General features: G+C 41.1%; 1 protein-coding gene across 3 annotated transcripts; it reads right to left on the minus strand.

Annotated features, from left to right (window-relative positions):
- Nucleotides 1–17,861: 17,861 nt before the first annotated feature.
- Nucleotides 17,862–60,444, minus strand: HRH4 (histamine receptor H4). Of its 3 annotated transcripts, XM_074383673.1 has the most exons (4): nucleotides 60,364–60,444; nucleotides 42,002–42,066; nucleotides 30,610–30,773; nucleotides 17,862–22,905 (listed from the first exon to the last, which is right to left on the minus strand). In XM_074383673.1, exons 2-4 carry the CDS (start codon nucleotides 42,009–42,011, stop codon nucleotides 22,093–22,095), a joined length of 987 nt encoding a protein of 328 aa, XP_074239774.1. In that variant the 5' UTR covers nucleotides 42,012–42,066; nucleotides 60,364–60,444; the 3' UTR covers nucleotides 17,862–22,092. The 3 variants fall into 3 exon arrangements, with proteins under 3 accessions (XP_074239774.1, XP_074239773.1, XP_003924823.1); XM_074383672.1 differs by lacking the exon at nucleotides 60,364–60,444 and having other exon boundaries at nucleotides 42,002–42,110; XM_003924774.3 differs by lacking the exons at nucleotides 42,002–42,066; nucleotides 60,364–60,444 and adding an exon at nucleotides 38,876–39,394.
- Between the last annotated feature and the right edge of the window lie 4,035 nt (nucleotides 60,445–64,479).

The following is a 64,479-nucleotide window of genomic DNA, read 5'->3' on the forward strand; positions in this document are numbered from 1 at the left end:
AAGACCAATGAAGCCATAAACTCAGAACGGCTGTGAGGGCATCGGAGGCAAAGATGCAACAAAATAGAAAAAGAAACGTAGACAGGTACATGGGCAACAGCACCTGAAGCTGACTAGTAACTGAGTCAGGCCCCTGCTGTAAGGCTCCTGTCGTCTTGCTCACAAGTACAAAGAGGGCTAGGAGAACCAAGCTCATTGGAACACTCTACCAAGTTCACTAAAGACGTCCTCCAATTCAAGTCATAGTTAGGATTGTCAGATTCAATAAACAAAAATGCAGGATGCCCAGTTAAAGGTGACTTTAAGATAAACAATTTTTCCTCATTATTTGATTTCATTCCACTTACACTAAAAAAAGTCATTGTTTATCTGAAATTCAGATTGAATTGGGCTTTCTGTAATTTACCTGGCAATGCTAGTGACACTCCATACTTCACTTACAGGATTTTGACCAACCTCTTCCTCAGTCCTCTTCCTCACTTGGCTTCCAGAACACTACGCCATCCCCGTTTCTGTGAATGGCTTCTCTTCAGCCTGGTCCTTGAATGCAGGGATTCCACGGGGTTTGCGCTGCAGGCCAGGTCCTGCTTGTCTCTATAGACGCAGTCGATCTGTCTGTTCTAGGTCTTCCTCGTGCTGCACTTACGGCTGATCATCTTCAGAACTTCAGGGCTGAGTCACTTCCATCTTTTTCTTTCTTTTTCTTTTTTTTCTGAGACAGAGTCTTGCCCTGTCAACAGGCTGGAGTGCAGTAGCGCAATCTTGGCTCACTGCAACCTCTGCCTCCCAGGTTCAAGTGATTCTGCTGCCTCAGCCTCCTGAGTAGCTGGGATTACAGGCACCTGCCACCACGCCCAGCTAATTTTGTATTTTAGTAGAGATGGCGTTTCTCCATGTTGATCCGGCTAGTGTTGAACTCCTGACCTCAGGCGATCTGCCCTCCTCGGCCTCCCAAACTGCTGGGATTACAGGCGCGAGCCACCACACCTGGCCACTTCCATCTTTCTTTAGACATCTTCACTTTGAGTTTCTAGCTCTTATCTCAAAGCCAACTCATCTAAAACCAAACTCACCATGCTAGTATACCTACAAAATCTGTCCCCAGTCGCCCCGCTAAGCCATGGTGCCAACATCCTCCTGATCTTGCATTCAGGAAATGTCAGACCCAAATTCAATTCTTCCTGTTTCACTGCTTATATCCAGTCACCAAACCTCTTTCATTCCACCTTTGAACATCTGTCATCTCTGTCACTGGGCCTCACCCTCTGTGATGTCTTGCCTGAATAAATGTGACTCCCAGGCTCCTATCCCCCATCTCTCCAGTTTTTTCTTCAAATGACTGCCACACAATATCCAGAAATGCTTTCCAATTACATCATTCCCTTCTGAAAGGTCTGCACGGTTTCCACTGACTCAGAATAAACTCCTGCTTGGGCCTCACTTCTGCTTCAGAAGGAGCCTTCTTAACAACTGTTTTGAACCAGCACCTATGAAAGTCAGCCGCCTACCTTCACCCAATTATAATGTAAATGTACATTTCTCTCTCTCTTTTTTTTTTTTTCTATTTGCAGAGAATTTGAAAATACAGAAGAGCTTAAAAATAAAAGTTTTTTTTTTTTTTAAGAATTACCTTTTGGGCCAGGTACAGTGGCTCACACATGTAATCCCAGTACTTTGGGAGGCCAAGATGGGTGGATCACCTGAGGTCAGGAGTTTGAGACCAGCATGATGAACTTCTGTGTCTACTAAAAATACAAAAATTAGCCGGGCATGGTGCCAGGCCCTGTAATCCTAGCTACTTGGGAGGCTGAGGAAGGAGAATCACTTGAACCCTGAGAGGTAGAGGTTGCAGTGAGTCAAGATTGTGCCACCGCACTCCGGTCTGGGCGACAGAACAAGATTCCCTCTTAAAACACACACACACACACACACACACACACACACACACACACACACACACGACCTTTTAATCCCTTAGTACATTGAAAGTTTCCATGATCTGACCCAGGCAATAACTGCAGGACTGTCTCCCAGGGGGTCCCTCCAAATATTTGAAACGAAGCCTCAAGGTTTATTCATTATTTTCCAAATATGCCACCCTCTCTCCTGCCCATGTGCCTTTTCCCAGCCTGAAATGCTCTTTGGCCATTCCTCACCTGCTCAGCTTTCAAAAGCAGCTCTTCTGTGAGGCCGTCCCTGGTTTCTCTCCCACACACCCCTCACTCCCAGTTAGAAGTAATTTCTCTTTCTCCTAAATTCCCACAAAATTTTCCCCTTCGTTTAGCACAGCTTGTCTCCCCACTAAGTTGTTGAGCAAACATGGACTGATGGGTCTGTTACTGGGACAGGCAGGACTGGTAAAGTCATCAGGACAATGAGACTTGAGGAGGGCAGAGGGTCCAGGAGGGCACAGTGACATCCGCACATCTGGGCTAGCATCAGGCGTCTGCACTCCCTGTCAGCAAGGCCTGGGTGGACTCCCTCGGTGCCCACCCAAAGCCCCTTGGTGATGGCTGTTGCCTGCAGTCCCCTCTAACTCACAGCTTCTTGACCTATGAGCCTGGGAGGTGATGTAGCCCCCTGGCAGTGTCCCATCCCCTTTGGATAATGGCTAATTCTGGGGTACAAAAGCCTGACTCCTTTGCTCAAGTAGTGCTACTTTTCGGTCAGATTTGGGTTCCAGAGACCCTCTCTGCAGCCCTCCGCCCTCAGCGGGCCAAGGCAGATTCCACCTGAGACCTCAGCTCCTTCCCGTCCCTCTCTGGGTGCCCTCACCTCCTGACCCTCTGAGGTCACTGCACTTGAAGCCCTGGCCCATCATTCGGCCTGGTAGCAATTTTGTGTTCTCTCTGTGACCTATTCCCCTATCTCTGAACTGGAGAAACAGTTCTCTCCCACAGCTGTGAATAAGGACTGTGGAAGCCCTTAGTTGGAGGTTGGGAAATTACAGTTTCATTCAGTGCTCCTGGAATCTGAAACCCTGAGTCCTCAGGAATGCAGTCCCCAGGGGCAGGCAGTTAACAGTGCTGTGGTGGAGGTGGGTGTGAGGTGCCCTCCCTGGAAGAGAAGGAGAGCTTTGCAGTGAATGCAGCTCAGCCTCACACCCCATCCCCTCTGCCTCACCTTAGTGAACTTTAATAATCAGTCTACCTTTACTGTTGACCGTGGACCTATCTTTCTTTTTGTTTTGTTTTGTTTTGTTTATTTGTTTGTTTGAGACAGAGTCTTACTCTGTCACCCAGGCTGGAGTACAGTGGCGCGATCTTGGTTCATTGCAAACTTCACCTCCCAGGTTCAAGCGCTTCTCCTGCCTCAGACTTCTGAGCACCCGCCACCACACCCAGCTAATTTTTATATTTTATATATTTTGGTAGAGGCGGGGTTTCACCATGTTGGCCCCAGGCTGGTCTTGAACTCCCAATGTCAGGTGATCCACCAACCTTGGCCTCCCAAAGTGCTGAGATTACAGATGTGAGCCACCATACCTGGTCTTGTAAACCTACCTTTCTGGATTCATTCATAAATTATTTCTAAGTGATTGCCATGTGACCCCAAAAAACTAGTACTTCTAGACACTCCACTGTTGGTCAATAAGCACTGACTTAATATTAAAATCATCTAGTGAGGGGAATATTGGCCTAGTTTCAACCTGTGTGCTCACAGCAAGAGGACGATGTTGTAGAAAGTCTGATAAGATGAACGCACCGCAGAGGAGATGGGGTGCTAGCCCGGGGAACTGGGGCCCAGGAGGAGAGAGAGACAGGAATGGCTCACATTTGTCTGCAGAATACATTTCCCGTTTGTTTCATGGCACACTAACCACCGTGCAGCTGTGATTTGCGGGTCTATTCAGTCCTTGGCTGCTTTACATTTTGATTCTCAAGCACTGAGGATTCTGCTTTCTTGGAATTTAAAAACCCTGTTCATAGAATGTGTTCATTTTCAAGTAGATAAAAGATCTTCCTACGGATCAACCAAGAGCATTTCATCTTTTCTTTCTCCGATACCCATCCCAAGGCATACAGCACAATTCAAGACACAGACATCATCGTCGTAGAGCAGAACATAAGCAGATGGCTTTCCAGTTCTGGCTATCTAAATACTGTGTCATCTGTGTTACATAACTGTCACAGAACGCACACTGCTCTGATTGTGCAGCACAGATCATGACAGATTGCTCCGTTTTTTGACATCATTTTCTTCAGTGTTTGCTCTGTTCTGAGCTCAGGGAAACTAATTATGTCCAGGTGGGGTCCAGGTGCAGATATGTGTGCTAACTCCAGAGGGCCTGCTTACACATAAAATGGTTTTGCTGGAGTGATCTAGCTTTGAAAACTTGCTCTCTTGGCCCTTTTTAATAAGTGTTCATTTTTCTCTATATATTCCCCCATCCCCATGCTGACTAATGAGTAACTGAAGTTCTCAGGGAATGGGACCAGCTCTGAGAAGGAGACTCAGACTCCATTGCAGACGGTGGGCTGCCATTCCTCAGAGTCTCTCAGAAAACCTGTCTTTAGCACACATGGTCTCGTTCCCTAAATTATCATTCTCATGCATGATGCTGAGAGGATTTAGCTTCACTTCAAGTTTAGAATGGAAAATCATACTTGTTAAGAAGATGTATTTCCTGTTATGAAAAGGAACTGGATGGCTGGATGGTGGCTATGGTTTCACAACAGTGTGAATGTACTGAGTGCCACTGAATTGTACACTTAAAAATTACTAAGATGGTACATTTTGGTATGCCTATTTTACCACAGGGAAAAAGGAACTGGTACTGTTTCCAACTTCCAAGAGGTGGGATCCACAGAAATTAGAGCAATATGCCACCTTCAAATGAGTAGTATTTACAGAATTCTTCCATTGGTTATTGCAGAGACTTACACCTTACATTGGCATAGAATTGCTTTATAGTTTGAAAATCACTTTTAACACCCTATTGTATTTTACCCTCTCTGTGTATATAAGTAGGTTTATCACTATATAACAAATAAGGATTGTTGCATTATCTTTGCTACCTAAGAAATGACTCCAAGACCTAGCAGCTTACGTGTAATACTCATTTTGGCTGGGTGTGGTGGCTCACACCTGTAATCTCAGCACTTTGGGAGGCCGAGGCAGGCAGATCTTTAGATCAGAAGTTCAAGACCAGCTTGGCCAATACGGTGAGACCCTGTCTCTACTAAAAATACAAAAATTAGCCAGGCATGGTGGTGCACACTTATAATTCCAGCTACTTGGGAGGCTGAACTACGAAAATCACGTGAGCCTAAAAGGTGAAGATTGCAGTGATCTGAGATCATGCCACTGCACTCCAGCCTGGGCAACAGAGCGAGACCCGGTCTCAAAAAAAAAAAAAAAACTTATTTATTTTACTCCACCATCTGCGATTATGTTCAGGGCTTGGCAAAAATGGCCACTTCTGCTTCATGAAGCATCATTTGAGGTGACCCAATGAGACTAGAGGATCCACTTTCAAGAATGGTTCCCTCACATGCCTGGCAAATTGGTGCCAGCTTTCAGCTGGGATCTCAATAAGGGATTTGAGCCAGGGGTCTCAGTTCTTCTCCACATGGGCCCCTCCAAACAGGGCTTTCTACAGCACAATGGCTAGGCTCCAGAAGTGGGTGTTTCAAAAGATAGGAAGAGGTAGCTCCTCGTCTTTTAAGACTTGGGTGGAGGATCCAGCACATCTTCCCTTGCTCTTCATCAAAGCAGCTGCAGGGCCTACCAATCTCCCAGGGAAGGAGACGTGGACACAATCTCTTGAAAGAAAGATTGTCACCCAATTTGTCTCCTCCTGCCTGAAGGATGTCAACACCTGGAGTAGTTGGCCATGGTTACTCAGAGATGTGACCCTTGGTTTTCTCCGTGACGTTTCTGGATTGGTGTGATTATAAATGATTTTATTCCCATGAAGTCTGTTGATAATCATGCTTAAACCACTTTCCCTCCTTTAAGTTAGAGTACAAGAGTGAGTTCTTAAGAATAATTTTTTTCTACTACAGAGTGTTTTGAAACACATCTCTTCCAGGTCTGAGATCTAGGTGTATACGTGAAATCCTTAGTTTAGTTTCTGCCAATGATTTAAACACTATTTTTATCATAATATTTATCACCACCAAATGTATACAAATGCAAAATCATGTGTCCTAAATCTTAGTTTTAATATCATAAATATTATCTTTATCAGATTATCTCAAGTAAGAAGTGAATTCATTTGATGTTACCTAAAAATCTTAAAAGATTATAAATGTCCTGTTACAGTTGTGTTTTTATGATATCAAGCTCCTACTTTAGAGTGAAGCTCTTATAGGTGAAATAACAATTTTGCTTCAAATAATTTTACCTTGCAGCTAAATTTGCTGGGAATAAACCATTCCATCAAGTGAGAGATACAGGCCTATGAGTGCTGCATGTTGACAAATACAGTTGTTAAAACATGGAGACCAAGGAGAACATTCTCTACAATGAAGCAGTTGAGGTGGGGGTCACCACCTTAACCAAAGGAACAGTCTCCACACCCACATCACCAATGGTATAACAACCTGATGTTAAATGCCTCCCAGCATGGCACAGTAGGAAGTAGATGGTAACAACTGTGAAATAATCTTGCCCAAAATGGCTTGACTCTAATTGACCCTTAATGTCGTTCAGTAATTCTTTCTCAGCTAGTTCCTCAACTGAACCACGGATCCACAGAAAATGAGTTGAGCGATGACTTAGTCAATTATCCTAAGAATGGAACATAACTAGTACCATTCTACATGCATGGGGTAGAAGTTAATTCAGGACGTAAAATGGGTGCCTTTGGAAAATACACCTCAATTTTCTTATGGGTCCCTGGTTGCAAAGGGTCAAGTTCAATGAGGAAATAATCAGACAAATGCAGAACTTGACATATTCTACAAAACAACTCACCTACTTTCTCCAAAGAGAAAATATCATTGGGGGAAAAAACAGTGATTATTAATTAAAGGAGTCTAAAGATTTCTGTCACAGTCGATGATTGTTTTTGCCTCTTTTTGACCTTCATCTAAAGGATTCATACAGTCTGTGCTCTTGTATCAAGCTTCTTTCACTCAACATGTCTGAGATTCAAGATGCAACATCTCTTTCCTTTTGCTGCTGTGTACCATTCCTTTGTACACATACGCCACAATTTGGTTATCTAATTTATTGTTGATGGATCTCTGTGACACTTCCTGCTGCTGTAAACATTCTTGCATGGGTCTTTGATGGCCTGTGCAACTCTTGTGTGTAGACTAAGAAGAGGAGTTGCTGGTTCATAGAGTCAGTATCTGTTGAAGGGTTTTAAATACTGCCAATTATTTTCCTAAGCGGTTCAACCAATTTGCACTTTCAGCCAAAGAATCCGGGAGATTTAGTTGTTTCATATCCTTGCTCCTTCTAGGGGATGGGGAAGAGGTCATATTGACAGGGAAAGAGCTTGAGGCAACCTTCAGGGGCGATGAAAATATTCCATATGTCAACCTGCTCGATGGTCACATAGCAGTCAAAATTTTTACATAAGTATGTAAAAATTCATTGAGGTACAGGTTTAAGGTTATACACTTGTATGTAGGTTCTATCTACCTCAATGAGAGATGAGAGAGCAAGAGATTAAAAAGACAACGACCAAACGTAATGGGTGAAACTTGACTAGCTCCTGGTTCAAACTAAAAACACTTATCAAAGACAGTTTTGAATCACTTGGAGAAGTTTTAATGCAGCCTGAATATTAGATGTTGTTAGGAAATTCTTTTTCATTATCTTAGGTGTGATTGTATTGGGTTACTTAGGAGAATGTTCATATTAGGAAATGCATGCTGGGGTATTTAATTAGGGGCAAATTGTCATGCTGTCTGTAACTCACTTTCTAATGTTTCAGCAAGTGTGTGTGTGTGTGTGTGTATGTGTGTGTATACACATAGAGATAAAAATAAAACAAATATGGAAAAAATGTTAACCATCGTTGAATCTAGGCGGTGGATATGAAGTTGTTTATTATTCTTTTCAACTTTTCTGCGTATTTAAAACTTTCCAAAACAAAGACAAGATGTGTTTGGGGGAAGGTATAGAGAGTTGAAGTGACCAGCTTAAAATGACAAGGTAACTAAGGAGAAGACCCTAAAATAAAAATCTAGCCATCTCGACCCTCTCTGTGCCATCCTGTACATTGCTGCTTCCTGGTGTTAAAGACTGATTGTTAAATTTGAATATGCTTTTTAAAATGTACTTCCTTCTACAAAGTGCTTCCAACAGTCTAACAGGAAAGCACAAAGACACCCCTAGATTTCTCTTATAAATAAACTTGCATTCTGCCTGCAAATCAAACCTCCCCCTGCCCCCATCTCTCGCCTGTTACATAGCTACTTTCAAAATCACTCCACAATCATTTGACCCATGTCCATATTCCCTTTTTCTAATGCAAAAGCTAAATTGAAAGCTAAGCGGCCCTGGCAGCCCACAAAGCCCCATGATTTCTGCCCCGAGCGGGAGGGGACCCGGTGAACGCCGCGCCTCTGTTTCAGGTTCACTGCCCAGCTGCCGCGCTCAGCGGAGCTTCTCAGGTGGCTGGGCCACTTTGAAGGTTTACTTTCAATTAAAAAAAATAAAATAAAATAAGAAAAGCCCAATCAGAAGCTGTCAGGGATGCAGGTGAGATTTATTCTGGGTGGTCAAAGGGGAGCGTGTCCAGCAGTAAAGGCCTGAAGGTAGGCAGGAAGGAAATTCAAGCTGGAGAGAGAAATTCCTCCTGGCAAGGTCAGCCAGCGCTGGGCTAGTCCTTCTGGGTAAGGCTGCCCGATTCCTATTCTGGACTTGCTCAAAAGGGAGCGCAGGAGTCGGCTTGCAGACGCTTGGAGGGTGGGTTTGGGGAGGGAGACTGTCCAGGGGGAGCCTTGAAAGCAGAGCTTATTAATCAGATGAAAACAGGCCTGAGGGATCCAAACATGACTGATTTTCAAATTGCTTCCTGATTCAAAAGCTGGTGTTGCCCACCTCAAAATGTGATGAGAGGTGAAGAGGCCAGGTCCCTGGGCAGTTCTGCACGCATCGAGCTTCCATTGAAGTCGGCCTGTGTGCAGAAACGGAGCAGCTGTGCAGAGCAGAGCTGGAGTGGGGGGCTGTGGTTTTATCACCTTTCATTTCCTGTCTCAGTTCTGACATGGCTCTAGACGTTTCACATGCAAGTGTGAAAACTAACGTGTGCTTTGCAGAAGGGATCATTCCAAGTGCTCCACTAACCCTGATCAACACCCTAGTAACTTCTAGAACCAATCAGTCAAGCTATACGCATGGGTTTTAAAATATTCTCAGCCCCTCTTCCCTGTTTACACCCATAAAATAAACATTCTTCCCTGTTTATTTATCCGGGTGTAAACAGCGCAATCCCGGAAGTAATTGGAATATGGAAACTCAAGTGGGTTCTATGCCCTCTCCGTTTACTCTGGACGTGGTAATTATCCATGTTATACTGGCTCGTTTCTTACCGTGGGTAATAAGGGTTACCACTGAAGCTGTTAGTTATGCTAATAGACATTACCCAAATATCCCAGACCTCATTAGATATTTAAAATACATATGTGTTTTTATAGTTATATATACATTGTAAATACCTACATTTATTTTATTTTTATATATAGTTTAAATACCTCATTTGGTATTTAAAATACATATATATGCATTTAAATATGTATTTAAATAAATATATAAGTATATATAAAAGATATGTTTAAATAAAATATATTTAAATTACAGATATATATTTAAACATATGGGTATTTAAATAAATACATATATGTATATATAAAATATATAGGTATTTAAATATATATATTTAAAATATAGATAGATGTATTTAAATATATGTATCTAAAATACATATATGTATACACATATAGACAGAGATTTAATTTTTTAAAAACAAAGTTACAACGAACTAAGCCCATTTTGTCTGATTTCCAGATGTGGACCTTCTTGTACCTGTCCTGTTATTTTTGACAGTTCCCAAAGAGAAGGCCTTGCACACATCCATAAACCAGTCTGTCAAGGGAAGTCATCCGGAAGCAGCCACCATCTTCCAAGTCGTGGCTCTGATTCTCCCTTGTCTTTGTCCACCACGTGGCCTCCTGGGTGGGGAAGCCCCGGCGCTGCCAGTGCCCATCTGGAGAAACCAGTGGTGACGCAGGCCTCCAGATGACATGTTTCTTTGATGGGAGCTCAGCATTCCAAATGGGTTGTCGAAATGCTGGGTTCCTTGCCTCATGGACAAAAATGATTTCCTATCTGGCTCTGTGTCACCTTGTGACATCCGGTCACTAAGTCAGCTCTGTTTTGCCAAGAGAATCACGAAGTGTCTTTTGAAAGGTTTTATCAACTTCTGCATTTGTAAAATAATTTTATAACCTCTGGTCATTATTCTTCTGTTGAGAGGAGTTCAAACATAAGCCAAGAAGATAATTAAACTGTCCATTGCTTTCTTTTTCTTCCTCTTTCTTCCCAGTTTTTTTTCCCCACTTTTCTTCCCAGATTTTCTTCCTGAAAATAAATTTCTTCCTCTTTCTCAAGTTACAGAACAAAATCTCATAAGATTTTTAATGTACAAAACACATATTCATAGAGATGGAATGAAGGTATTAACTGTATTAACACTATCTGGGACTCTCCCTGGTCAGTCACAACTTCTAATAAATCTAAAAAGCCAAGTCAGGCATGGTGGTGCATGCCTGTAATCCCAGCACTTTGGGAGGCCACGGTGGGTGGATCACCTAAGGTCTGAAATTTGAGACTAGCCCATCCAACATGGCGAAACCCCGTATTCACTAAAAATACAAATATTAGTTGGGCGTGGTAGCACCTGCCTGTAATCCCAGCTACTCCAGAGGGAGGCGGAGGCAGGAGAATCACTTGAACCTGAAAGGTGGAGGTTGCAGTGAGCCAAGATGGCATCGCTGCACTCCAGCCTGGATGACAGAGTGACACTCTGTCTAAAAAAAGAGAAACAGGTTTATGTTGTGAATTACAAATAACGCCTACAATATGAAATAGATCAATCCTGAAAATTTGACCTTAGAGCAATTTTCACCAAAATGTAATTATTTCCCTATTAGCATCTATTATATTATCAAAGACAGAGTTTCATAAAAGCAAAAATTTGAGTGTAAGAGATGCCCCAATTTAAATAATATAGAATATGTGGAGTAAGATAAAGATGTTCTTGGGAAGGAGTACCATATATCTTTATGTGAAGGAATAGTACAAATGTAAGAGGTTAGTAGATGTTTTGATACAACTTATAGAAAGAGTAAAGGTCACCCCAAGATGTATGCACTGCCTCGGTGCCCAGGAAGGAAGTCGCCACATGGCTAAAGACAAACATTTAAAATGTGTAATTAGAGGCCAGGCGCAGTGGCTCACTCCTGTAATCCCAACACTTTGGGAGGCCAGGGCGGGAGGATCACTTGAGCTCAGGAGTTGGAAGCCCGCCTGGGCAACATGGTGAAGCCCTGTCTCTACAAAAACACAAATTAGTCAGATGAGGTGGCGTGAGCCTGTAGCTTCAGCTACTCGGGAGGTTGAGATGGGAGAATCGCTTGAGCACAGGAGGGCGAGGCTGCAGTGAGCTGAGATTGTGCCACTGCACTCCAGCCTGGGTGACAGAGAGAGGCCCTGTCTCAAAATAAACAAAATGTGTAATTAGAGTCATGGAACATGGTGTAATTTGAAATTAGAAACTATTTTTGTTATACCCTGATCATATAATTACGAAAGAAGCTCTGTTGCTTCTTTTGGGATTGGGCATTAACTAGAACTGAGCTGCAATACCAACTTTAGCCAGTAGATGGTGCATTCTTAAGGGAAGAAAAGACTGGAAGTGGAAAATTCTGCTTTTATGAAGACATTTGAAGATAGAGAGCTTGAATTTATCGGATACTTTTGGACATGTGGTTTCTACTAAGAAATAGACGGCTACTTTCAGAGATCACTGGGAACTGGGGATGTAAGAGTAGATACAAGAGAAAAGCCAACAGAAGAATTGTTTAGGGAAGTTGGGCATAGGTTTGTGAATGGGTAAGATAAGAAATACTTTTTTTCAGTGGATTTTGGGGAAGATTTTGTTAAGATTTTGGAGGTCCTGGAGTGTGGCGATTTTTAAAAAGCCAAAAGCTTTTAGGTGGGGCGCGATGGCTCACTCCTTTAATCCCAGCACTTTGGGAGGCCAATGTGGGGTGGATCACCTGAGTTCAGGAATTCGAGACCAGCCTGGCCAATGTGGCACAACCCTGTCTCTACTAAAAATACAAAAATTACCCGGGCGTGGCGGCAGATGCCTGTAATCCTAGCTACTCGGGAGGCTAAGTCAGGAGAATCGCTTGAACCCGGGAGGCAGAGGTTGCAGTGAGCTGAGATTGTGCCACTGCACTCTAGTCAGGGCGACAGAGAGAGACTTGGTCTCAAAGAAAAAAAAAAAAGGCCAGTAGCTTTTAATATTGTTAGGAAAGATTCACGAATGACACTAATGACATAGGTAGAGAAAAACTTTCCTACTTACCTTATCGTCTCAGGGGATTTTAAGGTATTCCTGAGTAATGTCTTGGGACAGTGGGGTGTGTCGGGAGGGTGTGTGTAATGTGGATGGGAGGGAGGTGGATGGGGGTTGGTCGTGTGTTGTGTGGAGTGGATATTGGGTGGATATGTGTGTACTGGTGTGAGCCTGTGTCTGGGTGGGCGAGCAGAGTGCATCACGGGTGGAGAGGGCAGGTGTGGGTGTGGATGTATCGCAGTGTGTGTGCACAGGGATGTCCTCATGTGAGCCCCTGGGGAGAAGGGGAGCTTCTAGCAGGGGAGAAGGAGAAGTCATTGTTTTATCTTATTTACAGAGCGTTTATGTAGCCTTAACCGATTTTCTGCGTTTAATTTAATATAAGATACTGAGAAGTGAGGGGGCTGTGATCAGACTGCCTTATATTGTAACACAAAAACAACTCCACCGGTGTACTCAGTGGCTGCCCGGACAGAGCTAGAACAGAGAAAACTATGTGGAGCTACTGCCATCTAGTGGACAACATAGAGACTGCTGATGTGGATGAGGGAAAGACCTTTAGGATGGAATTTTGTTGATCCAGATTTGCTTTTTTGTTTTTGTTTTGTTTGTTTGGGCTTCGTTTGATATTTTTTGTTTCTTGTATTTCTTTTTCGAGACAGAGTTCCTCTCTGTGGTCCAGGCTAAAGTGCAGCGGAGCGATCTCGGCTCACTGCAGCCTCGACCTCTTGGGCTCAAGTGATCCTCCCACTTCAGCCTCCTGAGTAGCTGGGACTACAGGTGCCCGCTACCACGCATGGCTAATTTTTGTATTTTTTGTAGAGACAGGGTTTCACCATGTTGCCCAGGCTGGTCTCCAACTCGTGACCTCAGATGATCCTTGGCTTTCCAAAGGCTGGGATTACAGGCATGAGCCACCGCACCCAGGCGGTTTTTGATTTGATTTGATTCGGTTTTTTGCTCGGTCCAGTTACCAGTCACCTCCTTCTACAAGCTCTGTCTTATTAACCCCTGTGTGAGAATGGTGTGAACAGAGCCTCCTGAGAGTGGAGAGACAGCGTGGGATGAAGCGTCAGCGCCTGGACGGAGTTTCAGATACCTGAATTCAAGTTCTAGCTTCAGCACCCGCTGATCGAGGCAAGTCATCTACTCTCTTCATTCATTCGTTTCTAAGGAATGAGGCCATTAATCCTGTGCTGCCAAAGTAAGCACCGTACCTAAATTTCTGCATTGTCATTATCCGTGCAAATCCTTTTTCAGCCTTCTTCAGTCAAAGCCTTGTCTATACAATGTCCAGGACATCAGGTACACGGCCTTGCCATAGGACAGCATTGCCTGAAATGATATAGGGCCAAGCACGGCCGTTCTGCAGGGGGGACAGCTGTAAGAGCACTGCCCTCTCTTGCGTCCCTACAAATATTACTATAAATGAAACAATTAATCAAGTTATGTCACTTCATTGTGGCACACATTCATGCTCAAGTTCCTGTTGACTCCATGCCAGGTGATCTCTAACTCCTTAAAAGCAAGGGCTCTGCCTACTCGTCCCCCAATACCCACTCTGTGCTATGAACCTGGGTAGGGGCTATTGTCTCGAAGCAGCAGGCATTTTCCTCAGTCTCGAGAATGGACTAGAAGAATATGGCTTTCAGAATTTCAGATCATCAATGTGATGCTAGATGGAAAAAAAAAAAAAAAAAAAGAATTGTACTCACAGCAACTTGATTCCAGAAATGAGAGGCCAGGAAACACATCATGCAACCACCCACCTAACTGGGCCATGACCCAGATGCCCTACACAGGGGGCAAGGAAACAGGAAGGACACAGTAATAATTTTAAAAACATTGGTTTACAGTTATCTAAGAAGAAACTGATAAGTGTCTTCCCATGGAGGAAAAAGCATATCTTGTTGTTACATCTTTGTCTTGCCTATTTGAAATTTTCAGTAAGTTTAAACATCAGAAAAATGTTTCCAGAATTACCCTAAACTTTTTCTGCAGGATGTTTTCTTTTATGGTCAACTGTGACCTTTAGTAAGAGAGCAGAGAACTGGCGGTATGGAAATTTGAAACGAGAGATAAAGCCGACTCCTTCTGCTAATCCTTTCACAGAGCTACAAATCTTGAACCAAACAGGCTGGTTCTCTTTAAAGTCCTCTCTCTTCTCCTTTTATTCCCTCGCAGAAGTAGAAGCATGTGAAGAAGTGACTATGAGCATAAGCAAGGAGAAATGCAGTTTTTTTAAAGGCACTATTTCATACTTAATACAAAGTACATAACCAGTCCTTAGGTTGCAGTATATGATTTAACGTGGTGAAGAGGCTGAATGAGGTAATTCAGAGAGAGACGCTCGTAGCTAAGAGCAGCTTGTTCTTCCCTGCGATGCTCATCCTCCTCCATCCTCTCAGTACAATTTTACTCTCTTGGGTGCCTCTCTATTGTTATGTTGCATAGTTTATGATATTTCAAAATCAATTATCTTTACCGCTAAATCATTTCTCAATAAATGTTCCTATTGAGAAGTAGCCATGGCCTTAAAACAAGTCTGTTCTCTTGCATAATAATGTTCAATCCACTCTCCCCTCTAGAGACTGGTTCAGAGACATGCACAAGATACCAGCAGGGCATTCCATTGATTTTTTTCAAGCACTTTTTTTTTCCTCACTGTTAATAGGAGAGACCCTGTTTCTATTTGATTAAAAGGAACACAGGCATCCACCATTCCAGCCCTGTGCAGAAGCCAGCATGAGAAATTAAGTTGTTGGAGTCTCTGGCTTTGGCCATTCCTGGGGTCAGCTCCCACCACTGTCTTCATGTACTTTGGTCATAAAAGCCAATTAGCTCGCTTTTGCCCAGGTGGTTCAAATTGTGTTTCTGTCATTTGTAACCAAAGGAATCCTAATGGATGGACCCCGCAGAACATAAAATTTCCAACTTTCTGTTGGAATGTTTGTGCTTTCCAGGGTACACACTAAAGGAATGTCGTGAATCACTTCCTTTTTACTTGCAGAGTAGGGGTTGCAGTCTAGATGTCAAAAGGGAAGAGACAGGCAAATTGTTTTCTTTTTTCTTTTTTTTTTTTTTTTTTTGAGACAGAGTCTTGCTCTGTCTCCAGGCGCCGAGCTGGGAGTGCAGTGGCACGATCTTGGCTCGCTGCAACCTCCACCTCCCGGGCTCAGTAATTCTCCTCCCTCAGCCTCCTGAGTAGCTGGGGCTACAGAGCGAATTATTTTCTTGAGGGAATGTGGGCCCAATATTACTGAATCTTCCAATTTTTTTCAGGCAGAAAAAAAAGCTAAAATCCCAATTTTAAGGAGAAATTTGTCAATTTATAATTCATGACAACAAATTCAAGTCATTGTATTGACCAGATACGTCCATGACCCACTCTCTGGGAACCTCTGTTACGAAGTGTAGAGCTGAGCTGAGTTCCTCATTCCTCCCTCACCTCCGTCACCAACACAAAAACATGTTAGACACGTAGTAAACACTGCTGTCGAGAACAGAGGAAACTTCCCTGGAACAAGGGTGCTGGGTTTGGCAGCCAAGTCACTCAGCGCACCTACCTAATGGAACCTGATTTGAACTTGTGCCTTAAGAAAACTACAAATTACTGGCCGGGTGTGGTGGCTCACACTCATAATCCCAGCACTTTGGGAGGCCAAGGCGGGCGGATCACTTGAGGCCAGGAGTTCAAGACCAGACTGGCCAACATAGGGAAACCCTGTCTCTACTAAAAATACAAAAGTTAGCCAGGCACTGTGGCACATGCCTGTAGTCCCAGCTACTTGGGAGGGTGAGGCAGGAGAACTGCTTGAATCTGAGAGGCGGAAGCTGCAGTGAGCTGAGATTGTGCCACTACACTCCAGCCTGAGTGACAGAGTGAAACTCTGTCTCAAAAAAAAAAAAAGAAAAGAAAAGAAAGAAAGAAAAAGAAAACTACAAATTACAATATGTTATGGAGTAGCAGGCTGCTTATGGTAGAGTTGAAACTGAAGGTGTGAAATCCCTAAAGGCCAAAGTTCTACTTTATTATGCTTAAACACAAGATGCTTTTGCCAGTTATTTCTCTGTTGTCTATAAGCTTCAGCCCCACTGTTGTAGACACCACACCATAGGCTGGAGCCAGGAGTCACATCTTATTTCTCAGTCTCTCTCGTCAGCTGGCTTTCAGTTAGCTTCCACCAATGGAAAACACTGGCAAGAAATAGGAAGACAGGAAGTACTGAGAAGAAACAGCACTTCCCGAGTGAGCTGGCTTCCCTTCAGCGGCAGTGCACAGAAAGCCTCCTACCTCAGTGCACCCCGTCCGAGGCACCAGCAGCAGCCGCCATGACTGTCCCCTCAACCCGACGTGGCAGTCTGAGCACTAGCTGGCCCCACCCATTGGGATGCCCAAGCCCCTAACCACAAAGCATCATGAATCAATCAGAAATCCAAGCATCAGTCCTCCAGAGACTTCTCCAAGATCCTAGATTTTGCTGACATCATTTTCCCTTTATATTCTCCATATTCTCTCAGTTCTTAAAGATGTTAGCTGTTTTCTCAAAGTATTAATCTCTGGGTTAACCAATTCCCTGGATCAAATTCCTTCTGCTTAAAATAATTAACATGGTTTCTCTTTGCTTCATTCAACTTTGACTGATGGCAATTATTACAATAAAAATTTACTTTGTATTCTAGAATTTCTTTTTCTGAAATCATAATGTGAAAAAGAGTTTCTTCAAATACAAAGATCTTTACTACAGGAAAATTTTTACCAAAAAGCCACAAAAATAGCTCTGTAAAATCCCTATTAGAGCCAAATGCAGTGGCTCATGCCTGTAATACCAGCCCTTTGGGAGGCTGAGGTGGGTGAATCACCTGAGGTCAGGAGTTCAAGACCAGCCTGGCCAACATGGTGAAACTCCCTCTCTACTAAAATACCAAAATTAGATGGATGTGGTGGCAGATGCCTGTAATCCCAACTACTAGGGAGGCTGAGACAGCAGAATTTCTTGAACCCAGGAGGCAGAGGCTGCAGTGAGCCAAGATTGTACCACTGCACTCCAATCTGGGCAATAGAGTGAGACTCCATCTAAAAAAAAAAAAAGAGAAAAAAATCGCTCTTAGGATACTTCAGCTACTCATGTTGAAAGCTTCATGACTCATAAAAACACCTGAGCAGTGGAGAACGGTGGCTCACATCTGTAATCCCACATCTGTAATCAGAGGCTGAGGTGGGTGGATTGCCTCAGGTCAGGAATTCATGGCCAGCCTGACCAACATTGCAAAACCCCATCTCTACTAAAAATATAAAAATTAGCAGGGCATGGTGGTGGGCACCTGTAATCCCAGCTACTCGGGAGGCTGAGGCAGGAGAATTGCTTGAACCCAGGAGACAGAGATTGCAGTGAGCCGAGATTGCACCATTGCACTGCAGCCTAGGCGACAGAGCAAGACTCTGTCTTGAAACACCACAACAACAAAAAAAACCACTTGACCTGCAGTGTCATTCCTAATCAGCATTTATATCCCAAAGCCCTCTTCACTCTTCAGGAGTCCATTTCTATACATACCAATGGAAGCCAATACTTAGGAGCCAATATTCTTAGGACTATTCTGCCAATTATGCCAGTGGATTTGGATCTGGATTTAAGATGAGCAAATAAATATTTAAAAATCAGATTTTATAAGCCAGCCACGTTTAGGGGAGAGGGCAGTGATTACTCATTCTAAAACAGAAGACCTCATTTTATGAAACCATTTGCCTGAAGATATCTTTAGAAATTTACATGTACAAATATATGTTTCCAAAAAATGAGATCACATTATGGTTTTTTTTTTTTCTTTAGAAACATCTATGCTGATATGGTTTGAATTTGTGTCCCCACCTAAATCTCAAGTTGTAATCCCCCATGTTGGAGTTGAGGCCTGGTGGCGACTGGATCATGGGGGCAGATTTCCCCATTGCTGGTCTCATGATAGTGAGTTCTCAACAGACCTGGTTGTTTAAAAGTGTGTAGCACCTTCCCCTTCTCTCTCTTCCTTCTGCTCTGGCCATATAAGACATGCCTGCTTTGTCTTCACCTTCTGCCATGATTGTAAGCTTTCTGAGGCCTCGCAGACATGTTTACTGTACAATCTGATGACCTGTAAGACAATTAAACCTCTTTTCTTTATAAATTACCCAGTCTTAGGTAGTTCCTTATAGCAATGCTAGAACAAACTAATACATTCACTGAACTAATCATTATGGCTACACCTTATATACAGGAATTGTTGTAATAATGTCTTTTCTTCTTACAATAAGTAGACATTGCTTTTATTATAATGGAAAACATATTTTAAAGTTCCTCTAGTGCAAATTTTAAATACTGGAATTTTAAAGCTGGGATTCACCTTCCATTTGAATGAAAATGCCTCAAGTATGCTATGCCTTTTCAGTAAGCATCTACTGAGCATCTATGGCGTGCCTGGTAGTGTACTAAAAGAACCCCAAAGTAAAATTCCTGTTCCTGGAGAATCTAAACCTTACTGGCATGGTTCATAGGCATTTTTACAATAAGTAGCCAATACATGATAGACCCTCAGTAAACACTTGTTTAATGAATACACACATGTACCATCATAGGATTTATTCTTCAAACTCTCGTTTCATAGATTAGCTTCACTCAGTTCATTTATCACACACATATCATATTCCATCACTTCTAAGACACATATTGTCCACTTCTGAACTCTAAAATCAGAATGAAGCTTATCATCAATGTGATTTTTTTAAAGCATTCTATCAGACAATTTGCAGCATTTTCTCTTTTATAATGCTTGGCTGTTTCCCCACCCAAATCTCATCCTGAATTGTAACTCCCACAATTCCCATGTGTTGTGGGAGGAACCCTGTAGGAGGTGACTGAATTATAGCAGTGGGTCTTTTCTGCACTGTTCTTGTGATAGTGAATGAGTCTCACAAGATCTGATGCTTTTAAAAACAAAGTTCCCCTGCACAAGCTCTCTCTCTTTGCCTGTCGCCACCCATGTAAGAAGTAACTGGCTCCTCCTTGCCTTCCACTATGTTCGTGAGACCTCCCCAGCCCTATATAACTGTAAATCCATTAAATCTCTCTTTCTTCCCAGCCTCGGGTATGTCTTTATCAGCATCATGAAAATGGACTAATACAGTAAATAAAATGACAATATGTCTTTTCTTGACAGCATCTTAGATTGAATGAAATGTAATACATATTGTATTTTATATATACTGTAGAAAATACATTTAAAAAAAAAAAAACCCTAGGGTTCAATTGGGAAAAGTTTTCATAGGACTACTCCATTCCATGAACATTCAAGCCCCCAGTGATCATATGAAATCCACAACTACTAATTTATATAAATGTTAAAATCAACAGCAGACAAGCAGCAAGTTTATAAAAATGTGTGCACTTGAGAGAGTTTATGTCTCAAAATTTTCAAATTACTATTGAATGTTAAACACGTATTTCTCATATTGAACTTTGATGTAAGGCATAAGAGTATATAAAAGTTATGTACATTTCTAAGCACTCATGTACTTACAAGACTTTCGTATTTTAGTGTTTGAAGTTAATCAAAAGCTTAAAGTTTCTAAGAAACATAAAAATGACTAAATTGTGTAAGAACTACAAAGTTATAAAAGAAACACCAATAAAATCTTACAGGAAAGATGAAATTAACTATGAGAAAAAAATGAAATTTTGTGACAAGGACAGACAGAGAACACTTCAAGAAAGAGAGCAATTTAAAAACTTTTAGTGGGGCATGGTGGCAAGTGCCTGTGGTCCCAGCTACTCTGGAGGCTGAAGTAGGAGGACTGCTGGAGCCAGCAGTCAAGGCTACAGTGAGCTGAGAGCACACCACTGCACTCCTGCATGGGCAGCAGAGCAAGACCCCGTCTCAAAAGAAAATTTTTAAAAAGGACAAAACATCACCCAACGATGTGAATGTGATTTTATCAGTAAAATATAACCTATACTAACCAAATAATAAAGGAATAACTCAACAATGCAATGTAAAATATTGAGCAAATGCATTAAAGACATTACATAAATACAACAATATTTTAAAATAATAATTGACATCCAGGCAATAATTATTATGGTGGCTCATGCCTATAATCCCAACACTTTGGGAGGCCAAGGTGGGAGGACTGTTTCATCCCAGGAGTTTGAGAACAGCCTGGGCAACATGACGAGATCCTGTCTTATCAAAATAAAAAAATTCCAGCCTGGCCAACACGGCAAAGCCCCATCTCTACTAAAAATATAAAAATTAGCCAGGCATGGTAGCATGCACCTGTAATCCCAGCTACTCAGGTGGCTGAGGCACAAGAACTGCTTGAACCTGGGAGGCAGAGGTTGTGGTGAGCCCTGATCATGCTACTACACTCCAGCCTGGGTAACAGAGCAAGAATCTGTTTAAAAACATTTTTTTAATGTTTCTTAAAAAAATAATTATTGACATCCAACCTGGGCAACACAGTGAGACTTCATCACTACAAAAATAATTTTTTAATTATCCAGGTGTGGTGGTGAGTACCTGTAGTCCTAGATACTTGGGAGGCTGAGGCAGGAGAATTGCTTGAGCCAAGGAGTTCAAGGCCACAGTGAGCTATGATTGCATTACTACACGCCAGCCTGGGAGACAAAGCAAGACACTCTCTTCAATAGACATTTTTTAAAATAATTATTATTGGCATCTACTAGTTCAGTGACTGTACACCAGGTCTGTCTAGTTTAATCATGTAGTCCCTTCACCATCTGTTAGCCTTCCTCTTCCATATTTTCTAACAAAAAGAGGCTGATGTGGAAGCTGGAAGAACAGAACAGGAAGAAAAGGGACAAGCCATACTTTCAACCACTGGTGACCATTGTCTATCTCTTGCTTTCTGATCCTGTGACTACCAGCACCTCCAAAATAACTTTACTGAGGACCTTTGAGAGTGGCAGTCATCAGCTCTTTCCTCTCCCACACTATGCTTTCTCCCTTCCTGGGATAGGGAATACAAAATTTGGAAGCCCACAGGAGCTCACCTGGGCACATTCCTGTTCCCTGCTCTTGCCAGCTCAAACCCCACCTTGCCCACCCACTGACCAGAAGAGAGTGGGGCAGTCCCAGCCAGGAGGCTCTTTTTCCTAGTGCATGCTTTAGGGAATGATTTTCAAACTGAATAAGTTTCTATTACTACAAAATAAAAAAGAGAAATTCACCTAAGACTATTATACATGGAACATAGAAAACAAAAACTGGATTTTGGGTTTTTGTTGTTGTTGTTGTTTTTGTAATCAACATGATATTAACATCTAAAAGATAAGGAAGAGGTAATGACTAAGAATGACGTATTACTATTATGGCCCCAAGTTTACAAAAATATTATCGATTCATTATACTGCTATTATTCACTGGAGTAATTTTCCATTGACTTCAAAGTACAGATTTGTTGGTAGAATGGAAAGGGTAAGATAAAGGCTAGATCCAATTCCTTTAGGTGAGATTGAGACTAAAATTTACAGAAGTGAGAAAACTGTCTTTTAAGAAGATAATGACTGATGTGGTGATGGTGGAAGTTGCTTTTTTATACAAAATATTTTCAAGAAAGCCTTTTGAAAGCGCTTGTGACACAATGGATACAAAAGAGGATTGAGAAAGGAATTGAACCACTGAAGCCAAAATGCGATTTTGTACCAAACTGATTTAGGACCTGTTGCTGAGGAGTAAAATGAAAGAACAATTGTGAACAGAGAGTGCGGAGCCCAGCAAACAGCAAAAACCCCTAAGAGAATGGCCAGTGACTTGGCTAATCCCCTGGCTCTAAGCAGGTCAACATGTTCCCTTTGGTGAAGAGCTACAGAATCTGATTGGGAGAAGGAACCCATTTTGGAAGCAATTCTATTTTTATTCATCTTGGTTCTTAAGGAAAACATGAGACTGCTCTTTCTCCTCGGTCTCTCTGAATGAAGGGATGCAGACACTTCTGTCACTGCAGGAAGAGATGTCCTTGAAGATAGTCTACCTCTGAATGAGTGTCCACAGGTGTTGGAAGAGACAGTGGTCAGTCCAGGATGGCTTTGGCACCTACTGAGATGATCACGCTTCCACAGGCTCCAATAAATACTCACGTAGAAATAAGCGACTAAGGTGACTGGGATCAGGAATTCCAAGAATGATGTGATGGCAAGGATGTACCATTTTGAAAAAAATCCAGGTTCACATTCATTATCTTTGTTCTTCCAAGACTCTGAAACTAGAATCACTGGCCCATTCACTAAGAAGGCCAGCACCCAAACAGCCACCATCAGAGTGACAATCTTCGAGATCCCAGTGTGTTGAGTTCTATAAGACACCTAGAAGAGACCAAACAAATTATTTTCAATAAAATAAATGCATATTGAATGTATAAAGTATCTCATAGGCCCTTAGAAATTTTGGGGATGTGCAAAGGATGGAGACATTAACTAACATGGGTATCATAATGTGGACCAGGGCAGACAGTTCGACTTCAGTGGAGCCTGGGCCAAGATGCAAACTTTCTTAATGGTTTTCAGGGGAGAAGACAGTAACCTTCAAGGTTAAATCTCTGATACTATAGAAAATATCAAGGCCAATGTCTAAAATAAGAAAGCAGTTTTTCCTAATTGACACTAATCTGAATGTCAAACAACTGAAGTTGGGCACACCTTCCCACAGTATTGCTCAATCTGCAAGCTGAAGCATTTTGATGAAATAGAGTAGTTGATATCAGAATGCATCACACATAGTGAGGGTAGCTGTTCTTTGATGATGTTTCATGAAACAAAGCAATATATCTTGGGAAACAGAGATACACATATGTAAGGAGAAATGCTGTTTCTCTGAATCACAGTGCCAAACGCATTTCTCACTGTAGTCACAGTCAAAAAAGTTTGAAAGTCATTGCCTAATCTGATTCCAATATTCCAAAAGAATCTACTCTGCGGTTTTTGCTCAGACTTCAAGGTGGAATCAAAAAGAGAAAGGATTCTTATCACTCCCAAGATTAATCACAGACAAAAATACTTTTATTTTATTTTATTTAGATGGAGTTTCATACTTGTCGCCCAGGCTGGAGTGCGATGGCATGATCTCGGCTCACTGCAACCTCTACCTCCCAGGTTCAAGCAATTCTCCTGCCTCAGCCTCCTGAATAGCTGCGATTACAGGTGCCTGCCTCCACACCTGGCTAATTGTTATACTTTTAGTAAAGACGATGTTTCACCATCTTGGCCAGGCTCGTCTCAAACTCCTAACCTCAGGTGATCTGCCCACCTCAGCCTCCCAGAATGCTGGGATTACAGGTGTAAGCCACCACACCCGGCCCAAAAAAGATTTTTAAACCTGCTGCAGATAAATACCACATTGCTGTTAAGCATTACCAAGTCGCTTCCTGATGTCTGTTTGTTTGTGACAAAGTCTTGTCCTGTTGCCCAGGCTGCAGTGCAGTGGCACAATCACAGCTCACTGCAGCTGTGCCTAGGCTGCCTAGGATCAAGTCATCCTCCTGCTTCAGCCTCCCAAGTGGCTAGGACCACAGATGAACACCACTACACCTGGCTACATTTTTGATGCTGTTGTTATTTACAGAGACAGTGTCTCATTAGGTTGCTCATGCTGGTCTCAAACTCCTGGATTCAAGTGATCCTTGTGTCTCAGCCTCTCAAAATGCTGTGATTATAAACTTGAGCTCACCCAGCCCACCCACGCCCCTTCTTTGTGCAAGCCTTTCCATCTGACAAATATAGTGTCAAAGCCGTGATGACCATCCACTTTGAGAGACACGACTGTGACTAGTGCCACTGTCTTTTTTAAGAATGAAGAATATTCTAACTCCATTTGGTCACAAGGACAGGCTTCTATAAAGGATAATGAGATTCTGTGAGTGAGGACTGCCCTCTGATCACAGGATCCAAAATCCTTATGTCAATCCTTATAAAATCTATAAGAATGTCTTCTAAATCTAAAGACACCTAAGACCAATCACTATATGAGCGATAAGGAATTCTTTAAGGCGACCTGGAACAGACAACCTCTCTGAACCTTATTTAAATCAGTAAGGTTTCAAAAAAATGAATCAGTAAGGTTCCAAGGTTCCTTTCAGCTCACATGTTCCATGTTTCTCTGATTTCCTCACTCCAGGAAAAAAAAACTGATCTACCCATGTAATTGGAACATGCCCCCTTTTTTCTATTTCTTGTGTCATATTTTTTCTGTGAGTGTTTGAGTCTCATTCTGCAGTGGTTTTAAAGGGGTGCAACATTGCCCAGCATGCTTTCTTTGTTGGATTATACAGGCTGAGAAGACCTCTATTGGCTGGAGGTAAAAGAAAGCTAGTTAATAATTTAACAATAAAAACACTACGTTTTTTTTTTTTTAACTGTAGGGAGGTGGGTTGGTTGTGTTTTTCTGAGGCTAAGTTAAAATGCCTATGGTGCTGACCACAAGCTCTCATATGTGATACACTTTTTTTTTTTGGCCTGCTGCTTCCTGTGCCACTAATTAATACATCTCTTGCACTAAATCTAATGATTATGAAGATGGTAACAATACCCAGATGGTCCTAAAGCTGCGTTTAGTTTTCTAATTGCTCTGCTCAGCCTTGGTAATGATACAACACAATATGTTGGAAAATGATCTCTCTTCCATTATGCATAAGGTCAGTTGAAATAATGGACAGCCAAGGAGCTGTGAAGAGGATGCTGATCTCTGCATCTCCAGGGAGGATGTTCGAAAGACAGACAGCTCAGGCATTGGTTGAATCCGGACTCAGGCTGCATGGAGTGGTGTCCCTGAAATCCCGCAGTGGCCTAGTTCTTGCCCACTATGGAATATGTCTGTTATTCAGGACACTGTCTCTTACTCTACTTTTTGCCCCACCCCAATAAAATGTCCACGCCTTCTGTCAATCAGGGTTTTCTTTCGAGAGGCTGAGCAGCCTACTAGAACTTGTTGGTGATAATGAGATGGATTTCAGGACCATTCTAAATGCCTGTTGTGGCTTAAATTGTGTCCCACAAAAAGGTATGGTGATGTCCTCAACCCCTCAGTACCTGCAAATGTGGCCTTATTTGGAAATATGGTGTTTGCAGATGTAATCAAGATGAGCTCATACTGAATTAGGGGTCACCCTATCCAATATGTCCTTATAAGAAGAGAAAACAGAAAAACAGACACAGACCCAGGGAGAGAACACCACGTTACAACAGAGGTAAAGACTGGAGGAATGCATCTACAAGCCAAGGAATGCCAGGGGTTGCTGGCAACACCAGAAGCTAAAGGACAGGCACAGAACAAGGTGTCCCGGAGCCTTCCGAGAAAGGATGGCCCTGTCGGCACCTTGATTTTAAATGTCTAATCTTCAGAAATGGGAGAGAATAAATTCCTGTTGTTTTCAGCAACCCCGTTTGTGGTCTTGTTATGGTAGCCCTAGCAACAAGCATCATGTCCCAGCGAGTCCTCCCAGGGCAGGATTTCCTGTGGTCTTGATTTTATTGTCAAGTTTCTTTCTTCTCCTGCCAGTAAAGAAATACCCTTCTTTTACTATCTTAATTCTGTGTACAATTTTTTTTTTGAGACGAAGTTTTGTTCTCATTGCCCAGGCTGGAGTGCAATGGCATGATCTTGTCTCGTCTCACCACAACCTCCACCTCCCAAGTTCAAGCAATTCTCCTGTCTTAGCCTCCCAAGTAACTGGGATTACAGGCATGCGCCACCACACCCAGCTAATTTTGTATTTTTATTAGAGACAGGGTTTCTCCATGTTGGTCAGGCTGGTCTCGAACTTCCAACCTCAGGTGATCCGCCTGCCTCAGCCTCCCAACGTGCTGGGATGGCAGGCATGAACCACCATGCCTGGCTTTTTTTTTTTTTTTTTTTTTTTTTTTTTTTTTTTTTGAGATGGAGCCTCGCTCTGTCACCCAGGCTGGAGTGCAGTGGTCCAATTTCGGCTCACTGCAGCCTCCACCTTTTAGGTTCAAGTTCCTGCCTCAGCCTCCTGAGTAGCTGAAATTACAGGCACCCACCACCAAGCTCATTTGATTTTTGTATTTTTAGTAGAGACTGGGTTTTGCCATGTTGGGCAGGCTGATCTCCAACTCCTGACCTCAAGTGATCTGCCAGTCTCTGCCTTCCAAAGCCCTGGGATTACAGGCGTGAGCCACCTCTATGTACCATGCCCAGCCTCTATGTACATTTTAATTCCCATTCCCTCCAGCTATCATGAAGACCTGCTGTTCTTCCCCACCCAACTCTGACTTCAGCCACATGGAATCTGCCCCTCCAGAAAACCTCTCTGAGGACTGTAATTATGTGCTCCACCTGCACTGAGCTTTTCTTTTCCAAATTATTGTCAGCTTTCCATTTCCCAGGCCACCCATCCCTTTCCCCTTTCTTACTTTCAGCTATAGTAAGGGTTCAGCTCCCCCACTGCTGCTTCCTATGGGCTCCCAGTGGTCTTTGAAGGCTTCCTTCTGTTTTCACATGGCTGCATTTGAACTATTCGCCAGCAGAGGTACAAGGTCTGCCTGAGCATCCCTGCCAGCACCCACACATTCATTTGTGGAACCTATGTATTCTACTCTGTGCTGTGCACAGGGGACCCAGGACCTAGCCAACCCATCCCTCATCAGGTTTACAGCCTGAATTGCCAGGGGAATTCCTTGGGGCAAGACTAGGATTTAAAAACAAAAAACACGCCAGGCACGGTGGCTCACGCCTGTAATCTTAGCACTTCGGGAGGCCAAGGCAGGAGGATCACTTGAGGTCAAAAGAAATCACCCTGGCCAACATAGCAAAACCTCTTCTCTACTAAAAATACAAAAATTTGCTGGGCGTGGTGTTGTGCACCTGTAATATCATCTACTCAGGAAGCTGAGGCAGGAGAATGGCTTGAACCCAGGAGGCCGAGTTTGCAGTGAGCCGAGAGTGTACCACTGCACTCCAGCCTGGGGGACAGAGCAAGAAAGAAATTTTATTTCTGTCTCAAAGAAATAAAAATAAAAAATAATAATAATAAACAAAAAGAAAGTCTAATTCTCTCTGGGCATCATCCCTCATCTCTCTATAACCTCTAAGTACTTTGCCCAACTGGGTAAGCTGTCCCTTTTCTGCCCCTAAACCTGAGAGTAAATTCAAAAGCTGAGCCATCCAGATAAGGAAGCCCTAGGAACATCCAGTGGAGATTAAAAAGAAATGTTAACCCAGAAAGAAAGGAAAAAATGTAAAGTGCAAATGGGAAAGATTCTGAATTAGAGCACTGTTTTTCAAACACTTGACTGTGATCTAAAGTAAAAAATATATTATATATCATAACCAAGAACACAGATGAAAGTATTCATAAAACAGTATTTAATTTTCTTACATTCAAGATACTCTGATGTTTTCTAATTTTTTATTTTGTTCTATTCAATATTTTTTTCTTTTTTTGAGATGAAGTCTTGCTGTGACACCCAGGCTGGAATGCAATGGTGCAATCTCAGCTCACTGCAACCTCCACCTCCCAAGTTCAAGCAATATTCCTGCCTCACCCTCCCAAGTAGCTGGGATTGTAGGCAAGCACCACCATGCCTGGCTAATTTTTTTGTATTTTTAGTAGAGATGGGGTTTCACCCTAATGACCAGGCTAGTCTCCAACTCCTGACCTCAAGATATCCACTCACCTTGGTCTTCCAAAGTGCTGGGATTACAGATGTGAGCCACCATCCTCAGCTGTTCTATTCTATTTCATTCCGTATTTTTTCACTGAAAACAAAGGTCACAGCCCACTAAACTGATTTCATAAATCAATAATGGGTCAAGGCTAGCAGTTTGAAAAATATGAGACTATAGGCATTTGAATTGTTAATCTAAGCTGATCTGCACTGTCTGCATACAATACAAACTGCAGTGGACTCTGGTGCCAATGAAGTACTCAATGCTAAGGGGCAGACACAGCTGGCTGCCCTCCCACATCCATTCTCCCCTCCTTCCTGACTATGTGGTGGCTCAACTAGAGTTTTCCAGCTTCCTTTGTGGCAAGATGGGACCATGTGACTAAGTTTCACCAATTAAATGTAAGTGGAAATGACTGCGTGACTCTGCACTACTTGGTTAAAAGAAAAATCCTTTGCTCTGAACTTCTTCCCTTTCCCCTTCCTGTCCAGAATCTAGTATGACAACAACCTGACTTTGACCATGCAGAGGAGAATGGCCTAAAGCAGAGGCCAGACAACTACTGTCCATGAAATAATAGATATGGGCTACGTGCAGTGGCTCACGCCTGTAACCCCAGCACTTTGGGAGGCAGAGGCAGGCGGATCATCTGAGGTCAGGAGTACGAGACCAGCCCGGCCAACGCAGTGAAACCCCATCTCTACTAAAAATACAAAAATCAGCCAGGCGTGGTGGTGCGCACCTGTAATCTCAGCTACTCAGGAGGCTGAGGCAGGAGGATCACTTGAACCTGGGAGGCAGAGGTTGCAGTGAGCCAAGATCATGCCATTGCATTCCAGCCTGGGTGACAGAGTAACAAATGTGGCCCACCACCTATTTGGATAAATAAAATTCTATTGAAACAGAGCCAAGTACATTTTTGTATATATTATCTATGGCTGTTTGGGGGATACAATGGTACATTTGAACAGTTGCAATGGAAACCGTAGGTCCTACAAAGCCAAAAATATTTGCTATCTGACTCTTTATAGTGAAGGTTTGCCAGTCCCTGCCCTACAAGGTGCAGAGCCACCTGCCAGCAGGGTTCCTGGGTGAGTTCCTAGAGCAGAGAATGTACCCTTTCATGGACTGTTGTGTGAGAGAAAAACAAACTTTTATCTTGCTTAAGCCTCCACATTTTAGAGTCTCTTTGTCACAGTAGTTTATCTTTGCCTGATCTAATACACCTTCCAATCCTGTCAACCTCCAGCTGCACAATCCTCCCAGGCTAGAGCTGTCACTGTCCTCTCAAGGCCCCCAGCACAGCATTTGGTCCATTGTACTGAATCCACATGTTCCTGGATCTACCTCCATGTAGATGACTATGCTCGTCAAAAATAGAGACTCACACAAAAAAAGAAACGACACATACTGGGGCCTACCTGAGGGTGGTGGGTGGGAGGAAGAAGAGGATTAAAAAGACTACCTATCAGATACTATGCTCATTACTCAAGTGACAAAATATTCTCTACACCAAAACCCCCACAACATGCAGCTTACTCACGTAACAAAGCTGAATACATATCCCCTGAACCCAAAACAAAAGTTCGAAAGAAGATAAAATAGAGACTCTGCATATTCACTTCTGTAAGCCAGCACTCAGCAAAATGCCTATCACACAGTAGTCTCCCAAAGAGTTGGGTCCCTGAGATGGGAATGAAGGCCTCCCATGTAGGCCTCAAAGGTTTTAGATCACTGCTTCATATTTCTGTGGCCCCCTTGTCCTTACTTCAACCTTATTTTCTCCTTCGTTCCATTGCTGAGAAATTTACCTGACTTAAGAATTTCCACTAACTCGTAGATGAGGCTATTCCAAATCTTGAGTAAGTTCTGGCTTCCTGGGCATGGGTTCTAAATGGCATGAGGACTTGATCTTTCTGGCTGGTCCCACTGTGTAAACTGTAGCTTCCCTGTAACTGTCTTTTCCTTTGGCCATTCAGAATTGATTCCCTCATCATATTTCAAAGTCTGGGATTCTTTCTACTGTCCTCCAAGTTCCATTCCAAGGAATATATTCAGGTCTCAGTATATCTACGGAGTGGAACCGATAAACCTACCATGAATGTCATGTCCATCCAATCTACTATAGACTCAGTATACCAACTGGGACAACTTGCCTTGGGTTTTCTTTGATTTCTTCCCATTTCAACAGCACCTAGGTGAGTGAATTATCCAAATCATACAAACTAACAACCAGCAAGAACTTTATGCCAGACAACAAAAGGAGAGGGCTCCTCCAAGGTCTGTCAATTAAATTAAAAATTAGGCTTCAAAGAATTTTTGCTTGGGAATCCAACACGTACATTTACATAATCTTCTAAGGGGGATAAATTAATGTTTTGACTTACAGCGTTTGAGACTGACAGGTATCGATCATAGCTGATGAGGACAATGTTATATACAGATGCTGTACATAAAAGATAGTCAGTCGTGAGCCAGAATACACAGATTTCCTTTCCAAAATCCCATTCAAACACTGTGTGAGGGATGTACAAAGGAATGGAGATCACACCTGCACAGGAAAAACAGAAGTGTAAAAAATGAGTGCACATCAATGAACACAAAGGAGAATGTTTTAATGGCGACACAACACCATGACATATCTGAATTCACTACAAATGGTTTGGTTCTAATTTAGAAATTCATAGTATTTCATCAAGCAGCTCAGGACAGATTTTCTACACACTCCTTAAATGCCATTTTTCTAAGAAGGGTCATGAACATTGTACAGTTGGCCTCCCTTATCTGTGGATTCTACATCTGTAGATTCAACCAATCACAGAGAGAAAATATTTGGATAAAAACTGCATCTGTACTGGACATGTATAGACTTTGACTAATGGTAATAACTTCTGGTCATTATTCTCTAAACAACACAGTATAACAACTATTTACACAGCACTCACATTGTCTTTGGTATTATATGTAATCTACAGATGATTTAAAGTATATGGGAGGGGCCGGGAGTGGTGGATCACTCCTGTAATCCCAGCACTTTGGGAGACCAAGGTGGGTGGATCACCTGAGACCAGGAGTTCGAGACTGGCCTGGGCGACATGGTGAAACCCCATCTCTATTATTAAAAATAACAACAAATAATAATAAAGTAGACAGGAGGATGTGTGTAGGTTACATGCAACCACTACAGCATTTTATATCAGGAACTTCAGTTTTCTTGGAGTCCTGGAACAAACCCCCCACGGACACCAAGGGGTGACTGTACTTTCAATGGCTCCTTTCTACTTTCCAAATTAAGTACAGGTCTTATATTTCCAGCCATAGGCAGCATAAATCATGTTTACTTTTTTCATGCTCTAACCCAAACGGAATGGACCATCCTTCCCCCAAACACAATGCACATTTTCACATCCCTTTTATCTTTGCCAACGTCATTCTTTGTTCCTAAAATGTCCATCTGTCTTCTACTAAAAAGTCAATTCAGGCCGGGCATGGTGGCTCAGCCCTTGGGAGGCTGAGGCAGGTGGATCACCCGAGGTCAGGAGTTCCAGACCAGCCTGCCCAACTTGGTGAAACCCAGTCTCTACTAAAAATACAAAAATTAGGCGGACATGGTGGCACACACCTATAATCCCAGCTATTCAGGAGGCTGAGGCAGGAGAATCACTTGAACCCAGGAGATGAAGGCTGCAGTGAGATAAGATTGCGAGCACCACTGCACTGCATCCTGGGTGACAGAGTGAGACCTTGTCTCAAAAAAATAAAAATAAAAAATAAATAGTCAATTTGTTTCCTTCTCATTTTTCACTAAAACCAAAAAGTGACCTCCTCCATGTCCTCTTTCTGGGGGCTTCCTCAGCAGAAGTGACCCCTCTGTCCTCTGCACTTGCCTGGTCCTTTGCTCATCTTTCCCTCTCTCATACATTAATTACTTCTACTTTTATATCATAGTCATCTTTTGAGTCTGTCTCTTCTGCGGATTAGGGCCATCTCACAAATCAATATCTGTGTTTCCTGCAACCTCTAGAGTTGGCCAATGACTTGTACATTTAACTTAAATTCATAACAGCCAATATGTTTTGCACAATTACCATATGGCAGACCCTGTGCTGTGTGCATTGCAAGTGTCACCTCATTCTGCCTTCATAGAAACTTTGTGAGGAAGGGATCATGCTGAGATAACACTTAAAGAACCTGAAGTTCAGAAAAGAGACAATTAGACCAAGGTCCACGTAGTTAGCAAGTGGAGAAGATTTATGTTAAACCAGGCAATGCAATTTCGGAACCTCTGACTTCACCTATGACTCTTTGCTGCATGAACACATAGATAAGCTCTACCACAGTGATGCTCAGCGCAGAAACTGCTTAACTGACAAGTGACAAAACAAGGTTCCTTTTCCTTTAGCTTCCAGGGGTTTTTAATTGCATTGGCATTTCACGAAGGTGTGATTAGTTGCTGAGAATATGATCTATTAGGTGGAAGCTCAGATAAAATCTTACTTTGTTGAGTTTCTTCAAATGTATCAGACACTTCCAGGAATTCCCATTTTTTCATATGAGAACCAAATTAGTCTATCATTAAGAACAATAACAAAGGTAAAGAAAAAGGAAAGGAAGAAGGAAAGCCTGCATTTTCAAAAATAAGACCACATGAGGCTATAATGGCATGGTTTCAGAACCAGTGGAAGGTAGTGCTAAATAAACCCTGCTATTCTGTCCCTAGGTTTACATACAAAGATGAAAGACAAGACCCCATAGAGATGAAGAGTTGCATGGTCAATTCTTATACGTAGTTCAAAGAACCTGTTTGTTTCATGTTTCAATTATATTTTCAATGATAAGTAAACTTCCTTAGGGTGCCTTTCATCTCCTCCAGGGTGAGTGTGTGTATGTCTATGATATAAAATAGGTCACTAGCTGAGCTTGGTTCATGCCTGTAATCCCAGCACCTTGGAAGGTTGAGGCAGGTAGATCACTTGAGCCCAGGAGTTTGAAATCAGACTGGGCAACATGGAAAAAAACCATTGCTACAAAGAAAAAAATACAAAAATTAGCTGGACATAGCAGCACATGCCTGTAGTCCAGCTAATCAGGAGGTTGAGGCAGGAGGATCACTTGAGCAAGGGACGTCAAGGCTGGAGAGAGACATAATCACACCACTGCACTCCAGTCTTGGTGACAGAGTGAGACCCTGCCTCAAAAATAAATAAATAAATAAATAAATAAATAAAACATAGGTCACCAATAATGGGTCAAGACTAGCAGTTTGAAAAATATGAGACTATAGGCATTTTAATTGTTCATCTAAGCTGATCTGCACTGAAGGAAATAAAAGTATCCACCAAACAGAGACATTTGTTCTCAACATGAGGATTTTCTACACTGGCACTCATTTCTCCCACAGAAATGAAAAAGAAGAGAGATGCCAGTCATACATTCTAGACACCAGTGACTGAGAGGTGCAGGGGAGAGGTGGGAGGTAAATGCTCTTTGTCACACGCTTTCTGATTTACACCAAAGAGGAAGAGTGTGTTTGAAAGCGTAGGAGCTGCTGGAAACTGGTTGGCTGGAGACAGGCTCTGGGGTAATCCTTTGATTTTCATAACCCCTGTGCTGTGCTGTCACCCTGCAGTCTATGTAATGTTTCTCTACTTGTGTCATTTCCTCCGTCTGGTTGAGCAAGAGATGTCTGTGGCTCATTCCAAAGAAGTTGCAAAAAAAGCGAATCTAAACTATTTCTCTGATATACCTACTCCAAACTGTTTCTACACCTTCAATTTTGGAATTATGATTTTGGGTCAAATGGAGTTGATAAGTAAAACTAAGAGCCAGTTTCTTGAATAGATTAAGACAAAACTGGAAAAAAAAAAAAAAAAAACTATATGCCCCACTTTCACAGTCCCATTCCTACTCCTCACCCCTCAATCACTCCACCCCAGTCTCTCTGGCCTCCAATGCACCACACACCCTTCCACCTCAGATCCTGTGCACCTGCTGCTCCTTGGCATGAAATGCTCTTTCCCCAAGGGCACCTTCTGTTTGCTCAAATGTCTTTCTTTTTTGCTTTGTTTTGTTTCGTTTGTTTTTTGAGGCAGTTTTCCAGTCTGGCTCTGTCACCCAGGCTGGAGTACAGCAGCACTCCACCTCCTGGGTTCAAGTGATTCTCCTGCCTCAGCCTCCTGAGTAGCTGGGATTACAGGCAGGTGCCATCATGCCCAATTAATTTGTGTATTTTTAGTAGAGATAGGAGTTTCATCATATTGACCAGGCTGGTCTTAAACTCCTGGCCTCAAATGATCCACCAGCCTCGGCCTCCCAAAGTGCTGGGATTACACGTGTGAGCCACAGCTCCTGGCCTTCAAATGTGTCTTTCTCAGCAAATTCTAGCTCCAAGGTTTAAAATTGCAGCCCCACCCCCAATACACTCCCTCTCCTTCATGTCTGCATTTTTTTCAGTAGCAATTATCAACCTCTAAAACACCATATAATTTGACTTAATTGTTTTTCTTGTTATTGTCTGTCTCCATGCCCCTGCTCCCAGTAGAAATAGAAGCATCACAAGGGCAGGGATTTCCACCTGTATTTTGACTGCTCTATACGCAGCACCTCAGAAAGCGCCTGCTTTAAAATATATGATTGCTGGATGAACAAATAGATAAGGATGGGGAAGCCCAGTTTGCTCTAAAATTGCCATCCATCTGGTATTGTCCCTTCTTTCTAAGCCAGCTAAGAAGCTACATCTTCCACGAGAAAATGGAAATTAAAGGTGGGAGGAGTTAAAATGCCAAGTAAATCTTTTGGGCCACCAGAGGAATGTGTGGATGATCGTGAGTGCACAGAGGGTGTTATGGCCTGAACGTGTATGTACCCTCCCCAAATTCACATGTTGGAGCCTTAACCCCTCATCTGGCTATATTTGGAACTATGACCTTTAAGGAAAAAAATTAAAGGTAAAAAAGTTAATAAGAGTGAGGCCCTGATCCAATGGTGTCCTTGTAGGAAGAGATAGCAGAGAGCTCGCCCTCCGTCTTTCTGTGCACACTCAGAAAAAGGCCTCCTGAGGGTGCACGTAGAGGGCAGCCATCTGCAAGCCAGAAAGAGAGCCTTCATCAGGAACCAAAACTGGCCAGAATCTTGAAATGCTTCTGGCTCCAGAACTTTGAGAAAGTAAATGTCGGTTGTTTAAGCCACCCAGTCTAGGGTATTTTGTTACAGCAGCCTGAGCAGATGAATGCAGAAGGCCAGGAAAGAGTCCTGAATTCGGGCATAGAGGTATCAAGATAAACTTTGCCCGTCTGAACATTTGGTTCAGGCTCTGATAGCAGCAACCACCTTTATCCCCTGAAGATCCTATCCAGCCATCTGTCACACGGTCACATAGGCCACAAATGCCAGCACATGTAGATGAGAATAAACTTCCCATAAATGGAAACAATGGTCACATGATAACACTTTCATAGATACTGATGTAGATATAGATAGTATGTGTTTCTCAGAATAGTGTACAGATGAGGTGTTATTTATATATCATCTGGTATAGCTAGTACTAGAATGTCTCCTCAATAAATCATTGCTTTCAACAGTAAATTCAGCCTGAGAAGCTAGCAGTTTGGGTGCCACAAATTTCGATTCTCCACAGTGGGCCAGTTCTGAAATGTGGGAAAAGAGGGCAATCAGAAAGAAAGGCCACAGTATCAACCACGTGTGAGGTTCTAATCTGCCCTGCCATTGTCACATGGCTCTGAAACACTGAATCTCATGACCCTAAATGTTAAGAATCAATGGCTTATAGCTGCAGAAAACCTCTTATGAGTTCTGCCCTGCACGCTCACCACCTCCATGCCTTTTTCCAGGCTCAGAGACGAAAGGTTCACTTCCAAGCATGGCAAAGGAGAAAGAACGGCACTGGCAGAAAACTTGCATCCTGTTACAAAAAGCTCCCAGGGACTGTGTCATGATGAGCCCTGCATCAAATATACAAACCTCTGGATGAAGCGGCACCAGGCGGGAGAGATGTAAGGGATGAGGCTGGCAGATGAATGGAGACTCTGACCTGACCTGCACCCGACTCCCTTAATCAGGAGCAAAAGAAATTATTTGAATTATTTCCTCACCCACCTGCTGATGGAGGGGACCATCAAAGGTGATAAGCTCAAGCCTTTGAGGGTGGGACTGCCATGATGCTGACCTTGGGCCAGACATGGAGACATTTCGATCTAGAACCATCTTTTTTTTTTGAGACAGAGTTTTGCTCTTGTTGCCCAGGCTGGAATGCAATGGCGCAATCTCAGCTCACAGCAACCTCCTGCTTCAACCTCCTCAATAGCTGGGATTACAGGCATGCGCCACCGTGCCTGGCTAATTTTGTATTTTTAGTAGAGATGGGGTTTCTTCATGTTGGTCAGGCTGGTCTCAAACTCCCAACCTCAGGTGATCCACCAACCTTGGCCTCCTAAAATGCTAGGATTTTAAGTGTGAACCACCAAGCCCAGCCATAGAACCATCTTTATTCAAAAGTTTCAGGGCTCAGGCCCTCTCAGCTGCCTCACCTGTCCCTCCCTAAAACTGGGACAGTCAGGGCCTCACTCTCTTTGGATTAGTAAAAACACATCATCTATTTTAAGTACTGACTGTCATCTGAAAGTCACAGGATTCTGTGAAGAAGGAAGAAGCAAGGGATACATATATTTGTAGTGGAACCTTCTCTATTTTCACATAAATAAACTTGTATATTTGTACATGTTTATGGGAGCACAGAGAATGATGTGGAAGGATCTACTTCAAGCGGCAAATATTGGTTACCTGAAGGAACAGAACTGAGGAAGCAAATGGGGAGATGTTACATTTTTTCAATACTTTAAGGGTTAGCTGCCTTGTCATTTCTATGCCATGACTCATAAATCAATTTCCTCAACTAGAACTTTTCTCCAGAACTTTCAATGCAACATCAGAACCATAGCTGCCCTGCCCAAATGCTTCCTGTTTCTTTGAAGAGTCCCATACTGTTCCTAGTCTCAGAAACCCAGTCTTGAACTCACATTTCTCTTTTCCTGCCCACCCCAACCCTTAGCCGCTCTGCCTGCTGGCCTTCCTTTCCAATCATCCTAGCTCAGGTTCTAACTGCATGATTTCTGCCTAGATTGCTGCAGGATAATCTCTGAAACCATGTCACCCCGTACTCCGGTTTCCCCACTTCTATGGCTCTTCCGATGCCTCTAAAGTAAAGCTTTGATCCTTTCACCTGTTTTAAAATCCTTAAAATCCTTATATCTCCACATGGCCTGCTGAATAAACTCCACTCCACTCTCACCCTGGTATTTAAGGCCCTCACTGTATAGACTTCAACTTCATCTCTACTGCTCCCTTGCACCCATCTGCACACCAGCCAGCTCCAAGCTCTCCCTTAGGAAGATAAGCACAATGATTTTTTGCGAGCATGCTTTTGCTCATTCTCGGAATACTCCTCTCCACCCTATCACTGCCTATGGAAATCCTATCCATCCTTCAAAGTTCATGTTAAATGCCATTGTTTGCTAACTAAACGTGCTTTATCCCTCCTCCAAGTGACCATAGCACTCATTAGGTCTTCTTGGGGTCTCATGTTACTGTATACTGCTATAGTCATTTCTGAATGTCTCTTGTCCACTCTTCTACATCAAAACTTTACTGGAAGAGACTAACCTAATCTTCTATAGATCCTTTGATTACCTAATAGTGTTTGCATACCTAGCAGTACCTACTATACATGGTGGATACTATACTAACATTTGTGACCTAGATCGGGGTTGACCCATATCTGCAGATAAATTTTTTAAAAAAAGGAACTAACACTTATTGAGTAATCATTGTATTCCAGGAAATGAACTAAGTATTTTATGTGTTTATTTCATTTTAACATAAATGTAAACCTTATGTAGCTATAAACAAAAACAACCTGAATATGCCAGATTAAATTATACTAGAAACTCCTATAAAACAACCTCATCAGCTGACACTTCACATCTACTTATTATGATAAGCATTGTTTAAAAATCATCATCAGGCAGTGAAAAATTATATAGTGTATATCTTCAAAGAACAATTGATTTGATTTCTATGATCTCTTAACAATTATATAATGCTATGATATATGCAAGGTAGTTTACAGTTGGGTGTATTTTACAAAATTGTATACCATATCATTAAATTAATACTATTGACCATATTATTTAATTGATTTGAATAGTCCATGTTCTGATTGTACTGGTTACTAGCATATACATAATTTCGTATCATTCCAACACTGTGATACTGAGAAAATGATATTTACTTACAGAGGAATACTTACAAGTCTAAACATACAAGGAAAATACCACCAGAAACAAGTAGCTCTTACATTAAAACAATTTTGGGGCTATTCTGAACTTATCTTTATTCTATAAAAAGAAAATAAACTGTTTTCAGCTGAAAGTTCCCATATAGCACTGATTTACATATGTATAATGGTCCCTTACAGTACCTTATAGCCCCCTTCCAAAATTTAATACTTAAACTTTTTTTGTTTATTTTTTTCCCAGTTGTACACAGTACCCTGAAATAACAAAAGTTACCTTCAGGTTTTAGAAATAAATTAAAATTGGAAAAAAAAAATGTCTTAAATAAAGATATAAAACTTACCCACAAAGAAGTCAGAGATGGCCAAGTTAAGAAAAAAGTAACTACTTCGATGTCTAAGGTTTTTGTCCACCACAAAAGCTAAAATGACCACAGCATTTCCTAGCATTATAGCAAAAGCTAGTAAGGACATAAAAAATGCTAAAGTAATATGAGCACTTAGGGATGAGTTAGTTGTGCTATTAGTATTTGACATCACATCAAATGATGAAGAAGATCAAATTAGCAAATTAATCCAGCCAGACAATTCTGACAAGTATGTTTTTGAATCAGATACCTAAAATATATAGTCTTCTACTCAAAACAACACTATTTTAATCTAATGCTGATCTCAAAATACTTCCTGATTCTTGATAAAGCAAACTTGTGGTAACAGTTTCCCTTTAACTGATACTGAAAAAGTACTTAGAAGAAACGGTGAAATGTTTTACCTTAAACACCTTACTGTGATTCATTCATCTCCCATTATTAAAATAAAATTATATAATATCTATAAACTATAATAGACACATTATATAGGTAATAAACTGGACTCACGTGAGGTTCATTTTTGTTGTTTTTTGGAGACAGAGTCTTGCTCTGTTGCCCAGGCTGGAGTGCAGTGGCATAATACTGGTTCATTGCAACCTCTGTCTCCCAGGTTCAGACAATTCGCCTGCCTCAGCCTCCTGAGTAGCTGGGATTAAAGGCACACATCACCACACCTAGCTAATTTTTGTATTTCTAATAGAGATGGGGTTTTACCATGTTCACCAGACTGGTCTTGAATACCTGACCTAAAGTGATCCACCAACCTCGGCCTCTCAAAGTGCTGGGATTACAAGCACGAGCCACCGCACCCAGCCATTTTTAAAACTCATGTAGATTCAGTTAAATATTCTCATCTGGACACCATAAAGTAACAGGGGCTGAATTTCACTGTCTCATCTGAAATAGCCAAAAAATTAGACAATGGTTTTCAAGGCACTTGTCATTAACAAGGAAGAACAGTGATCCCTGAGAAAAGGGATGAGGCCTGTAGTTGGCCCAGCTTACTGTCATGAGAGTTCCCAGGGCATGGGCAGAGAGGGGAAATCCAGGCAGAGCCCAGGAGACTCCTGGGATGAGAAAATGGAGTTGAGAGTACAGGAGTACCAGAGAGGAGTCTGAACTGCAGAGCTGCACTGAGACAGAACTCCAGAAATCTGCAGAGGACCCCCCTCAAGTATTCACCAGAGTACTGATTAGCACAGTGTGGAGGAAATGCTTTCAGGCAAAAAAAAGAACCACTCAAAAAGATTAGAGGGAATAGTACCCAATGCTCACAGAAGGCTGGTTGTAGTGCCTGCTCCCATTAGCCAAATGGAAAAAGCTCGTAATTCACGGGACATTGGGTAGTATGCTCAGAAGTGTCTTGCCTCAGCAGTCAGGAATAATTAACCCTATACTAAATATTCTTGGGTTATTCCTAGCAAATATTAAAAGTAAAAGCTGAAAGGATCAAACTGTTTCCAAGTAGCTTAATTGAAACCCTGAACACAGTTCAAGAATATTTATATAACATAAAAATATCCAGTACCCAACAATATAAAACTTACAATGTCTTAAATCCAATTAAAAATTACCTGACATGCCAAGAAGCAGGCAAATGTGAACCATAATGAGGAGAAAAAAAATCAATCAATGGAAATCAACTCAGAAATGACACAGGTATTAGAATTAACAGACAAAGACATTAAAATAGTCAGATGGAATATGGAAAAAGGGAAATGTAATATAGCTGTATTCCATATTTTCAAAAAGATATGTAAAGATATAGAAGATATTTAAATCAAGCATCTAGAAATGAAAACTAGAATGTCTGGACTAAACCAACATTGGAAAGGATTGATGGCAGATCAGAGATCGCATAAGATAAGATTAGTGAACTTGAACACATAATGATATAATCTATCTATAATGAAACACAAAAATAAAAGAGATTTTTTTTCTTAATTAACAGGGCATCACTAAGCTACTGGACAACTTCAAGTGACCTCATATATGTGTAACAGGAGTCCCAGAAGTAAAGGAGAAAGGAAGGGACAGAAAACAGAAAAAAAAAAACAATTTAAAGAATCAATGGTCAAAACCTTTCAAAATGTGATGAGAACTATAAACCAAGAAGCTCAATGAACCCCAAACACAAGAAACAGAAAGAAAACTATACAAGGCATTTCAAATAAAATTGCTCAAAACCAGCGTGAAAAAGAAAAGCTTAAGAAAAGCAGGGGTTGTAGGGGACACAAAACATACAAAATAAAAAGATGGGTGACAGCAGGTTTTTCATCGGAAGCAAGAGAAGCAGAAAAACAATGACTGCAGTATCTTTCAAGTGCTGAAAGCAAAAAAAAAAAAAAAAAAAAACCTGTCAACCTTGAATTTTATATTTATTTTAAAAAAAGCTTTTAGAAACAAAGACAAAATAAAGGATTCTAAGGTATATGAGAGCTGAAATAATTCACCACCAGCAAACTTGCACTTCCTTTAACATAAAAAATGTTAAAGGAAGTTCTTCAGGCAGAAGGAAAACGATGCCAAATGCAAAAACACTACACGAAGGAAGGAAGAGCAGCAGAAATGGAGATTTATTTTCTTGCTGGCCCTCTTAATAGAACGTAAGTTAATGGCAGAGACTGCACTTTGTTTCATTTTGTTACTTTTTTAAGTATGATACACATACAAAAAAGTATACAAATCATAAATTGATAATTGATTAATTTTTACAAGCTGAACATAACCATGTAACCACCACCTATATCAAGAAGCACCTCAGTATTTCCCTTTTCCAGTTACTCAGCCCTCATAGGTAAGCACTATCTGGGCATCTAAAAACATAAATTAATTTTGTATACTTTAATTTTATAAATGGAATTGTAAACTCAAAAATTATATAAAATCCTTCTTCATATATAGTCATTCTGTGTGATCCATTTTTGATTTAATAAATTATTTTAAAATCTTTACATTATGGTCTATCATAATTTATTAATGTCATTTGATTATAAATTGATTAAAATGAAGAGAAAGAGTAATTAATTATTGTATTAGTCTGTTTTCACACTGCAATAAAGACATAATTTATAAAGAAAAGAGGTTTAATTGACTCACAGTTCTGCATGGCTGGAGAGGCCTCAGGAAACTCACAGTCATGGTGGAAGGGGAAGCAGGCACATCTTACATGGCAGCAGGCAAGAGACAGCATGTGAGTGCACAGCATGGGGGAATGGCCCCCATAATCCAATTACTTCCCTCCCTCGGGGATTACAATTCAAGATGAGATTTGGGTGAGGACATAGCCAAACCATATCAATTACATTTTCCCTTCCTTAATAATTTCCCTGAAGAAAAAAAAGACTATTCTTTCCCATGTGCCAATCACAACCTGAGCCAGAAGCTGCTTTACTGGATAATTCCAACTGATATGTATTCATTAGATATCCATTTCAAAAGCAAGAAGAGGACCAGATTTCTTTTAAAGGCAAATACCTGAGTTCAGAACCTACATCTTTTTTCAGTTTAAAATGCCAGAAAGATGCAGTTTCCAACAGGAAAAAGACTCTGAGGAAGGAAGAGGCAAACTGATACTCTCCCAACCCATCCCATTCCCCTATCTCAGACTTGAGAGAAACTTAGAATTTTGGAAAACTTCTAACTTTTTTTTTTTTTTTGAAACACAGTTTCGCTCCATTACTCAAGCTGGAGTGCAGTGGCACTACCTCGGCTTACTGCAACCTCTGCCTCCTGGGTTCAAGCAATTCTCCTGCCTCGGCCTCCTGAGTCACTGGAATTACAGGTGTGTGCCACCACACCTAGCTAATTTTTGTATATTTTGGTAGAGACAGTGTTTCACCATGTTGACCAGGGTGGTCTCAAACTCCTGGCCTCAATTGATCCACCCACCTTGGCCTCCCAAAGCGCTATGCTGGGATTACAGCTGTGAGCCACCAGGTCCGGCCAATTTCTACCTTTTTAACTGATCTAAACTGAAGATCAGTTATATCTTAGTCAAATAAACTGATGGCACTCAGTTCTCCACTCACATAGACAATGACATGCAAAATAACATTGTGTTCAATGGACTTACATTTATCACTTTCAAAGTCATGGTTAATAGGAAATTGAAATGGATAACTAAAATACCTGTTTAAGAAGGTGGCTGTAACAAAGAATCAAAGGGCTAGTCTGCCAGCATGCAGCATTATGTTTTTTGTTTGTTTTTGGGTTTTTGGGGGGGATTTTTTGTTTGTTTTATTTTTTTGACTCCAGGAGCATTGGGATAGCATTATGTTTTGCAACTGAAGGTGAAGGGAACCAAAAGTGAAGTTCTATTAGATAAATGATTACATCAGTAACATACAGGCTGATGTGTTTCCCAGTCTACAGAAATTCGTAATTGAAGAATACAACATACTGAGGTGCTCTTTAACAATTTTAGTGCCACAATTGAGTACTATTATTTTTCTATAGTGTAACTTGTGGGTATTTCACACATTTTAAATAGGACTAGATGACTTCCAATGGGGATTAAATAGGCCCTGCTGGGGGACATGTCTCCTCCCAGGAAAATGCTATCCATCAAACCATATGCCCAGAGAAAGGAATTTACAAGAGGTTTGGAATCCTAAAATAATACAGACATGGCCTCTAACCTCCACTCCCATGAGAAAAGGCCTATTTTGCGGGGAGGGACAAAATAATATGTCATTATGTTTGATTTATATTATACCATGTATTAGAGTACCACAATACAGAAATCACAGGTAAATTTAATATTGTAGAGGCTAATAAAACTTATAATAATACTGAGGTGGTTGATCAAATGTATTGTGAGATTGAATTAAAACTGCCTCACAACATTATTGCTATGGAATAAAATTGGCCTGAAGAAGATTTAGACTTGAGGAATTATTTTTGCCACTCTTCAATCACTCATAAATGCATACCTGAGAGAGCAGAGAATTGTAAATCAGAGAGGAAAGAGAATTTAAAAAGTAGTCCAAAATATGAGCAAGTTTGTTCCATTTTGTGCTAGTACTATTGAACTGTTCAGTTGTTTAAATCGGTACCAACCCCTTACTAGGTATTATAGATGTTTGGAATTAGGTGCATTTTGATTGTCTATGTGATTTGATTATATAATGCCGTAATGCAAGTAATTGCTCTCAAACCAAGAGTTATCATTTGGTCTTAAAAAGGCCTTGATGATTGGTAGCAGAGGCAGTGAACTATGCTGTGAAAGCTCATTCCAGAAGGCTGAGTTGTTTTGCTAAAGTACCTGCAATGCACTGACCCCTATCAAGACATGAAATGTACTGATTAACCACAATGCTTTGTAACATGGGTCTGAGGAGTTTCGGAGCAGTTTATTCCAGCTGTTAGCATTGCTGATTGATACCAGTGAGACTGATGATTGGCACCTGGTCTTCAAGAGCCCCAAGAGGGCTCTGCCACTGGGGCTGATGACAGCAAGAATATGCCTATGTGACTAGCAAGGTATAAGAAACCTCAATTGAGGCTCCATTTTATGCTCCCTGGGATTCAGGGTGTTTCATGCACATGTCAGTGGTTCCCAGTCCAACAGAGGACATACATTATGTGTGGCCCTTACATGGAGAGGATACTGGAGGTCAGGCCTCGCTTCTTCAGACCCCTTGTGGTAAAGCAGTCTTTCTCTGAGACAAATTTCCTAACTTTAATGCTAGTGCTAATCTAGATCTTTTCCCTGCAATAAACCAAACCATTGTCATTTTGGTTCCTGCAAGTCCTCTTCGGCAATCAAAACCTGTCTGTCACCATTAGTGGAGTTATTTTAGGAAAAAAGCAGTTGCAGCCATAAATTCTCATATGTATCTCCCCTGCCCCACCCTCACTGTCTCTCCTAGGACCAGAACAGCAAGCACAGTGGAAACTGCAAGATGGGAAAAGATACTAGGACTTGATTTCTTCTGCAGGTGGGTGAAAAATCCCAGGAAATGGAGGGGCAAGGGATTCAAGTAAGAAAGGGAAAGGTCAAAGAAAGAAGACTTCAAAGAACAGGCAGAAGAAAAACTGAAAATGAAGGCTGAGAGAGTGTGCATTTGGGCCACCTCTGGAAGCTTACACAGCAAGAGCACACTCCTGGGGTAGAACAAGATGGCAGAGTCGTAAGACCAAAGTCATAAGACCATAATATCCAATCCACTCTCCACCCCATGGGGCCTAGACTCTGTACATGAAGGTTTACAGGAAAAACTGCCTAAACCTGCATCAGGAATTAGTTCGCATTCAGAAGCAACAACGGAGAACAGAAGCCCAGGGAAGCAAGGAGTAGCAGTCGAGTTAGCAGGTTTTTTAATTTGTGCTGTCCTAGAAGCAGATCAGACAAGGATTCAAATGCAAGTAGTTTATCTAGCAGTAATTCCTAGAAACCCTGGGAGAGTGGAGAAAGGAAGACAGTCAATAAGGGTACACTGTCAAGCAAGTTACCACTTTGGTTAACTGAAAAAATCCCACTGGGACACTCTGGAAGCCAATATAGAACACACCCTTCAGAGTTACTCCCATAACCACGAAGGAGCTGTAAGTCACCGGTTGAAGACTCCTGGGGTTTAGGAGCGGCATTATTTCCCAGGTCTTTCCAACCTGGGGTGTGCATGCAGAGAAGACCTGGACCACCAAAGAAGGACTCAGGCAAAGAAATGCCGATGCTGGCAGTTTGGACATCAGCAGGTATAAGTTACAGCAATAAGGCTTAAGGAGATAATGGGCTGGACAGCAATGTGAATTACAATAGGGAAAGGCTTTTCTACAACAAAGAGTAATGACAACCATCTTCCCAACTTTACCTTTCTTAGATGGTTGCTGGAGACTCAATTTGTAGACAAGGGGAGGATTCTGGTTCATAAGTTGTATTTGAAGAGTTCCACATGGGATCTTTGAATTTGGGTGCTATGTCTAGCTGTGTCATACTTTAGATTCATGTCCTAGAACTGAGCTATCTAAATAGATACATGCCACCCCCTACCCAGTGCTACCATGGACATAAATCTATTAGTATAAAGACACCCAGGAATAAAATTGGACTAACTCAAGGTATAAGGATGCTCAGAACATCTTTACAGAGTAAGTGCAATGTGACAGAGATCACTGTGCCCTCAGTGATAGAGCTGATGAAGTGGTGCGTCAGCTGAGTGGACATTCCAAAGAGAAGGGCAAACTTTGTTGAGAAGCTTATGCAGGATTGCTTCCTATATAACAGAGACCAAATGGCCTGCAAAGCCTAAAATATTTACTATCTGACCCTTTTCCAGAACATGGCTGCCAACTCCTGGGTTAAACACTTGGTAGAAGTTCTAAAGGCTAAGGGAACTAAGAATCTTGAAAGCCCAGACACTACAGCTAGTGTTAGGAGTTACTCCTTTAGAAATGCAAGTGAAGCCTCAGGTCCTGCTCACATGCTGACAAGTATGTTCTAGCTTTTGCTACAAATGTATACAAAGTAGATATTTAATGGCAAGAGCAAGCTTCTATAAAATCACTCCCTGGTGTTGAAGAAAACGTGAAATGGGTTTGGGGTCATACACAAGAGCCATATCTTAGCAATTAATTGTCCAGTCAGTCTACAATTGGTATCATATACATGTTTGAATGTAAAATCTACGGGCTACTCATACACAGGTTAAGGTAGATAAGAGTGAACCTCTCTAGCAGAAGTTGTTGGGGTTAAGAGACAGGTTATCCACATCCTTAGGTATGGCAAGAATATTATGGGGTTGATCAAAACTATCTCTACATCTCACAGTGTCAATGCAGTATTACAGGTAACAAGTGAGTGTCTGGACCTTAGTCAGGCTCACACTACTTCATTCCAGTACAAAGGAGTTCAAGAGGGGGTCAGAAAGTCTGACCAGGCTACCTTACTATTACTGGGGGACCCCAAGACTAACTCGGATTCAATAATTTGCTAGGACTCACAGAACTCAGAAAAGCCATTATACTCACAGTTATGATTTATTACAGCAAAAGGTTACAGCTTAAAATCAGTAAGGAAAAAGGTGCATAGGGCAGAGTCAAGGAGAAACAAGGTGCAAGTTTCCAGTTTTCCTCTTCTAGTGAGGTCATATGCACAGTCCTTAATTCTCCATGTGGTAACATACCTGAAGTGCCAATCAGGAATGCTCACCTGAACCTTAGTGTTCAGGGTTTTTATTGGAGGTTGGTATTGTAGGTATGCAGTGCCCACATGGGTAACCTTACTCAGTTACCAGCCCCTCCAGAGATCAAACTGCAATAACAAAGCCAAGGCCCCCACTATGAATCACATTGTTAGCAAAGGTTCCCACGCTAAGATTTTTAACAGGCAAGATGTACCACGAGCTTAGAGGTTATCTCCAACATGCTGGTTAAGGGCCAAAACTTTCTTTGAAATGTGCAAGGTTTGGACAACTCAGGCCTGCTCACTCAATTCTTTACTAGTAACACATTTACCTTTGATGATTCTCCAAAACTGGATGAATGATGAAGAGATAAAGAGATAGCTCCAGGAAAGAAGCTGCCAAGGAACTAGAGAGAGAGCAGACTGAGGAGTGCTCCCAGCCCTGGAGATGTAGGGGCTGGGCCTTCTGTACATCACAGTGGGCTCCTTTCTATGTACGGGTGGGTGATCATTGTCTTCAGCTGTTTTGTTCTCTATATGGTCTTCCAAAAGCTCTCTACCAGGTCGAGAGTCATGAGGCAGTGGCAAAACCTGATGTCATTACACAACAAAAAAGTGTTAGTAGTTGCTCCTTTAGAAATGCAAAAAGGATTAAATACACAAAACTGAAAATCACTCAGAAAAACTAAGGCCACTTAAAGAAGAAAAGGGAGACAAAAGATCAAAATGCGAAAAAGAATGAAGGGAAATTTTATAAAGAAAATAAAAAATAATTGCAGTAGAAAATGAAACATTTCTCAGAAAGAAAACAGCCTGGGCTGGGCATGGTGGCTCACAACTGAAATCCCAGCACTTTGGGAGGCCAAGGTAGGAGCATTAGTTGAGCCCAGGAGTTTGAGATTAGCCTTGGCAACATGATAAAACCCTATCTCTACAAATTATGCAAAAATTAGCTGGGCATGGTTGCACATGCCTGTAGTCCTAGCTACTCAGGAGGCTGAAGTCAGAGAATCACTTGAGCCTGAGGAGGATGAAGTTGCAGTGAGCCATGATCATGCCACTGCACTGCAGCGTGGGTGACAGAGCAAGACATTGTCTTAAAAGAAAAAAACAGAAAAGAAGAGCCTGGTCAAACAGCCTGATCCTTCTACTTCCTCTTCATCCCTATATGTAAACCTGCCAAAAAGCTTCTGTATGGTAATAGTTTTAGTCCCTTGTCTGTTGAAGGAGATGGAACATGCTGGCGATCAGTATGCACAGTCCACCACCTGATGAGGGAGGTTAAGACTCTTGCTATGTTCCCCTTGACGCTAGCAAGATGAATCTTTAACTCAAAGTTCAAGCAACTTAAGGGCTTAAAGTTAAAGGTTCCGAGCAATACCAACAGATCTTGGACTAAAATAAAATTATTTTAATATATCATTTAATCGCAAATTGCTATTTGATATATAAAAGCCTCTGTATTAGTCCGTTTTCATGCTGCTAATAAAGACATACCCGACACTGGGCAATTTACTAAAGAAAAAGGTTTAATTAGACTTACAGTTCCACATGGCTAAGGAAGCCTCACAATCATGGTGGAAGGCAAAAAGAAGCAAGTTGCGTCTTACATGAATGGCAGCAGGCAAAGAGAGAGTTTGTGCAGGGGAACTCCTCTTTTTAAAACCATCAGATCTCATGAGACTTATTCACTACCATGAGAACAGTACAGGAAAAAATTTGCCCCCATGATTCAATTACCTCCCACTGGGTCCCTCCCACAGCACATGGGTATTCAAGATGAGATTTGGGTGGGGACACAGCCAAACCATATCATTCTACCCCTGGCCACTCCCAAATCACATGTCCTCACATTTCAAAACTAATCATGCCTGCCCAACAGTCCCCCAGAGTCTTAACTCATTTCAGCATTAACTCAAAAGTCCAGAGTCCAAAATCTCATCTGAGATAAGGCAAAAGCCTGTAAAATCAAAAGCGATTTACTTACTTCCTACCTACAGTGAGGGTACAGGCATTAGGTAAATACAGCCATTCCAAATGAGAGAAATTGGCCAAAACAAAGTAGCTACAGGCCCCCTGCAAGTCTGAAATCCAGTGGGACCGTGAATCTTAAAGCTCCAAAATGATCTCCTTTGACTCCATGTCTCGCTTCCAGGTCATGCTGATGCAAGAGGTGGGTTCCCACAGCCTTAAGAAGCTCTGCTCCTGTGGCTTTGCGTTGTATAGCCTCCTTCCCAGCTGCTTTCACAGGCTGGTATTCAGTATCTACAGCTTTTCCAGGTGCATGGTACAAGCTCTAGGTGGATCTATTATTTTGGGGTTTGAAGGACTATGGCCCTCTCCTCAGAGCTCCACTAGGCAGTGCCCCAGTAGGGACTCTGTATGGGGGCTCCCACCCCACATTTCCCTTCCTCACTGCCCTAGCATAGGTTCTCCATGAGGGATCCACCCCTGCAGCAAACTTCTCCGTGTGCATTCAGGCATTTCCATGCAGCTTCTGAAATCTAGGTGGAGGTTCCCAAACCTCAATTCTTTCCTTCTCTGCACTCATAGGCTCAACATGACATGGAAGCTGCCAAGGTTTGGGGTTTTCACCCTCTGAAGCTACAGCCCAAGCTCTATGTTGGCCTCTTTCAGTCGCAGCTGGAGCAGCTGGGACAAAGGGCACCAAGTCCCTAGGCTGCAGACAGCATGGGGACCCTGGGCCTAGCACACAAAACCATCTTTTCCTCCTAGATCCACAGGCCTATGATTGGAGGGGCTGCCATGAAGACCTCTGACATGCCCTCAAGACATTTTCTCCATTATCTTGGGGATTAACATTCATCGCCTTGGTTTTTATGCAAATTTCTGCAGCCATCTTGAATTTCTCCTCAGAAAATGGGACTTTCTTTTCTATTGCATTGTCAGGCTGCAAATGTTCTGAACTTTTATGTTCTAGTTCACTTATAAAACTGAATGTTTTAACAGCACCCAAGTCACTTCTTGAATGCTTTGCTGCTTAGAAATTTCTTCTGCCAGATACCCTAAATCATCTCTCTCAAGTTCAAAGTTCCACAAATCTCTAGGGCAGGGGCAAAATGCCACCAGTCTCTTTGCTAAAACAAGAGTCACCTTTGCTCCAGCTCCCAACAAGTTCCTCATTTCCATCTGAGACCACCTCAGCCTGGATTTCATTGTCCAAATCATTATCAGCATTTTGGCCAAAACTATTCAATAAGTCTCTAGGGAGTTCCAAGTTTTCCCACATTTTCCTGTCTTCTGAGAGCCTTCAAACTGTTCCAACCTCTGCCTGTTACCCACTTAGAAAGTTGCCTCCACATTTTCAGGTATTTTTTCAGCAATGCCCACTCCACTTGTACCAGTTTATGTATTAGTCCATTTTCACACTGCTGAAAAAGACATACCTGAGACTGGGCAATTTACTAAAAAAAGAGGTTTAATTGGACTTACAGTTCCACCTGGCTGGGGAAGCCTCACAATCATGGCAAAAGCCAAGGAGGAGCAAGTCATGTCTTAATTGGATGGCAGTAGGCAAAGAGAGAATGGGAAGATGTAAAAGCAGAAACCCCTGATAATACCATCAGATCTCGTGAGACTTATTCACTAACATGAGCACAGCACAGGAAAGACTTATTGCCATGATTTGATTACCTTCCAGCAGGTTCCTCCCACAGCACATGGGAATTCAAAATGAGATTTGGGTAGGGACTCAGCCAAACCATATCAGCCTGTAACTGTTTAATAGTCTTGATTAGAAGAGTTTAATTATGATCTTTTGAACATTAATGTCAATGACTATATAACAGACTATGTAAACAGATTATGTTGTATGGTGAATTCACTTAGGAAGATAACTGATAATAAACAATTGATGGGGTTAAATTATATGCATTTATTATCATTTACAGAATTTGAGGGCCAGGCACGATGGCTCATGCCTATAATCCCAGCACTTTGGGAGTCAGAGTCAGGAGGACTGCTTGAGCCCAGGTGATCAAGACCAGCCTGAGAAATACAAGGAGACTCCCATTTCTACAAAAAAAAGTTAAAAATTAGCCAGGCATGTAGTGCACACCTGTGGTCCCAGCTACTCAGCAGGTGGATATAGGAAGATTGTTCACTGCACTCCAGACTAGGCAATAGAGAGAGTCCCTCTCTCTCTCTCAAAAAAAAAGGTACCGTAAGTATTTTTAAATAATAGTTAGAAATATTAGGTATAATAGAGAAGGAAGGCAGTGGGGGACGCTGCCACACAAGTTAGAAAAATAGAAAAAGATTTGACACTTATGAGTAAGATTCAATACAGGTAAGTAAATTCAAATAGAGATCTAGAATGCTCTGCAGCTACACCAGGTCTATTTTCACATAATGTAAGAGAGAATGATATCTGATCCAAAATGATTCCTCAATATTCTTTTTCCTGAATGTTATCTACCTGGCAGCCAGCTTTCATAAAGACAATTCCCCACAACCTAAGGCCACAAGGCAAGATCCCCAAGGCTGTCTGGTTGCTTTCTTGTCCCACAGGAAATGACAAAAAGTAGTACAGATTATCACACACAGTACAGAGAACCAATCCCTATTGACTTTCTGGGCTGAGGCACTCAGTGCCCCTTCATAATCTTTTCTACAATGGTTGCAGTCATAATGTTTACTTTTGTACCTTATCTGACACTACAGACAAGTCAGTCATGTATTTATTAGCCTTTTTTTCCTTCCTTCTTCACACCAAATGCTCTCTAGAGTCTCTGGTTTTAGATGCTGAAATTATAAAATTACATAAAACAACTACTGTGCTGCTTGTGTTACAGCAAAAGCAATCTTGAAAGTTGACTAAACATAAATATTGGCTATTTTTGAAAAGAACTTTGTAATTGTGGGAAAATGTAAAAAAAAAAAAATCCTAGCACCTCTTTTAGTAAATTAATTAACAAGTGATGCAAAGAAGAGTGATGGTAGAGGAGAATGGTAAATGAGTTCCTACTCACTCAGGTTTCCTTAAAAAGATGAGAAACAATTTTCATGCTGTCAGAATAAAAATCAACCCAATTTTAAGTCATACCTGTCTATATATGCATATATTTTATAACAAACTTTTTTTTTTTGAGACCGTCTTACTCTGTCACCCAGGCTGGAATGCAGTGGTATGATCTTGGCTCACTGCAACCTCCAAGAGATTCAGGTCCAAGAGATTCTCATGCCTCAGCCTCCCAAGTAGCTAGGATTACAGGTGCCTGCCACCTCACCTGGCTTTTTTTTTTTTTTTAAAGTAGAGACAGGGTTTCACCATGTTGGCCAGGCTGGTCTTGAACTCCCAACCTCAAGTGATCTGCCTACTTCAGCCTTCCAAAGTGTTGGGATTACAGGCATGAGCCACCACGCCCAGCCCCTATAACACACATTTTTAAAAACTGCAAGTACTATCCTGCACATAAGCCTTCCAGCTGAATAAATGCAGTATGTGTGTATGTGTATCTGTGTATACACACATAATGCATACTGTGTGTATACACACACACACACACACACACACACACACACACATTGCATTTACATATATAAAAGAGTATGTCAATAAGGATTTTGAAACAAACTGTTAAAACCTGTAATGACCAGGAGTAGTGGCTCATGCCTGTAATTCCTAGAACTTTAGGAGGCCCAGGCATGTGGATAACTTGAGTCCAGGAGTCCCAGACAATCCTGGGCAACACAGCAAAACCCCATCTCTACAAAAAATACAAACAGTAACCCCTCAGTAGCATGTGCAACTACAAATACACGTACTTGTCTCTTGTTTTCAAAATATTGAAATGAAACAAGAGTAACTCCCACCATGATATTTTAAAATAAATTCTTCATTGGAATGTGAATGTAATCATTTTTCTCTCTTACATGTGAAATTGTCAAACTAGACACTTATTTAAGCTGAACATTTAGATCATTTCAACAAGGAAACTTTTCAGAAATTCATGTTTCAAATATCAGATATATAATTTCTATATGCTTTTCAGTATATTTTGGGGATTGATTTATAATTTAATTTAAAAACTACTTTATGGAATGCATACTGCAAATTATTTGGGAACATATGACTCAAGAAGTTTCATATCTATGTTTTATAAAACAATTATCCAAGATGCTTACAATCAAATAGATCTTTGATTTTTAACTTTTCACATATAATTCAAATACAATAACATTCACTCTTTTAAAATGTACGATTCAGTGGCTTTTAGTATATTCATAAAGTTGTGTAACTGAATTCTAGAACATTTTCATAACCTCCAAAAGAAACCCCATATCCATTAGCAGTCACTCCCTTTTCCCTCACCTCTACCTTTCAGGCCCAGGTAACCACAAATCTACTTGCTGTCTCTATAGATTTGCCTATTCTGGACCTTTCATATAAATAGAATCATACAACGTGTGGTCTTTTGTGACTGGCTTCTTTCACATAGCATGTGAAAGAAGGGTTCACCCATGTTGTAGCATGAATCAGGACTTCATTCCTTTTTATTGCTAAACAATATTCCATTGTAGGGGTAGGCCACATTTTGTTTATGATTCATATGTTGATGAACATTGGGTTGTTTCCACTTTCCGGTGATTATAAATAATGTTGCCATTACATTCAGGTGTAAGTTTTTATGTGGTCATGCTTTCTTCACTATATACTGAAGGGTAGAATTGCTGGGTCAAATGGCAACTGAACTTTTTGAGGATGTGCCAAACTGTTTTCCGAAGCAGCTGCACCATTTTATTCTAATGTAAAAGCCAATGTTACAAGGGTTCCAATTTCTTCACATCCTTGTTAACAATGGTTATTTTCTGTTTATTGTTATTATTATAATACCCATCCTACTGGACGTGAAGTGGTATCTCATTGTGGTTTTGATTTGGCTTTCCCTAATGAATAACTTTTCATGTTTGTTGGCTATGAAATAGGCAGACCAAGAAAACCCCTTAAATTAAACCAAGAAAGTTCAACAGATATGAAAGAATATTAGAACATAGATCTATACCAACAGCTCATCCTGTTATACAATCTATTGCCAGATTCTAATTTTGCCTTCTAAACATTTTTTAAAATCGATCAACATATTTTCATCTCCATTGCCATTATCCTAGTCTAAACTAGGATAATGTTGCTATACCTGCTTTCAATTCTCTTGACTATATACTGAAGAATGGAATTGCCATATTTTTGCAATAGCCTCTTCTCCACTTTTGTTACTTTTCAATCCATTCTCTACCTAGCAACCAGAGGTAACTTTCTAAAATACAGATCTGATTGTGTCACTCTTCTGCATCAAATCCTTCTGCTGTTTCACTCTGCTCTTTTCATCAGGATCCACATCACCCTGCATGACTGACCTGCTGCCTAACTTTTCCATTTCATCTGAGATTCTTTCCCTTTTCCCTCCTGCACTCCAACCACAACCACCCTTCATATCCTTTATACAAACGTTCTTCATAAATTTAGTGAAAGAAATGAACTGTAAGGTAGTCCTTCCACCAGTGCAATTCCTCAGATCTTGTATTTCATGTGGGACTTTTTTTCCAAACTCAATAGCCTCTGACTTGGCATAACTGCCATCAGCTACTCCCACCAGAGCTTTCTTCCTGCTTGCCACATCACTTCACCACTGGTAGAACACCACCACTACTACCTGAGACATTCAGGGTCCTATTCACTTTATTATTTTGTAGTAAAACACATGTAAGATTTATCACCTTAATCATTTTTAAGTATAGAGTTCAGGAGTGTTAATACCATCACTACCATTGCTGTACAACCCATCTCCAGAACTCATTGCTATACAATCAATCTCCAGAACTCTTTTCATCTTGAAAAACTGAAACTCATACCAATTAAATAATTCCCCATCCTATTCTCAACTCAGCTCTTGGCAACCACCATTCTACTTTCTCTACACATAAATTTAACTACTCTAGATAACTCATGTAAGTAGAACCACAGAGTCCTTGTCTTTTTATGATTGACTTATTTTACTTAAGTACTATGTCCTCGAGGTTTACTGCGTATGTCCACATTTCCTCCCTTTCTATGGCTGAATAACATCTCATGTATAGATACCACATTTATTTAATAACCTGTCCATGAACACTTGGGTTGCTCCCACCTTTTGGCTATCATAAATAAATGCTGCTATGCATACAAGTATACAAATATCTCTTCAAGAATGTCTTCAATTCTTTTGGGTATCTGCCCAGAAATGAAGTTGCTGAATCATATGATAATTTTACTTTAAACTTTTGAGGACTCTCCATATTATTTTCCATGGAAGCTGGACATTTTACGTTCCCAGCAGTGTACAAGGATTCCAATTCCTCCACATCCTTGCCAACACTAGTTATATAGTCATCCTAATGGGTAGAGGTGGTATCTCATTGTGGTTTTGATTTGCATTTCCCTAATAATTAGTAATGTTGAACATCTGTGCATGTACCTATTGGCTATTTGTACATCTTCTATGCAGAAGTGTTTAAGTCCTTCGCCCAATTTTTCACTGGGTAAAGGTTTTCTTGTTGTTGACTTGTAGGAATTCTATATTTATTCTAGATATTAACCCCTTATCAGATATCTGATTTACAAATATGTTTTCCCTTCTATAGGTTGCCTTTTCACTCTGTTGTGTCCTTTGATGCACAGTTTTTAATTTTAATGTAATCCAATTTATGTATTTTTACTTTTCTTGGCCCGTGGTTTTGGTGTCACAGCCAATGGATCCTATTACTTTTTAAAGCATTTTTCTTACTACAGCAAGCCAGAGATAAAATCAAAAGAAAGGGAAATACTGAAAATTTTTAAAAGTTTCCCAAAAGAGTCAATACTGATATCTAATTTATCCATACTATGATCTCAGCTGTCTGGCCAGTTTTCTTCTCCATGATGTAATTTGAACATCTGCTTCAAAACTGTATTTTTCTTCTATATATTCTAGAGTGTTAGCTCTGGCAAATTATTCAATCCTGCCAGCATTCCTTCTTTGACAGTCCCTTCCTGTCTTAAATGTAAATTATCCCTTGCTTTCAAGTCGTGCTATTGTATGACTCTACAGATGTCTATCTCACTGAAAGGAGACAAGATTCCTCTGAGGTTTCTCCTCCACACCCTGCCATACATCCCACTAGTTGAGAATCATGGCTGAATGGCCAACATTCCTCCTTCATGGTCCATACCAGGGGCTGGCAAACTACAGCTAAGAATGGCTTTCACATTCTTAGGTAATTGAAAAATAAATCCACAGCATAATATTTCATGACACATGAAAATCTTATGAAATTCAAATGTTTCCAAAAAGTTTTATTAGAACACAGCCATGTGTATTAAGCTGTTCTTGTGTTACTATGAAGAAACACCTGGCTGAGTGCAGTAGCTCACACCTATAATCCCAGCACTTTGGGAAGCCGAGGTGGGCGGATCACCTGAGGTCAGGAGATTGAGACCATCCTGGTCAACATGGTGAAACCCAGTCTCTACTAAAAATGCAAAATTAGCTGGACATGGTGGCACATGCCTGTAATTCCAGCTACGTGGGAGGCTGAGGCAAGAGAATCACTTGAACCTGGGAGGCAGAGGTTGCAGTGAGCCAAGATCGCACCACTGCACTCCAGCCTGGGCAACAAGTGTGAAACCCTGTCTCAAAGACTTTAAGAAAAAAAAAATCCACAGAACAATATTTCATGACACATAAAAATCATACGAAATTCAAATGTTTCCAAAAAGTTTTATTAGAACATAGCCATGTGTATTAGGCTGTTCTTGTGTTACTATAAAGAAACACCTGGCCAGGCGTGGTGGCTCACATCTATAAACCCAGCAATTTGGGGGCCTAAAGCAGGTGGATCACCTGAGTTCAGGAGTTAGAGACCAGCCAGGCCAACATGGTGAAACCCTGACTCTAGTAAAAATACAAAAAAGTAGCCAGGCATAGTGGCACATGCCTGTAATCCCAGCTATTTGGAAGGCTGAGGCAGGAGAATCGCTTGAACCTGGAAGCCAGAAGTTGCAGTGAACTGAGACAGCACCATTGCACTCCAGCCTAGGCAACAAAAGCAAAACTCTGTCTCAAAAAAAAAAAAGAAAAAAAAAGAAAGAAGAAAGCAAGCAACACCTGAGACTGGGTAATTCATAAAGTTTAATTGGCTCATGGTTCTGCAGACTGTACAAGCATGGCACCAACATCTGCTTGGGTTCTAGTGACAGCCTCAGGAAGCTTACAATCATGGTGGAAGGTGAAGTGGGAGCAGGGAAGTTGCATGGTGAAAGGCAGCAAGAGATACAGAATAGGGAGGTCCCAGACTCTTTTGAACAATCAGATATTATGTGAATTGAGCCAGAATTCATTTATTACCAAACGAATGGTGCCATTCATGACAGATACACCCCATGATCCAATCACCGCCCACCAGGCCCTACCTCCAATATCGGGGATTACAGCTCAACATAACATTTCGAAGGAACATCCAAACACACTACAAGACTGAGTAGCTATGGTCAGGCATCATGGTTCCTGTTTGTAATCCCAGCACTTTAGAAGGCTGAAGTGGGCAGATCACTTGAGGTCAGGAGTTTGAGACCAGCCTGGCAAACATAGTGAAACCCTGTCTCAGAAAAATTAGCCGGGCATGGTGGCAGGTGCCTGTAATCCCAACTGGGCTGAGGCAGGATAATTGCTTGAACCTGAGAGACAGAGGTCACAGTGAGCAGAGACTGTGCCACTGCATTCTAGCCTGCGCAACAGAGTGAGACTCTGTCTCAAAAAAAAAAAAAAAAGAAAGAAAGAAAAAGAAAAGAAATTGAACAGCTCTGACAAACTGCACAGCCCACAAAGCCTTAATATCTGGATGTTTACAGAAAACATTTGTCAATCCCTGGTTTATGCTTCTTGACTACATCCAGAGTTCTCCCTTGTTTCTCCCTAAGTAGTCTCTCAGTACCAACCCATGGCCTGTTTAGATATGCGTGCTAAGTCTTACGTCCTCAATAACTTCTCAGTCCTACCGGGTGATCTGTTCTGTCCTGCTATCTGCCTAGCAGGACAATAAAAAAGACAAATGCAAAGATGACATTTGCAAACAAGTGTCATCAATAGTAGCCACCTAACTCCTTCATAAGCTTTGCAAAACTCAGTACAGAGAAGAGAGATAACTTGCCAAAGCTTGCAAGGCTATTAAAAAGCAGACAGATGAGTAGATTGCAAAATTTTTTTCCCATTCTGTTGGTTGCCAGTTCACTCTAACGGTATTTCTTCTGCTGGGCAGAAACTCTTAAGTTTAATTAGATCCCATTTGTCTACATTGGCTTTTGTTGCCATTGCTTTCGATGTTTTGGTCATAAAGTTGTTGCCTATGCCTATGTCTTGAATGGTATTCCCTAGGTTTTCTTCTAGGATTTTTACAGTGTTAGGTCTCATGCTTAAATTTTTAATCCATCAAACCACCATGACACATGTATACCTATGTAACAAACCTGCACATTCTGCACAAGTACCCCAGAACTTAAAGCATAATAACAATAAAAAAAAAAAAAAAGGCAGACACAGGATTCAAACCCAAGTCAGATTTCAGAGACCTGGCTCTTAACTATTATACTATCTTGTCTCCCTAAAGGAGGCTAAGAACTTGGAAACCCCAATGTCAACTTAGAATTCTTGGTACTGGCTGGACATAATGGTTCATGCTTGTAATCCCAGCACTTTGGGAGGCCGAGGCAGATGGATCACCTCAAGTCAGGAGTTCAAGACTAGCCTGGCTAACATGGTGAAACCCATCTGTTCTAAAAATGCAAAAATTAACCGGGCTTGGTGGCATGCCCCTGCAATCCCAGCTACTTGGGAGGCTGAGGCAGGAGAATTGCTTGAACTCCAGAGGCAAAGGCTGCAGTGAGCCAAGATGGTGCCACTACACTCCAGCCTGAGTGACAGGGTGAAACTCTGTCTTAAAAAAAAAAAAAAAAAAAAAAAAAAAAAAAAAAAAATTCTAGGTATTGTTAAAATCCTCAGAAATAGCTCATCTCAAATACAAGGTATGACTTTACCTAATTCTATCATATGCTAAGCACCATAGAAGGAATCTTATTTAATCCCCATAACTAACCCAGACCAAAAGGAATTATAACCCACATTTTTACAAATTAGATAATTAAGGGCAAAAAGAAAGCTGAAGTTCCCAGATAAATTCACGGATAGTATACCAGTGGGATGGTGATGAAGTGTTGAAATTTACAGACTAGGTCATAAGACATGCAAAATTTTAATCTTATTTCTCTGTATCTGAACCACACTCGATAACAAGCTCTTATCTTTCTATTCCTGGGAGAAAAAAATGTTAGTTTCAGATTATTCAGTCACCTCAGGTATAAAATGTAGTAACCAAATGTGTTCAATTTTATTAGTCATCAGGGAAATCCAAATTAAAACCACAAAGTGATGCACTACACACCACACAGCATGATGAAAATGAAAACGGTAACGCCAAAAGCACATGTCTGGCAACTAGAACTCTCATTCATTTACTGGCAGAAGTGTAAACTGGTATAATGATTTTGGAAAAATTGCTTGGCAGTATGAGGGATGTCCTGGAGCTGGCTAGTACTAGCTCACAGAAGCAACTGTTAACATTTTTAGCTATTTTGTAAACCAACTGAGTTCACTTTGCTGGCTTCAAACTGGAAAGAATGGGAGTATTTACACATGGAAACTTGGCAAACATTACAAATCAGCACCCAGCCCAGCACATGCCTGTGCAGAATACACGAAATCTCCACATGCACCTATCCTATGACCCAGCAAATTCATTCCTGGGCATATATCCTATAGAAATGTGTACGTATGTTTACCAAAAGCCATGTACAAAAATGTTCATAGCAGCACTAATTGTAATAGCATCAAACTGGAAACCCAAATACCCATAAATAGAAGTGGTAAATAGATTGTCACATTCATTTAATGGAACACTATGCAGTGATGAGAATGAAAGAATTGGCCGGGCATGGTGGCTCACACCTGTAATTCCATTACTCTGGGAGGCCGAGGTGGGCAGATCACAAGATCCAGACCACCCTAGCCAACATGGTGAAACACTGTATCTACTAAAAATACAAAAAAACAAATTAGCCCAGCGTGGTGACAGGGACCTGTAATCCCAGCTACTCAGGAGGCTGCGGCAGGAGCATTACTTGAACCGGGGACGGGGAGGCTGCAGTGAGCCGAGATTGTGCCTCTGTACTCCAGTCTGGTGACAGAGAAAGACTCTGTACCAAAAGAAAAGAAAAAAAAATTAGGCCAGGTACAAGCTGGGGTCATACCTGTAATCCCAGTGCTTTGTCAGGCTGAGGCAGGACTGCTTGAGCTCAGGAGTTTGAAGCTAAAGTAAGCTATGATCATGCCACTGCAATCTAGCCTGGGTGACACAGTGAGACTCCGATTCTTAAAAAAAAAAAACACAAAAACAAAAAATGAATGACTTTTGTTACACACAACCCAGATGAGTTTCACCAACAAAATGTTAGAAAAGGAACCAAAACAGGGGTACTGTACAATTCCACTTACCTAAGGGAAAACAGACCAAACTCACCTCTGGTGTCAGCAATCAGTGAAGTGGTTATTTGGCAGGCAGCAGAGCAGATAATGACCAGTTGAGATAGAAGGGGGACTGTGAGGTGTTGGTGTTGTCCTTTGTCAATCTAACTGCTGGTTACATAATTGTGTTTACTCTGTGAATATTTATGAGTAAAAAGTTCAATTTGGCCAGGCATGGTGGCTCATGTCTGTAATCCCAGCACTTTGAGAGGCCGAGACAGGCAAATCACTTGAGCTCAGGAACTAGAGACCAGTCTGGGCAACACAGTGAAACCCCATTGCTACAAAACATATAAAAATTAGCCTGGTATGGTAACGTGTACCTGTAGTCCCAGCTACTCATGATGTTGAGGTGGGAGGATCACTTGAGCCAGGAGGTCAAAGCTGCAGTGAACCATGATCAGGCCACTGCACTCCACCCTGGGCAACAGAGCAAGACCCTGTCTCAAAAAAAAAAAAAAAATCAATTTAAAAAAACTAGTCACTTCCCTAAATAGACATACGTAAGCAAAAAACAAAACAAAACAAACTGACTTTAACCTCATAGCTTACGTAAAAACTAAAAATGGAAAATAAATCTAAATAAAAAACACAAAATGATATAACTTTAAAAACGAAGAAAATTTGACCTGGGGTTAGGCAAAGTCCTTAGACATTGCATCAAAAAGAATGATCCAAAAAAGAGGGAAAAAAGATAATTAGATCTCATCAAAATTAACAACTTTATACTGCAAAATACACTGCTAAGATAATGAAAAGACAAGCTACATACTGGGAGAAAATATTCGGAAATCATTTATCTGACAAAAGAATTGCAATCAAATATATTTCCTGGCTTTGAAATTTCGCTCTAGTTAAATGTTACTGCTAGGGGAGGCTCACTGGTGGGTACACAGGACCTACATTTTTATGACTTTTTGTGAGGCTACAGTTATTTCAAGACAAAAAGGTTACTTTTTGTTTGTTTTTTGTGGAGTTTCACTCTTGTCACCAGGCTGGAGTGCAATGGGATGATGTCAGCTCACTGCAAACTCCTCCTCCCAGGTTCAAGTGATTCTCCTGGGTCAGCCTCCCAAGTAGCTGGGATTACAGATGCCCACCACCACGCCTAGCTAATTTCTTTGGTATTTTAGTAGAGACAGTTTTTACCATGTTGGCCAGGCTGGTCTCGACCTCCTGACCTCAAGTGATCCACCTGCCTCAGCCTCCCTAAGTGCCAGGATTACAAGCATGAGCCACCATGCCTGGCCAAAAAGGTACTTTTTTAAAAAGGATATTGGGAGTTATCAAGCAAACTGACTATTTTTTCCCATCTCTAGCTAGTATTAAGTATATTCTAACACAGTATTAATGGAGCAATCACTGATAACACTTTCCTGGAGGACAACCTGACTCAACTAATCAAAAGCTACTAGAATGTACAAACCTTGACCAAGAAATTCCGTATCTAGGAGCTTTTCCTAAAGAAATAATCAAAGATGTATATATATAAATTTGCAAATAATGTAGTTTTTCACAGTTGTTTATAACACTGAAAAGTTGGAAAAAAAACTTAAAAATAGGAAACAAGTGGAGGACTAGTTAGTATGATATACTGAGAAGACAGAATACAATGCAGCCATTAGAAATTTAAGACATAGAAGAATATTTATTGACATGGAAAATGTTAACAATTTACTTCTATATGAAATATGTATGCTACAAAACAGTATATACAGTTTAATACCATTTTTATGGAAAGAAAAATAGCCATATATACAAAACCATGCATAAGAAAAAAATATATAAGGATGTACATATCAAATATTAAATAATGATGGCCATCTCTGGATAGCGGAAACAGAGGTGATTATGCAATAAATTTCCAATAAATTTTCCTGTCCTCCAAACAGTATCTGCTTCATACTATTATTTCTTGGTTGTAATTAGTCTGATATAATTCTCTTCAGAAAGGCTGTTTCATTATATGTAGCACAAAGCATACTTTTGATGCAGCTTTTGCAATTCCCATCTAAAAAGTAGACAATACTTGCTCTTATACACTGGCATATGGAGACTATTTGTAATTAATATACTATAAAATATGTCAAAGCAGGCCAGGCATGGTGGCTCACACCTGTAATCCCAATACTTTGGCAGGAAGATTGCTTGAGACCAGGAATTCAAGACAAGCCTCAGCAACACAGTAAGACCGCAACGCTATAAAAAAAATTTTTTTTAATTAGCCAGGTGTGGTAGCATATGCCTGCGGTCCCAGCTACTTGGCAGGGTAGAAGGTCAAGGCTGCAGTGAGCCTTGATCATGCCGCTGCACTCCAGCCTAGGTGACAGAGCAAGAACTCATCTCTAAAAAAAAAATGGTTTTAAATAAAGTAAAATATGCCACAGCATAGATCTGATTTTAGAAAATTATTATGTGGAGAACTGAAAAATCCCCTAGTCAAGACAAATTTTAAATGGAGGAAAAAAAATACTATCATTAGTTCAAGTTTCCATTAAGGGTAGAGTGTGAAATAGCTCCAAGTTCAGAACCGGAGAATTTTGCATCTCTCCCTGTTACCAGCCAATCGACTTTAGGCAAAGAATATGAGAGTTTTTTAGTTAGTAAAATAATAGTTAGTAATTCTGTAAAAAGTAGTGAAAATAAGTTTCTCATTGTTTCCTATCTGCCTTCACAGGTCTGACATGCCGAAACTGTGGAATTATTTAATGTTAATTAATAGTTTTTAACTTCCTTAATTATGTAAAATAACTGACTTTTTAAATTATTTTAACAGTTAAAACACAGAACATACTTTTCATAGAACCTAAGGTTTAAATGTTCCAAATACACAAAGGTCATTCTCTGCTGACTCCTGATAACATATATCATTAAATATAGTTGTAACAAATAATTTAGAATTTGTATTTCAGAATCTATCCTGGTGTAAAGCTATTTACTATAACTTTACTAAAAATACCAACAGTAAGGATGTTGGATCTTTTAAAAGTAAAAGATCAGAGAAAAGAGAAAAAGACCTGTCCAGTTCTGTGTCTTCAATGCTCTAGCGCCATCCTAAAATTGTCTCCTAATTTCTGGTCCCTCCCTGGAAAGGGAAATCTAGGCAAATCTGTGATCAGTTAATAACTTTTAATAATTGTTTGCAATTATATCTGAAAGTGAGCAGTTAATAACCTACTGTTATATCTCAAAGGTAAATTCATTGTCTAAATGCCCAGAGGTAACTTGAAGATAAAAGAAACATAAAAGTTTGATAAGAATAGAGGGAAAAAAAATAGGGAGTGGAAGGGTTGTTTCTGTTTTTCCAATCAAAAGGTTTGCTCCTTCTCTCCGCAAAATCTTGGAAGTGAGAAAGCTATCTGGAGTGCATGCATCAAATTGATATAACTACACAACATACTCCTGCCCTACGCCAGGGTCATTCTGCCACCTCTATTTCATTCTATCAATGTCCCATTCACCACAGCATCGCTTCTATCATAGTTCTAATTCCTCAATGAAGATCACAAGAAAGGTACTGCCTGGTTGTTAAAAGAAAGCAGAATGTTACAGCAACACATTTCTGGGATGGAAGGAGACTACTGATGCTCCATAGTTATTGCTTACATTACAAGAATTAAACAAAAAAAGCAGAGACTAGAAAATCACTTTTTGAAATTTCACAATCACCAATTTGCAACAGAAATTGAGGCATAATATTTATGCTAACAAATAAGCTGGATGAATTATCACCTCAGCACATAACTACAGATGGATACTCCTGGATTTTCATTTAATCCATTACTCAATGATGAACACTATAAAATGGAAGGTGATATGAACTAAAATCACAAGAAGAAACT

The sequence above is a fragment of the Saimiri boliviensis genome, chromosome 13 (genome assembly GCF_048565385.1).
Source record: "Saimiri boliviensis isolate mSaiBol1 chromosome 13, mSaiBol1.pri, whole genome shotgun sequence".
Taxonomy (NCBI): Eukaryota; Metazoa; Chordata; class Mammalia; order Primates; family Cebidae; genus Saimiri; species Saimiri boliviensis.

Coding starts and splice junctions, on each gene's coding strand:
- HRH4 (XM_003924774.3), bottom strand. CDS start 39,068: ATGTCAAATACTAATAGCACAACTAACTCATCCCTAAGTGCTCATATT. Junction 30,774..38,875: donor CATCTCTGACTTCTTTGTGG/GTAAGTTTTATA, acceptor TTTCCTGTGCAG/GTGTGATCTCCATTCCTTTG. Junction 22,906..30,609: donor ACCTGTCAGTCTCAAACGCT/GTAAGTCAAAAC, acceptor GGTCTCTTCTAG/GTGTCTTATAGAACTCAACA.